The sequence below is a fragment of the Pongo pygmaeus genome, chromosome 22 (assembly GCF_028885625.2).
Source record: "Pongo pygmaeus isolate AG05252 chromosome 22, NHGRI_mPonPyg2-v2.0_pri, whole genome shotgun sequence".
Taxonomy (NCBI): Eukaryota; Metazoa; Chordata; class Mammalia; order Primates; family Hominidae; genus Pongo; species Pongo pygmaeus.
The window spans coordinates 51,685,813-51,745,815 of NC_072395.2; the positions used below are offsets into that span (position 1 = coordinate 51,685,813).

General features: G+C 44.9%; 1 protein-coding gene across 1 annotated transcript; it reads left to right on the plus strand.

The window, feature by feature from the left end:
- The first annotated feature begins 21,674 nt into the window (after positions 1-21,674).
- Positions 21,675-41,143, plus strand: ETS2 (ETS proto-oncogene 2, transcription factor). The gene is made up of 10 exons (XM_054468631.2): positions 21,675-22,144; positions 26,064-26,135; positions 29,332-29,443; positions 30,595-30,714; positions 31,103-31,303; positions 33,201-33,284; positions 34,616-34,837; positions 35,696-35,959; positions 37,788-37,906; positions 38,875-41,143. Exons 2-10 carry the CDS (start codon positions 26,064-26,066, stop codon positions 39,088-39,090), a joined length of 1,410 nt encoding a protein of 469 aa, XP_054324606.1. The 5' UTR covers positions 21,675-22,144; the 3' UTR covers positions 39,091-41,143.
- The last annotated feature ends 18,860 nt before the right edge of the window (positions 41,144-60,003 follow it).

Here is a 60,003-nt window from a genome sequence, read left to right on the forward strand (position 1 = left end):
TATTGCTGCATTCCAAAAAAAAAAAAAAACTTAGCTTAAAATGACAATCATTTCATTCTATCTCATGATATTTTGGGTCATGAATTGGGACAGGTTTCAGCTGGATGATTCTCCTGCTCTTCTGAACATTAACTAAGGGAACTAGTGATCTTCAGCTGGTAGATGGGCTGGTCTGGAGGGTCCAAGGACTTTCACTCACATGTTGGCATCTGGGTGCAGATGGCTGGATGGCTAGCTCAGTGAGACTGCTGGACAGTGGCTACCTCTGGCCTCAGCAGCTTGGCAGGCTCAGGATGGTTGGACCAACTCAAAGCAGCTCAGATTCCCAGAGAGAGAGGAACCGGCCAGTCTGGGAATTGAATCTAGAAATTAGCAAAGCAAAATCCCACCATAGTCTGTTGCTTGAAGCAACACAGAAAGGCCTCCCAGATCATCGGAAGGCACACAGCTCCTGCTGCTGAATGGGAATAGTGGAAAAATATTTCTGATCATTCTTTTTGGAGTGAATTGTGTCCCCCAAAAATTCATATGTTGAAATCCCCCAGAACCTCATAACATGACTTTCTGCAGGTAGGGCCTTTATAGAGGTAATTAAATTAAAATGGGGTGGTTAGGGTGAGCTTTAGTCCAGCATGACTGGATTAGAAGAGGAGATTCTGACACAGACACACAGGCAGAAAGTCCATGTGAGGACAGTGAGAAGGCAACCATCTGCAAGCCAAAGAGGGAGGCCTCACAAGGAATCAAGCCTGTCGTCACCTCAATCTTAGACCTTTTGCCTCTAGAACTGTAAGAAAATAAGTCTAATGTTTAAGTCACCCGGTCTGTGGCGTTAGTTATGGCAGCCCTAGCAAACTAATACACTATATTTAATCCATACATTAATGAATTCTTCATAATTACCTTTCTTTTTCTTTTTTTTTTTCTTTTTTTTTTTTTTTTTTTTTTGAGATGGAGTCTCACTCTGTCGTCCAGGTTGGAGTACAGTGGCACAATCTCAGCTCACTGCAACCTCTGCCTCCTGGGTTCAAGCAATTCTCCTGCCTCAGCCTCCTGAGGAGCTGGGATTACAGGTGCGTGCCACTACGCCCGGCTAATTTTTGTATTTTTAGTAGAGACGAAGTTTCCCCATGTTGGTCAGGCTGGTCTCGAACTCCTGACCTCATGATCCATTCACCTTGGCCTCCCAAAGTGTTGGGATTACAGGCGTGAGCCACCGCACCTGGCCCATAATTACCTTTCTTAAACTCCAGTCACATGGGTTTCTAATTTAATAGCACGGTGACTAGAGAATGTGGTCTGTCATGTATCAAGCATTTGAAATTGGTTGAGGCTTCCGTTTTAGCCTTTGTGTATGTGTAAGATATTGGAAAATATTCTTGGTAAAATTTACCAGAAGATGTATTCTGCAGTCACTGTTTAAGAAACAAGTGAAAATGGTGGTTAAAATAACCAAAACAACTAAACGTGTGCGGAAATAAACAAAGACCACCCAAAGGAGAGCAGGCGGAGGCGATCCATTCAGAGCTTGCTGTAGCGTAGGAGTGAGACACTGTCATTTGTGTCTGGCAGAAACTCAAAGGCAGGCTGTTGATCAAGTTTTTATCATGAGGGCAGGTTTCAAGGCTGCCATTCATTTTTCACTGATGGTTTACTTTGGGCTTACCAGGAAAATCACTCACTGTTAACCAATCATCAGCTTCTTTGTAAATCAAAATATTAATAGTTGCCCAGGCGCAAGAGCTCACACCTGCAATCCCAGCACTTTGGGAGCCTGAGGCAAACAAATTGCTTGAGCCCAGGAGTTCAAGAGCAGCCTAGGCGACATGGCGAACCCCCCCTCTAAAAAATACAAAAATTAGCCTGGCATGGTGGCATGCACCTGTAGTCCCAGCTTCTCGGGAGGTTGAGGTAAGAGGATGGCTTGAGCCTGGGAGGTCAAGGCTGTAATGAGCATGTTCATACCACTGAACTCCAACCTGGGTGACAAAGCGAGACCCTGTCTTAAAACAAACAACAACAAAAAACAGTCTCTATTTATGTAACTTAAAGAAGGCCTTTGGAGAAGGTAGAAACAGACTTTGCTGCCCTCTCTGAGCAAACATTGTCTCATTAATCCTCCCCACAACCCAACAAGGAGGTTTGACCTACTGAGTTCCATTTTAGGAGATAAGAAGCGGCTGTATGCCTCAGTTGGCTACCCAGTCTGGGGGCAGTAAGCTCCCACTTGCTATAATAGGTTGTGATTGTCTGATGTATTGAACTGAACTTTAAAAAGTCATTTCTATTCTGCTACACAGCAGTGGGGCAGAGCAGAAACAAGGAAATTGTATCTTCTGCTTCGACTGTTTTTCATTTTTACTTTGTGTTTCTAGATTCTCAAACTTCCATCACTCTAACAGATTCTCAAATTAGAGGGGAAAACAATCTTACTTTACATAAAAACACCAAATTGATCCTTTATGGATGCAGTGTGGTCAATGACAGCATTTGTTTTCCCAGCATAGATTGTGCTGATGCATTGTGTATGTGGCCTGGTCTGTAGCCTGTGTCATTGATAGATGACTGAGAGACAGAGAGAGAGAGATTGTCAGGAGGGTTAATGATCCTCACAACACAACTGGGGTAGGTGCTGTGGTCCCCACATTACAGCCGAGGCCCAGAGAGAGTCAGTACCTCACCCAAGGTCACACAGCTTGTGAACAGCAGAGCCATAATTTGATCAACTCTGCTAGGCTGCCTGTCAAAATATATCCAAAACGAAACTTACTTTTTGTATAGCATGAGCATTTAATTCCATGGGTTGCTATTGCATTGAATTATGCCGTAGTGTAACACAAACTAAAATATCCAGTTGCTAAATTAAATAATAAATAAATAATGGGTCTGCGTGCTGTTTATCGGTCCAAATGTGGCTGCATTTTTTGGCCAACTATGTCTTTTAAGATTACATCCTAACATTAAGTTTTTGTTGGTTTCTAATCCCAGCTTTGGCAGTTTTGGACAAAAGCTATGGGCATAATATCCTCTTGGCCCTCCAGGCAGGGGTGCTGCAGATTCTGGGCTGGGGGTCAGTGGGGGCAGCTTACAAAATGTTTTTCTGTGAGGGCCTCGGCTGAAATAGAGGGGAACACTGCTGAGCTCCGGCCTCTGTGTCTATATCTTGACTGACTTTGTTTAATTTTTTTTTCTGAAATGTCTGTGTGACCTGACAAGTCTGAGACTACCACAAAGTGGCCACAAAATTTGTTTAAATGTTGTCTGTCAAGTTGGAAATTTTATTTTAAAATTCATGGTGCAATGGCATTTTAATAAACCTTATTTTTCCTTCTGCAGTCTGTTTCTGGATGCCGGCAGTCATTCAGAAACATTTGCTGAGCACCTTGTACCTGCTGAATGAACCCACGTGAAGCGGAGCCAGGAGTGCGGATCATTAAAAAGCCTGTACTTTCTCACTCCCCATTTGACACCCCAGAGAGAAAATGCATGCTCCTGATTTGGGTAGATCTAGAATGTTCTTATGAATATGGTAGGTGGAGCAAGGGATCCAAGTTCTTATGATACATGATAAGAAAGGCCCTAGCTTGGTCAGACACAAATAAAAGCTGAGCTTTTCATCTAAACTCCCTCGCACCATCACCCCCTTACCAACCAGTACAGAGAGCTTAACATCTCTATACCAGATAGTGAATGTTTCTAATAAGAATGGCAAATTCTTATTGTGAGAGAGATAAGGGCATTCGAGTGTTAATTCAAGAGAAATACGTATATGGTTCTTTAAATGATTTATTTACTAATAGCATTAAGTATGGTTTAAAGAATTTACATATCCTAATTCTCATCTATATACATTTTTTGGATTTTAAAGTGACAACTTGTCTAAGTTGGCATTAGTATTAAGCCCTAACATGAGACAGTATTTATAGCATAAGATTTTTGCCATCTATTTTTAATTGTAGTGCTGTTTTATCAATAAGATCAATTAAATAGTTGAACATTTGAAAAGAAGAAACATGAAAACTAATTTCTAATTGTACAGTATTGAATACATGAAAGTTCCCTTAAACTTACTCCAGAGTCTCAATAAACATGGTAAGTATGTAATAATTCACATTTACAACTGCCATAAAAACCCTATCAACCAAATTATTTTATGACATCAAAATGATCTGAAAAAAATTGAGGAACTAAAATTTTTAAAAATAGGTTCTCAGTTAGAGCTATTAAAAGGATAAATTTTAAACTCTCTGGAGCTGGCCTTCCTGGTTCCAGGAGCAGCCTGTTGGCCTTGTCTCGCAAAGCTCAGTTCCTTTCCTCCATTCCAGAAGACCCTCAAGACTGCCCCATGCACCTGGTTTTACATTTTTAAATGTTAAAAGGAAGACCACCGTGAAAGACTGGCATGTTAATAGTAGGTTAAGGCGACAGGTGCTGGGGCTCCAGCTTAGAGATCCCCACAGATTCCATGCTCCCAGGGCTGGCTGCAGCCATCTGCCCCCACCCACCCCCACCTGGCCCAGCCCTCCCCTCCTGGAGGTGGAATCGTGGCTTGCACAATCCCCGCTGGGCCCCTGAGGGAGGCGCACCATATTGATTTTTTGGACTTCGTTTCTGTGTGTCTCACCAGTCTTTGCCGGGCACAGTGACTCACTGGCGTCCCTTTCAGGACTTTCTCCCTCCTGATAACATCTAAATGACTCATGCCTACACCACCTGGAGAGCTCAGGGAAGGCACAGTTTGTTCAGGCCACCCTCACTCCAAGGGCCAGCCCTTTTTTGGAATAGAAACTAAAAGTTGGTAGCTTCCATTTGTAGTTCCATCTAACAGAAGAGCCGACCCACTCACATTAGCTGGCTCATGACTAAGGTAACCAATGCCTCCCGGAACACAGACTCAACTGGCAACTCCAGCACTGAAGGTCAAGGTGAGTCAAAGGCACTCATGCAGAAGGGTGGATGCTCTTCCAAGTGTGACTGGCTGGCCTGCAGCGGCTCACTACCTCCCCTCCTCCCGTCAAGATTCAGCTGCAGTTTAAATCACCTTTGTTCCATTCATCAAAGAGGAATATTTACTGTTATTGTAATGACTCTTCTCACAGTACACAAGGCTACACCTGAAACACATAGGCCTTTCAGAAAGCACAAAGGAGCATTGTGCAAGCCCCCGCCCCGTGGGATGGATGGGGGTGTAGACACGCCAGTTAACAGCCGGGCTTTGCAGGCCAGCAAAGACTTATCTGTGGCCGCACCATGGCCACTGAGCTTGTACCTTACTTCTTTTAAAAATTGCTCCCTCATTATAAGCAGAGTTAAATACCTGCACATGTGATTTGTGTTGAAATAATAAAGCAACAAATACACATCAAGCTGGGGAGAGAATCTTGGCTAAGGTAGGAAGTCGTGGGTCTGGTCTCAATCTGTGCTGCTGACCAACTGTGAGACCTCAGAACTCACTGTCCACTCAGGACCACAGTGTCTCATGTGAAAGGACGAGGATACTGGAACACACCAGAGAGCCATGGTTCTCAATGTGTGGTCCAGAGGCCCTCAGGGGTCCCTGAGCCTCTTTCTAGGGATCTGTGAGGTCAAAACTACTTTCATAAGTATGGTTTGCCTTTTTCACTTTCACTCCTCATGCTTGAACAATGGAGTCTTCTAAAGGCTTCCTGACATGTGATGCTACAATGGATGGAATCCAGAGGTGGATAGGAGAAGCCACTGCCTTCTATTAAACCAGAAATGAAGAACATTTGCAGAAATGTACAACAATGCCATGCTTCCCATTAATTATTTTGTTCTTGCTTTAGAATATGTTACTTTTCATTGAAAAATGTTACTCATATGATTTTATGTAAAAGGTTTATCGTTGTTACTTTTAAATACATATTTTAAGTGTTTTTTAGTTTTGATTTCTAATATGGCAAAAATTGGTAAAATCACATAGACAAGGGCTTTTGGGGATCCTCAAAACTTTTTAAGAGTGTAAAGGGATCCAGAGACCAAAAAGTTTGATAACCACTAACCAAAAACTTTGACAACCATCACCTTGAAGGGTCCTTGGACTTTCTGGAATTTGGATCTCCCTTGCCTTGTTCAGTTTTCTCTCTTTAGCCGTCTCGTACTTACTGCCATTTCAGTTCCTAAGTACCTGACTAATTAATTATGCTTATTGTTTACCATGTGTGTTCCCCTCCCATATAAACTCCATGCAGACTGAGATATTTGTCCATGATGTTCATCAGTGCATCCCAGGTTGCCTAGAACTGGGCCTGGCCCTTAGCAGGCACTTGATCCATGTTTTTGGATGGGAGGGAGGAGAAAGGAGGGGAGAGGGCAAAGCTCTTTCAGTATCTGTATAATGGACAGAGCAAGGTGCACCACCTTGGTGTGATAGAAGAGATGGAGACAGGAGGAAGGAAGCTCTGCACAGGATCACATGGTAGGTGGCAAAGCCAGGGCTCCATCACAGCTTCTGTTGTCACATGACTCTGTTATCTGACCCTTTAAGGCAGCCCCTTCTGCTCCAACAGAGCTTCAGGGTAACTGAGTGCCCTGCAATTGGTGTTAGCAGAGAATCTGTGTCCAGTTGATCCCTAAAAGTTTGAACTTTTCCCAATTCAAACTGGGAAACTCCCCAAAATGAGTGGAGAGGAACACTCATTCCCCAGTGCATAAGTTCCTGATAAATGACCTCATAAATAAATGACCTCCCTTTGTAGGAGGTTGGCTGGAAGGCTCAGATGCACATGGCTGCTGGAAGTGAGGTCCTCCCACAAGAGAACCAACACGTCCTTCAAGGGTCTCTGGGTCTGTGAACAGACATGGGCATCAGGATTGGTTGAGGGGCTTCCAGGTTCAATCCTGGTGTCACAGGTGGGGCCCATTCACCAGACCAGAGTGTCGCCAGCCAGGGCATGCCAGCAGGTGTGCCCTTTGTGGCTGCCTATGGCTTTTAATCCTGAAAAGCTCAGGATTAAGTAGCCAGGAGCACAACCCAGGCCTTGCTGCCTCTTCTGGACATCTCTGGGAGTGAAAAGGGAGTTCTATGCTTAGCCCAGGACCTGAGTTTGTGGAGTTCGTTTCAATCTCAGCCTCTCCCATCAGCCTCCTGGTGACTCCTCTAAGAGGTCTCAGTGCTTCCTTCACCCTCAATACTCAAGGCCTTGGCGAAAGGGAATTTTTCTGAGACTTGAAGTGTAGAGTCACGAGGGAGAAACAATCAAGCAAAATTGACCATTATCGCCCAGGAGATAAGACCCAGGAGTCAGTTCAGAGAACGCAGACATGACCGTAGAATTGAGTACATAGCAGGCCATGCCCTCAGTGGATATCCAATAAATTGCAATGGACATATGTTTTCTTTTCTGTGCACTCTCTTGCCCTTCTCTTGGCTGGATCTTGGGGCTTCTGGGAGAGTGATGGAGAGGGGACTATTGGAAGAAGAGGCTGAGAGCGCAGATGAAAGTCATCCCATCTGTTTGGATTTCATTTTAAGAGCAGTGCAGAGGCATTGAGTGTTTTTAAGCAGAGAATAACATTAAGGAATGTACAGGTGTACTTCGGAGATATTGCAGGCTCAGTTCCACACTGCAGCAATAAAGCAATTATCGCAATAAAGAAAGTCATATAAATATTTCAGGTTTCTCGGTGCATATAAAAGTTATATTCACACTATATTGTAGTCTAGTGTGCAATAGCATTATGTCTAAAAAACAATGTACATCCCTTAATTTAAAAATACTTTATTGCTAGAAAGTGCTAATAATCATCTGAGTCTTTGTCAAGTCATAATCTTCTTGCTGGTGGGTGGTCTTATGCAGCCTCCTCATACCTCTCAGTCGTCACAAAATTGAAGAGAGTTAGAGTCTTGCTCTGGATTAGGCTCTGGCTTAAGGGAATGTTGTGGCTGGTTTGATGTTCTATCCAGACCACTCAAACTCTCTGCATCAGCATAAGGCTGTTTCACTTTCTTACCATTCATGTGTTCGCTGGAGTAGCACTTTTAATTTACTTGAAGAACTTTCTCTTTGCATCCACAACTTGGCTAACTATTTGGCACAAGAGGCCTGGCTTTTGGCCTATCTTGGTTTCGACATGTCTTCCTCACTCAGCTTAATCATTTCTAGTTTTTTATTTAAAGTGGGATACATGTGACTCTTTCTTTCACTTGAACACTTGAAGGCCACTGTAGGCTTATTAACTGGCCTAATTTCAATATTGTTGTGTCTCAAGGAATAAGGAGGTCCAAGGAGAAGGAGAGAGACAGGGAAATGTCCAGACAGTGGAGCAGTCAGAACACATACACATTTATTGATTCCGTTCGCCGTTTTCTCTGGGTACAGTTTGCAGTTCCCCAAAACAATTATAATAATAATATCAAGGACCACTGACCACAGACCACCACAAGAGATAGAATAATAATAAATTTGTGCAAATAAACAATAAAAAAACATTGTGAGAATTACCAAAATGGGACACGGAGATAGGAAGTGAGCCCATGCTTTTGGAGACATGGCACCAATGGACCTGCTGTATAACACAACCTTCAGTTTATAAAGAACACGGTGTCTGTAAAGTACGATAAGGTGAAGCACAGTAAAACAAGGTGTGCCGGTGTTGGGGAGCACATCTGGCTCCCCAGTGTGCTCCCCAGATGCCTGGCATAGTATTGACTGAAAGAAAGATAACAGATGGAGGGTATCTGAAAAGTAACTGCCAGATGCTATGGTGCCTGCTCCTGTGCAGTCAGGGAGAAGAGAAAGAAGAGACTGATTATCAAAGAAATTCCAAAGCTGGAATCCACAGACCCCCATTCCAGATTCATTAAAAGTGGACAAGAGATAGGGGAGTCTGAGGATTGTCCCTGGTTGACTGGAAGGTCACTCAGGAGGAAGGAGTGTACCTCGGAGATGGACAAGGATGGGCCTTCTGCTTGTCCTACAGGTGCCCATTCTCAGCACAGGCTCATCCAGCCAAAGACTACATTTCCCAGCCTCCCTTGCAACTAGATGACGTGACGTGACAAAATCCAGACCAAAGGGCCTGCCACGTGCAATTCTGATTAGTGCCCTTAGGAAGATGAGCCTCTGCTTCTCTTTCCTCCTTTCCTAGGGAGGAATGCGAATGTGGTAGGGAGACATCTTCAACCAGGAGAATGAGGACACAGCAAGGTGGGAGGATCCTAAGTCCCAAAACTACCACAACATCACCAAGCCAACAAACCAGCCTAGGGTCACCTTCCCCAAGTGTTATGGGACTGAATAATAAACCTCTATTTCTTTTTTTTTTTTCTTTCGAAACAGGGTCTTGCTCTGTAACCCAGGCTGGAGTGCAGTGGCACAATCTTGGCTCACTGCAACATCCACCTCTCAGGTTCAAGTAATTCTCATGCCTCAGCCTCCCAAGTTGTTGGGATTATAGGTGCCCACCACCACATCTTGCTAATTTTTGTAATCTTAGTAGAGCCAGGGTTTTGCCATGTTGCCCAGGCTGTTCTCAAACTCCTGACCTCAAGTAATCCACCTGCCCCGGCTTCCCAAAGTGCTGGGATTACACAGGAGTGAGCCACTGCACCTGGCCAAACCTCTATTTCATTTAAGCCCCTGTATGTGTGGCCTCCTGTTACTGATGTTATTTTCACATGTTATTCTACATGAGGGGCAGAACAACTTGCTTTTGTTGTATTTCAAGTGATTGTATCGCTGAACCAACCACTCTCGGAGCCACACTTCCTCTGCCTACAGGCTCTGTGTTGACTTGTGACATGAAGAACACCTGTGAGGCATCCGCAGCATACATCAGCCCAGGGACGGAGGCCACGGGGGCCTGAGCCTGCAGCCGGCAGTGGCGGACACAGATGCTCCAGCAGGAGTGAAGGGAAACACTCCACCAAATGAAGGCCTCAGGGTCATTCGGACTTCATGGAAACAAGTTGTATCAGGTTTGCTGGCGAAGCAGCTAGGAGGCTGTGGCAGCTGTTATTTATTCTTCAGTAGGACATTTGGCACAATGTCTTGCATCTTCATGGGTAATTAGACAAAAAGAGCTCACCACCCCCAGGTGATGTCAATGCAGAGGGAGAGTCCTAGTGACATACTACGGGCTTGGCCTCAGTCACTATTTGTTCAATGACTTGCTTATCAGGGTTATATGTGGGCCAAAGCAGTTACTAATAGAAGAGACCTTGGATAACAAACTCGAGGGTCATAAAGATCTGGAGAGGCTGGAATGATGCACTGAACCTACACAGACTCATTCATTCCTCCCCCATCCATTCATTCAGTGAAAGCATAGTCATCGACACCCAGAGGATGCCAGGTGCTCAGGAAGGTGCTGGGACACCACAGGTGACAATGGTCTTGCTCTCACTGACCCAGCGCTTTTGTATGTGGAGAAAGACAATGAAATACAACAGACCGAGTCAGGTGGATCACCTGAGGTCAGGAATTCAAGACCAGCCTGGCCAACAATGCAAAACCCCATCTCTACTAAAAATACAAGAATTAGCTGGGCATGGTGGCACGTGCCTGTAATCCCAGCTACTTGGGAGGCTGAGGCAGGAGAATCGCTTGAACCCAGGAAGTGGAGGTTGCAGTGAGCCAAGATTGTGCTACTGCACTCCAGCCTGGGGAAGAGAGAAAGACTGTCTCAAAAAAAAAAAAAAAAAAAAAACAGATAGATAAAGCAACAAAATCATTTTTGGAGAGATAATGCTGGGAACGCATTATTGGCAGGATGTGATAGTGACATGAAAGTAAGGTTCCTTTCGCTTGGGATCGGCAAGAACTGCCCTGAGCCAATGACGTTTGCCTCAGATGATGAAAAGAAGCCAGGCTTGAGAGCCAGGTGGAAAGAACTCCAGGGAGCAGGGAGTGCAAAGGCCCCAGGGGGCAGCAACAGGAGTTTTCCAGGAACAGACCCAGGCAGGTACACTGGAGTGTGACCAGCAAAGAGGAGAATGAGGAAGGGGGTGGGGACCAGGTCACAGAGGGCATGGTGAGGAGTTTTGGATTCTCTTCTCTGCAGGGTGAGAAACCTTCTGGGGATTTTGAGGAGAGAGGTGGCGTCATAGGATTAACTTCTCCAAAGGCTACATTGGCTGCTGTGTGCAGGGTGGATTCTAGGAGGTAGAACAGAGGAGAGCTGGGAGGCTCTTGCATGGTGGTGATGACCAGGGCACTAGAGAAGAGACTGTGCTTGAGATATGTTCTGGAAGCAGAGTCCACGGCATTTGCTGATGGTTTATGGGAGTAAAGGAAAAAGAGAAATCCGGGACAACTCCAGGTCTTTTGCTGAGCAACTGGTGGTTGGTGGTACCGGTTCCTGGGACGAGAAGCCCTTTTCTCCATCTCTGCTAATAACTCGCTGGCCTGAGCCAGCCTCGTCACTTGCCTTTAATGCCCCTGTGGTCACATGGCTGGCTGCCCTGCTGCCACCACGCCTCTTCCCCATGGTCTGGGATTGATCGTGTGCAGGGCAGCACCTGGGGTCCACATTAACACTCCCACACACCAACAGATAAGCTGGAAGGAAGCCCCTGTGTGGTTCACACAGAGGAAATAGGTGGGTGGTCACTGTGTGGGACTGTCCTTGGATGGCAGGTCAAGGGCACATCTCTGGTTGAGGAGGGGAATAAGGACACCAGGCAGGCGAGATGCCTGAGTTGAAGGAGTGAGACCAAGGCAGAAGCCCACCCACAGGATGAGGGCTGAGGGAAAGAGGAGGTTCTCATGCACAGTGAAGCAAGAACCAGGGGGCTCTCAGGACCCGGAAGTGACCCTGGGCTGGCCAGGGGAAAGTCCAGTCTCTACCAGACCATGGGGCTGGCTGTGGGGGTATTTTAGGTCTCCAGCTTGATGTCTGCAAGGCCAGCTTTTTTTTTTTTTTTTTTTTTGGAGACAGGGTCTTGCTCTGTCGCCCAGGCTGCAGTGCAGTGGCTCACTGCAACCTCCACCTCCCAGGCTCAAGCAATTCTCCCAATTCAGCTTCCTGAGTAGCTAGGACTACAGGCACGCACCACCATGCCTGGCTAATTCTTGCATTTTTTGTAGAGATGGGGTCTCACCATGTTGTTCGGGCTAAGGCCAGCTTTTTCTTGCTGATGGAGGAAAAGGAACTGGATCAGACTCAAATCTGAGAGGCCCTGGAGGACCCAGCTATGAGAAACTAGCAATGAACCGGAGCAGGAGGGCCAAAGGCAGCCTGCTGGCTTCTTCTCATTTTTCCAGCCTCTGACACCTCACACCATTATGAACATGTAATTGACCTGAATTTGTAAATTCTTATTCTTCTTTTTTATGACTTCTTTCCTGCATGAATGGCAGAGGGTGACTCATCCCCAGGGACGGGGCTCAACCTTTCAACACAAACTTACCACCATGTAAAGCATGCGGCCCCCACTGGCTGAAGCCATTTGATAAATCCCTTTTTCTCATTTTTACAGAGAGAAGGTCTAAGATCCAAGCTACTGCCTAATTCAGCCATTTGCCCTTTAGCCAAGTTTTTCAATGTACTCCACACTTTCTCATCCCTGCTGAGAGCCCCACTTTCCTTGAATGCGTTCCTCTCTTGGCTTCCATCCCTGCCGCCAGCCTCCTCCCTCTCTCTCCCTTACAGGTCACTTCTCATGATGAGATTGGACTTGTTTCCTGAGGCTCTGGTAACAAGTCAGCTTAAAACAGAGAAATGGACCCTTTCACAGTTCTGGAGGCCGGAAGTCTGAAATCAAGGTGTTGGAAGGGCCACTCTCCCTCTGAAGCCCCAGTAGAGGATCCTTCATGGCCTCTTCCAGCTCCTGGGTCCCTGACACTCCCCTGCTTATGCCTGCTTCTCTCCCCACACTGCCTCCGTCCTCACACGGCCATCTCCTCATCTCCCTGTGTCTCTCCTCTGTGTGTCTCTTATAAGGACACTTGTCATTTGACTCAGGACCCACCAGGATAACCCACGATAATCTCATCTTAAGATCCATCACTTACTACAACTGCAAAGTCCTTTTTTTCCAAATAAGGTTACATTCATAGGTTCTAGGGGTTAGGATGTAGATATGTCTTTTCAGGGACCACCATTCAACCCACCTCAGGGAGTCACTGTTATCCCTTGTGGGATGTTAATGCACAGAAGAAAATAAATCCAGTCAAGTCAAAGTAAAATACAAGTTGGGCAGTGGGTAAGTTTCCTTTGCAAGCACATAGCCACAAGAATTAAGGCATTATGTCTTGGCCAAGTTTCAAAACGACGCCTTCAGGGTCTCCAGGTCCTTAGGGTCTTCAGGGCTGCTTTTTGTTTGTTTGTTTCTTTGTTTGTTTTTTAGATGGAATTTTGCTCTTGTCACCCAGGCTGGAGTGCAATGGCACGATCTAGGCTCACTGCAACCTCTGCATCTGGGTTCAAGTGATTCTCCTGCCTCAGCCTCCTGAGTAGCAGGGATTACAGGCACCTGTCACCACACCCGTCTAATTTTTGTATGTTTAGTAGAGACAGGCTTTCGCCATGTTGGCCAGTCTGGTCTTGAACTCCTGACCTCAGATGATCTACCCACCTTTGCCTCCCAAAGTGTGTGAGCCACCGCACCCATCCAGGGCTGCTCTTAAATGATGAAACCAATGGGCTCTACAGCCTCAAATGCCGAGGGTCAAGCTGTGTCCTCTTCTGCCAAGAACAAGGAAGTGGTATGTCTGAGTGATATGTCATTGCTCATTGTCTGCCATCAGGTTGGGACAAAGAGCAGAGGTCTGGGCCTGGCACTCAGCTTAGCCAGCCAGGCCCCCGGGCCAGGCTGAGTCACTGCGTCCTCACTGCTTAACCCAGGGTAGCAGTGCTCACTCTGCTTATCACAGGGCAAGGGGCGAAGGAGCTGATATCTGGGAAACAGTTTGAAAACTGTGAAGGGCTCCACAGGCAAAGTACCGTTCTGTTTGTTTTAGTGGGGAATCACTGTAGGAAAAAATTAGGAGGATTTTGGTCCTGAATCCTCTAGAAATGTGCTTTGCGACTTTGGGCAAATCATTTAAACTGAAGATAGTAATGCTACTCAAAATCAGTAGTGTTACAGACGTGTCCACCTAGGAAGGGTATAAAGTACTATATAAATATGAAGTTCTATCATTATTATAGTGTTCACCATTTCAGCAAAGTATTGTAAAAGACATTACATAATGCATTTGCATCTTTTTACTGATAAAACTTTTACTATAAGCATTAGTACTTACTAACCAGCATTTTACATTTTCCTTTGAAAGGGCGAAAGTCCTTCCGCAGAATCAAATCGTGTAATTTTTCCAACAGATATTTATTGAGTGCTGTGCATCAGGAATTATTCAAAGCATTGCAGGAAAGTAGTGAACAAAGCAGATATAATTCCTTCCCTAATGGGGTGGAATTTGTGCTGTGGAGACAGAGAATTATTAAGGTAAAAAAGCAAAAAATAAAGAACGTAATGATAAGGGCTTCAGAAAAAAAACTCATTCAGTGTCAGAAAGGAGTTGTTGAAATTTTAGGTGGGGTGGCAGGGAAGGCTTCACCAAAGGTGACTATTTAGTAAAGATCTGCGGCGGTGACTGTAGGAGTCACACGGACTCCTGGGAAGACCCTTCTAGGGAGAGGGAAGAGCTCAGGAGGGAGCCGGCCTGGTGCCCAGGGCAGGAACTGAACATGGAGGCAGAGAGGTCATGTAACTGCCGGAGGCTGGGTCTCAGGGCCTCCAGAGGCCTGGTGGGCTTGGGCTCAGGCCTTTCTTCTGAGTCACACAGGAGCTGTTGGAGGGTTTTACCTGAGGACGGACAGGCTGACTGCTGGTTTAACAGGATCCCTCTGGCTGCTGTGTTGAGAATGGGTATCACGTTTAGAAGCCTCTTGAAATAAGTATTTGAATGCACAAGTCATACTGAAAGTCATTTTTTAAATGTCATATGCTTGCCTTTTCCCCTAAACTAGAGCAGGTCATTCTTGCAGTGAAATAGTCCACTCACTTTTCTATAGTAGGATGAAAAGAAAGAAACGAGAAGGCACGACTCGCTGTTTCTAGTCAAACATTCTTGCTACCAAGAAACATTCATGCTCCGAGTGGAGAAGGGGCTGCCTGCATCTCGCGCCCTCTGGGTGAGCCCGGCTATATCTTCCTTCACCACCATCTGCTGGGAGGGTGGGAGCTGAGAGGACAAGGACACCTGAGAGAGGCCTGTGATGGGCTGCCCAGTGCCACCCAAGCCCCTACTGCACATATTCTGCCCCCACCCAGGTTGGTCCAGAAGAAGAACATCAAGGGTTGTTACCCAATTCTGGTGTCAAAGACACCCTGAGAGTCCTCCATCGCTACTGACCAGCAGTTTCACATGTACCTACAAACAGAAACGGGGTAATTGGGTTTAATAAAAAAAAATACATTGGCCATAAAAAGGAATGAAGTTCATCCATGCAGTACATGCTACAGCACAAAAGAACCTTGAGAATATTATGCTCAGTGAAAGAAGGCAGTCACAAATGACCACATATTGTATGATTCCATTCTTATGAAGTGTCCAGAACACTTCATAAATGATAAGGCAAATCCATAGTGTCAGAAGATAGATCCGTGGTTGCTTAGGGTTGGGGGTCAGAGGGATAATGGGGTGATAGCTAATCAAAACAGCTTTGTTTTTGAGGTAATGAAAATGTTCTAAAAGGGACTTCAATAATGGTTGAACTTACCTGTGAATATTCTTTTTTTTTAATATTCTTTTTTTTTTTGAGACATAGTCTAACTCACTCTGTCACCCAGGCTGGAGGGCAGTGGCACAATCTTGGCTCACTGCAACCCCCGCCTCCCGGGCTAAAGCGATTCTCCTGCCTCAGCCTCTTGAGTTGCTGGGATTACATGCATGCACCACCACACCCGGCTAATTTTTGTATTTTTAGTAGAGATGGGATTTCACCATGTTGGCCAGGCTGGTCTCAAACTCCTGACCTCAAGTGATCTGCCCGCCTCGGCCTCCCAAAGTGCTAGGATCAAAGGTGTGAGCCCAAAGGTGTAAGCCACCATGCCTGGCCCTTACCTATGAATATTCTAAAAACCACTGGATTGTATAGTCTAAACGGGTTGCTATGGTCTGAATGCATGTGTCCCCTCAAAATTCCTATGTTGAAACCTAACCCCCGAGGTGATGGTGTTGAGGTGGGGCTTTTAGGAGATAACAGATCATGATGGTGGGGTCCTCAAGAATGGGATTCATGCCCTTATGAATCAGGCCTGAGGAGCCCTTTATCCCTTCTGCCATGTGAGGACACAGCAAGAAACAGAGAGCCTCACCAGACACTGAATCTGCTGGTGCCTTGATCTTGGACCTCCCAGCCTCCCAAACCATGAGAAACAAATTTCTGTGGTTTACAAATTCCCCAGTCAAAGGTATTTTGTCATAGCAGGAGAAGTGGACTAAGACATGGATCAATTTTATGGTGAATTATACGTCAGTAAAGGTGTTTCTATAGGTGTCTGTTCACACACATATGCATACATAGATGCACAAACACAAAAATACAATGCTCTTTTGTGACTTCTAAAAAAGTTTAATCACAAATAGAAGTATTTGCACTCAGCCAGGAGAATTTGTAAACATGCCCTTTCATCTCCCATTGTCAAACAAGAAAGAATGGTTTCAAGGCACTGAGACAGAGTGAGTCTGACATGGAAACCCAACCCTACCTTGGGAGCAGGGGCTGACAACCCACCACTAGGATGTGCCCTGTGTATCTGTAGTGTTGTTGGCTCCCTGCACACAGAGCAAGGTCCCGTCCAGGACCATCTGTAGAATTTGCAAGGCCCAATGCAAAATGAAAATGGGCCTCTTATGCAAAACTTATTACAAATTTCAAGATGGTGACCACAAAGAATTAAGCCAAGTGTTTACGCTTTTAAGAGGTATTTCCGTGCTAGAACTGGGTCAGCTCCTATGGCATTCAGTGAGAATCTTCCAGAAGATGAGGGCTGGCGTCCTATGCCTTGAGAGCTAAGAGTGGAGGTGCTGGCCCTCCTCTGGTTCCTCAACCTGCACCAAAGGGGCATGTCCCAGGTGGTGACGACTGGAATTTAGAGGTAAAGGCAGCATTCGCCTGGAGCAGAGAACACAAGGCGAGGCGGGATGACTTTACACACAGCCATAGATAAGAGGTACTAATAGCTCAGTCGGTCTGAAAGAGACACACTTAAAGTCATAAATGGGAAGACGTGGGTGGAAAGTCTTGCAGCAATTGGAAAGCCATTCCTCCAAAGACGTGTTATAACTTAAAAATATTCCAACTTCTGAATGATTTCTTTATACACCTGCTTAAGTCGGTGACATTATTCAGCCTTAACACTTTAAGCCAAGTTTTATTTTGTCACCAAAATGTGAGTTAAGCTAACTTAATCATTTGCTAGACTGACTGGCACAGTAATGACTAACTCTTAGTTTGTGTGAAGACTGGTGGTTCAGTTTTCTAGTTAGCAAAATACATAAGCCGATGCACTGAGGATTATTCAGTTCCATGCATACTGTTGGAATCATTTTGTGATTCAGACAAAAACACACAACTATAAAATCATATATCTGTACAGGTCTGACTCAGTTCAGACACATTTATTTAGGGATTATCAGTTTTACAGAATACAACGGGTCGCTATTACTATTTTGGTTGTTCAGACTTGTCTAAAGCACGTCACTGTGCAGTTTGATATCATGGTGGATTTTCAAGCGGTTTATACCCTCCCAGAGTACTGCCTTATAAGGGAAAATGACTGTGTCAGGGTGGCAGTGTGCTGGACGAGGGGGCAGGAGGCCTGGAGTGTGGCCCCAGCCTTGCCAGGAAATAGGCATTTGACCCTGGGCAAGGAATTGATCCTCCCTGGGTCTCAGTTTCTGCATCTTACAAACCAGACTTGGTCTCAGCCATCAACTCTCTGAAGTTTTTTCCAGTTTTAAAATCCAATGTTTCATTTTCTCGTTTCTGACCACCAAAAGCAAGAAAATCACAGTCAAAGACACCATGGTTCCCATTGACAGCACTGGGATTGATTTTATACCTTGTTGTCAACCAAAAGTGCCAGTGTAGGGCAGCAGTGATCAGGGATCCCCGCAGGAGACCAAGCCTTCCAGGGCCAGGGGACCTGCTACTTATTTATCACACACTTAATGACACGCCAGACATTGTTCTAAGTGCTTGGGAGACATTAACAGAGGGAGGCCCAGAGGGGCCCACAGGTGGCCTGCTAGGGAATGGCTGGGCTGGGATTTGACCCCAGGCAGTCTGGGCCCACAGGCTGCCCTTCAGAGGTGAAGATGGTAGCCCTAGCTGGGTACCATGTCTTCATGCCTACAGGGAGTGCAAGGGACAAAGGAGGCTGACAACGAGCAGAAGGAATTAGAAAGAAGCATTAGCAACGTTTTTGACCACCAGCAGAATACCCTATCTGCCATTCCAAGGAATCTCACAGAAGAGACTAGACACTGGCCAACTCTTGCATAATCTGGGTCCACCCTGATGGAGCGGGAGGCAGCTCCACAGCCCCACATCTGCCCAGGATTCTTGGTAGCTGGGCCAGCCTGCAAATGGGCAAGGTTGGTTGGATTCGGAGGTGGGTGGAAGTGGGGATTAAGCTTATCAAGTCCTTGACCCCAACATATATCAGTGAAATAGCCACCACTGCCAGACACCCCAGCAAGCCAGATGCAGGCAGCAGCTTACACATGAGGAAATGATTTCTATCTCTAGGTTCATTCTTTTCTTCCTCCACTCCTCACCAAAATCTCACTGTGCATGTGATTTTGACTGAACTGTGTACTTCACTTTTACTTCTTGAGGGCGGGAACTAACTAAGCCTTATTCATATTTGTCTTCTCAGCATCTGACTCTGTGTTTGCTAAGTGAATAAATGATGCACTGCGGACCAAATGACGTCTGTTTAACTTGCAACTGGAAACCACCACAAACTGCCTGTCGACTATTGATTTGGATTTTAAGGTAAATACAGACATGTTTCTAAGGAGACGTTTTTGTGTGTGTGTTTTTTTTTTAAAGGATGACTTCGTAAGCTAGCTAATCATTTCTCATAATTATGTCTGGATCCTAAAGAATTCTTTTTCTGCATTTTACTCTCTAGATATTTCATGTTTGTAACACATATATTCTACTGTAATATCCCTTTTCCCCCTCTCTTCTGTGAATGTCCCTCTTTCTTAAGGGGAAAGTGTTAACATTGCTCATAACTCAGTCTGCCATAGTGCATCTGATCACTCCACCCTGTGCACCTTCTGACTTTTAATTTCCTTCTAACACCCTCGACTTTTGATCTCCAAGCACAAGCGCTGTACTTTTATTAGGTTTAATTTACTGTAAAGCTCATTGTTCCCTGTGAATCGCACCATAATAGTCAATGAATAATCACTGGCTTCAGCCAGACTGCTTTTTAATTCTGCTGAGTAACTGGGAAGCCAACTAGGATTAAGGACAAAAATGTAAGGAACCCTGATATTGCCCCAGAACTAGGATAAGCCATTTTATTATGAACATGTGACCACCCACGTGCAGAGGTGGATCAGCTACAGGGCAGGACCCAGGGCAAGGGGGCTGCTTGGGGCAGCCACAGACTCTTTGGAAGGGGAAATAGGGAGGACCAGGGACCTGGGTGGGAGGCAGGAGCTTAGGCTTACGATGACTCCAGCACACAGGCCCAGCTTCCTCTTCCCACAGCCTCCACGCTGTCTTAGCTCTGCCATTTGGTCTTCTGGCCAGGATCCCCTTCCCAAGGCTTTCACATATTTAAACCCGCGAGGGGTGGGAATTTTTTTCGTGTATATGATAGTTTTTTCAAAATGTTTTTTATAAAATCCTCCCTGAGGAGAGCTTGGAAAAAGATTCTTAATAGCTAGATCATTTTGAGTCCTTCTCTACCATGTACTCAACACTCTGATATATTCTGCACATTTGGTTCTATGTCATTCACCACAGTCTTAAGGACATAGGTTCCATAATCATCCCTTATTCTGTAGAGGAGGCCCAAGGTTAGTGAGCAGAGGAAGCCTCCACTGTCAGGAACCGGTGGTCTTCAAACTGCTGTGCTCCTCTTTTGATATCTTTCTGCTCATATATGTTGGAAACAGCCCAGCATGAGCAAAGCACCACCTCCTAGCCCCCAGCCTATGCCAGCCCTGCAAAGAGGAAAGATGTCTCCACTCAGGGAGCCCATCAGCGACTCAGGGAACCCTGGAGCACCTGCCACTCAGCACCCATGAACACGAGGGCAGGCATGGTGGGACAAGGAAGTCTGCTTGGGGCAAGTGAGCTTCAGGAAGTAGCTGAGCTTTGGGGAGCAGCTGTCTACACCCAGCTTCTCAGGGCTGTGCAAGTAGCCTGAGGGAGAAAGACCCTATATTAGCTGAAACTGCAGCCCAGATGAGTCAGTATTTTCTGCTACGGTTTTTAAAAAAAATAGTAACATACTCATGTCTCCATGGTAACTTACTATGGATCTGTATTCCATTTATGGAACTCTTTCTTGACCTATCTGTGTTCTCTAATCTGGGCCCGAATTTACACTGAGAAGCCATCAGAATCAATTCAGTCTCCAAGAAATAATCACTTTCCCTATACGTGACTGTTTCAGCCGTATAGATTCTGACTGTGACTCACGCCACGGTGATACCTGGAGACCTTCGGGGACCCAGAAGCATTAAGGTGCACCGATATCTCAATTATCCGGATAACTCTAGACCCACAGTCGCCATGGAAACCTAGAACCCTGAGTCACAGAGAAGCTGGGCCATTCCTCTCCCTTCCCCGTGGTGCCGCAGTCCTTGAGATGTGAGCAGCTTTCAGCCCCGTGGCCTCGCCTAAGCTGGGCTTTCCTATTTCATCCACAACTTCAGGAATCTAAACTTTCCTGCAAAATATTGAGCATGTGACCTGAGTCCAAACAGCCATGGACTCAAGCACCTTCTGATAAAAACGGAAACCACAGTGTAGGGGGTGGTTTTGACCAGGGTTTGAGTCAGATAAACTCAGGTTTCCACCTTGAATTTCTCATTGATCTGACCTGGCAGGTTATTCATCCTAAGGTTCAGGTCCCACCTGTGTAAAGTGGGAGCCGTAAGTCCTCTGAGAGTGACGATGATGTGCGTGGAGTGCCCAGCCCAGAGAGAAATGCGGCCAAGGCGGGTCACCATCTGGGCACCGCTCAGCTCCAGAGGGCGCCACTCCCGCGGAGCCTGCGGGATCAGGGCTTCCCGGGAGCAGCGCGATCAGCACCACGACTCGGGGACACAGCCGGGGCCCGGTTTCTACAGGAAGGGCCTCATTTGGAGCCTTTTTGTGATAGAATGATCATTAGTCCTAAGCCCATTCAGAGGTTCAAGAATGGGGTCGGCTCAATTTCAGGGCCTTATTACCCAAGCCCGGCTGCCCTTCGGTGCCACCAGCACCACTGCTCCGTCGCTGCGGAATTCCAAAGGCAGGTTTGGCGTTAGGGCCTTGGCCCCAGGGAGGACGCCGAGCGCTCCACGGAGAGTCTCCGCCCGGCTCCCAGGGCGCACACTCGCGCGCACGTGGGGCCGAGGCCCTGGTCCCGGGGCCTCGGGGCCAGCAGGCGAGGGACCCAGCCGAGTGACAGCAGGAGGCGGAGGGAAGGATGGGCCGGAAGGTGTCAGCTCCGCCCTGCGCTCCCTCGCCGCCTCCGCCCTCCTCTTCTCTCCCCTCGTGCGCTCCCTCTCCTCTCCCTCCGCTCCCCCAACCCTCCTGCTGCCCCCTTCCCTCTCCTCCCGCTTCTCCCCGTCCTGCCTACCTCCCTTCCCCTCCTCTTCTCTCTCCTCCCCTTCCCTCCCCTCTCTCTTCTCTCCTCCCTCCTTCCCTCCCCTCCCCTCCCCTCGGCCGTCCCTCCTTCCTCCTTCCTCCTCCCTCCTCCCCCCTCCTCCCGCTCCTGAAGAGCGCGCCGCGTGGGGGACGGGCCGGTTACTTCCTCCAGCGACTGACGAGTGCGGTGTCGCTCCAGCTCAGAGCTCCCGGAGCCGCCCGGCCCGCGTCCGGCCTCCCCGATCGTCTCTGGCCCGCGCCCTCGCCCTCGCCCGGCGCGCACCGAGCAGCCGCGGGCGCGGAGCAGCCACCGTCCCGACCGAGCGCCGGCCCTGCCCGCAGCGGCGCGGTAAGAGCTGGGCCCGCGGAGAGCGCCCGGCGCGCGGCTCCAGTCCCATGGAGGGTCACCCGGGGCCCGGGTGGGGGTCGCGGGGGGCACTGACACTCAGATCTCGGGGCGCTGCCGGGGGTGCAGGTAGGGGTGGCGGCTGCTCGGAGGACTCTAGGGGCGCGCGTCTGAGTTCCGCGCCGGCTCGTTTTCCGGTTATGGAGTGGCCTCCGGGGCTGGCGGGGTCGGCCGGGGTTCCTGCGTGCTAGGGCCGCTGTCTTCGGGGTCGCCAAGCTGCGGGCGCTGCTAGGGCGCGCTGGCTTGTTTCGCTCGCTTTTGTTTTTAAAAGGAAACGCGGGCCTGGTAGGGGGTCCTGCCCAGTGGGTGTCCCGGCGAACATGATTTCGCGAACGGGAGTGGGGGCACAGGAGAGCGTGTCCGAGGTGGCCTGGCGCCCCGGCTTTGAGGGTGACTTCCTGGAGCGGCGCCGGGCCCGGAGGATCTGGGGCGCCTAAGACACCTGGAGGCTGCGGCACCGCGGGAACCTGCGGGGCGCGGGTTCCCTGGTCACCTGCTCGCCGCGTCCAGGGCCCGGGCTGGGGACCCCTTGGTCGTGCGAGGAGAGCGTGGGGAACCTGTCGGAAATGAGATCTGGTTGCGCTGGGCTGCCTTTATTTTCTCGTTCCTACAGCATTTGAATGAAGAGGTAACTGAGTGTTTGCTTGTGTGTGTTTGGGTTGCGTGTGTGTTATCCTATTTTATTTTTTACGGCAGAAGACCTTTTATGTTAGCCTGTACACAATTTCAGGGTAGCCTAAAATAGTAGTTGACGCGCTAGTTATTTAGAAAGTAAAGAAATGAGCAGTCCCCTTTGGAGACAGGAGTAATTTATTTTAACTCGCCAGTAAGAGATTATATTTGTTCCATACAATGGAAGCGCCTGTGGGTTATCTGCCTGCCCACACCACCACCAATCAGGGAGATAAGTCTCCACGTTAAGCTTTATTAAAATTCTGAGTAGTAGCGCAGCACAGTAAATGTTAGCACCGACCATCCGCAGGGAAATGTTCAGATACTCATTTCTGGGATTAGTCATTCATCTCTCTAAACTCATCGCTTTCAAAGCGAAAAAAGCAAACTACCTTCAAATGTGTGTTACAAGGTTGTGTTGTTTCTTTTTTTGTTTGTTTGTAAATTTATCTAAATAATCTTACATAAGTGATTACTTGTTCCAATAAGGGTACTGTTGTCAGGCAAATTCTCCTTGTTTTTAAATGTAACCATTCTCAGCTGTTACATTTCTGCTCTTTATCCCTTTTTTTTTTTTTTTTTTTTTTTTTTGGTTTAAAAGCAGCGATCCATCAGCAACACCAAACTTGAAATTGATTTATGTGGAAAAACTTGGCTTGTCTGCCACCTAACAAGCCCTGTTGAGTAAAATAAGCAAGCTTAAATTTGATTAGTTGTGTGTCTGCCTGAAACCATTTAGTAGAGCACTTTAATTCTGCATGGTTTTTACAAAACTCATTAAAAGCTGGACAACAAAAGAATTCTATTCTGTAGCTAGTAATTACAGCTCTTTATGTGGGAGTGGTAGGCTGCCTTTTCTCCTGGTATTTGTACACAAAAGCTGGGCAGAGCTTTTCCACTGCCTTCCACATTCATTCTCTGTCCATCTCAGAGAAGCTGAAAAACAGAATCAAGTCAGCAAGCAGTCTGCAAGCCTAAGGAAGAAAAAGAGCTGACCCATCCGGCTCTGGATGGATAACTGGCAACACCCAAGATGTCTATGATTTTGGCCTTCTGTTTGAGGCTTGTTTATTTCTTTAATCAGCGGGTACCAGGACTTATTTCATGCAGAGAGATGACATAAAGCTCTAGAGGAAGGAGCATTTCACATTGGAAGCAGTAGTGAGAAGGGCCTGATCTCATAATATCAGGATGGGGTGTGAAGGGTCCATTCCTCATCATTCATGTTCTCCCTGCACAGAGGACTGTGTGGAGGACTCAGGATTTAGGACCATACTCAACTGGGGTTTGATCTCCACTTTGCCCCGCGGTGGCCCCCCCTAGTAGCTGTGTGGATCCTGGGCAGATTGTCCACGTTGCTGGGCCTCCATTGCTTCACTGTATGACGTCTGCCTCTCAGGGATGCAGGAAGATTCAATTAGGTAGGAGTAGATGGTCCCCCAGCACGGGGCTTAGCTCTTAGTAACATTCTGGCAATGGCAGCCATCAGTAGGAGGGACTATTGATTGTTGAGTGAACGTAAGTGACATAATCCACCAAGTGGAGATTCTGAGTGAATGCAGCCATTTTGGACCCAAGACTGCTGCCCCTCTCTGCCCTCCCATAGGACTATTATTTATTGCCAGTGCTGACCAGCCTTTGTTGGCTACCATGATCATTACCTGCACTCCAAGGGTTTTAACAGAATTTTCTGATGCCTCTGGCCTCACCTGCTGCCTTTTAGCCAAGAAGGGTGTGTGTGTGTGTGTGTATGTGTATGTGTGTGTGTGTTGGGTGTATGTTGGGTAGCAGGGTTCTTGGAAGGTCTGGTTTAGCCATAATGTTGATCATAAAGAGAAAACAAGAAAATAAATGCAAATTAAATAGTTTGGTGAGCATATGTTATTTCACCACATCCAGTAAGTTCTATCAGTTGAATGTTGTCTTAATTACTTGAAGTTCTCAGTTGTAAACAGGTAAGAGCACCCAGTGGAGGCCATGGAGCTGGGCTTAGAGCTTTGCTACCAGCCTTCAGTTCCATAGCCATGAACCCGGAGGGTGGGGGGGGGAGAGCAAGGAATCGCCCTAGAGGTGAAGGCCACTCATCAGTGCTCACCCAAGGTCTCTGAAAATGAGTTTTAGTTATTCTATTATCTAAGTATCTTTCTTACTGATACGTAACTTACCTGGCTGAACAATTACATTTTAGAGCTCCAAATAAATTTTCAGTCTATTATGGGATTGTCCAATTACAAGCCTCATTGTAATAGCCATGTTAAAAACAATAAAGCAGGTGAAATTGATTTCAGTGTATTTCAAATTAACCTAATATATTCGAAATATTATGTATGTATAAAAATTATTGAGCTTTTCTCTTTTTTCCACTAAGTCGTTGAGAGCTAGTATGTATGTGTAGATTCGTACTAGCCACTGGTTGAGAGCTCTGTAGCCACACATGGCATATTGCTTAGCCCAGGCCTAGTAGAAGATTAAGACTCAGTCAGAGGAAGTAAGGCAGATCCGTGCTTGGAATCAGTTCCTCTTGAAGAAGTGCACAGCCAAGCAACACACAAAGCAGAAATATTTTGAGCTCTGTATTCAAAGCAGGAAGATCTGGGACCATGTAAGGGGGTTTGGTCTTCAGTTCTCCCTTTGATCCCTTCCCTGGATGTGTGCTTTCTCACAGCCTGGAGAGTGGAAGGGAAGAGAGGGGGCTTCCTGGACTCCTTTCCTTTCTCTGGAAATGACCCCTGCAGCTGTCCTGAAGCTCTCAGGTTGAGCTGATTCTGTCCAGAGCAGACAGGAGGTGGCCAACTGCCCCACTGTACCCACCCAAGTGCTCACCTAAGCTGACCATGGAAATGTGAATGAAAAGCCTGACCCAGGCCCTCTTGCCCTGCTAACCCAGCAAGGAGGCTCTGACCAGCCAGCCAGCAAGTGACTTTTTCTGTGACATCTAAGTGGAATTCAGTGGGGAATCAGCATTATTATTCAATCACCGAAATAGCATATCCCGTTGTGATACTGAGAAATGCTTTCCTCTTGAGACCTTTGGGAGGACAGCCATTTAAATAAGAATTCCCTGCATTCAGTTTTGAATTACCTGTTAGCTGTAGAACTCAGCCAGGATCAAGTCTTGATGCCATCAATGATGAGTTTAGTGTACTTAATCCTTTGCCTCTTTGACTCTTTTTTTTTTTTCTTTTTTAAGATGAATGATTTCGGAATCAAGAATATGGACCAGGTAGCCCCTGTGGCTAACAGTTACAGAGGGACACTCAAGGTGAGTGAGCAAGTCTTAATTTTTTTTTTTAATTGGAAAACTCGATCTCTAGGAGGAAAGAAAAAAAAGGCCTGGGTCCCAGAAAACTGGTTGTAGCCCTAGCTTTTTAATTTATTGGCCGTGTATCTATAGACTATTTGCTTACTTGCTCTGGTCCTCAGTTTTCTGGTCTGCAGAATGGGTATCTTGATGTGTGTTGTTCTCCTCCACGATATGAAACCAAAGGCCTTTATAGCTTGTTTTCTGAGGTTCCTTCCAGGTGAAAATCCTATAACTCCCAATAAAACAGCTGGAGAGGCTGTCTCTACTGCCTTTTCTGTCCACACAGGAGTTTCCTTGGTTGATGGGAAGCTGTTTAAGAACTGAAATGAGAGAGAAGAGGCAGACAGACCCAACCGCTACAGCTCCTATCAGAAAGGGCAGCGCCCGTGGAATTGTAGGTAGCCTGTTACTGGCGCAGAGAACAAGCAGGCCTACTTATGTTAAACCAAAAACCGGATGAAAAATGAAAGCGCCCTCTCTGCTGCATAAACATTTTATGTAGCTTCTATCATCATTCCTTTTGGGAACATTCTTTAGTAGCACAAACTGGTAATCTCCCACTTGTCTTCTCCAAATATGACAGCAAGATTTGATTGTTTTCAGCATTATATAGTAAACATGTTTCAGAAGCATGATTTTAAAATTGGCCTTCTCAAAGTTTAGCGTCTCGCATAATGATGATGTACATCTCTGGCATATTACATTTTCCTTTGTATATCGTTATTGAGGTTATTTGTCTGATGTGACCCAAAGAGGCAAAACTCAGCACAGTCCTTTCTGCAGTATTCTAAAGGTCATCAAACTTCAGCCTAGTGAGTTTGCTTGTTTGATTTGGCCAGACATTTTAAGCATGGCAGAAGTGGTACAAGAAATGGTATTAAGTTGAAACCACACCCCTAAGAAAAATCCTTCTATTAATTCAAATAATTTGACGATGCTTATGCGGTTTCTGGATATGGAAAAGAAGCAGTCGTTTTGCTGAAATTGATGTGTTGAAATAGGAAGCACAGATTTGTATTGTCTTTTGGCTTCCTGGCTTTAAAAAAAAAAGAATTTACAGTTAGGAAAGGCATTTCTTAGTCGCCTGGGCAATGCTTGTGGGAACTTTAAAAGTTTATTAGAGGTTTCACCAAAATTAGCTCTGCTCTAAAGTAGTTTGTAAATCCAGATGAGTAATTTGCACTTGCCTGATTGATTGGTTTTCCTCATAGATCTCAGGTAGTTGGTCATCATTGACTTGGATTTTTTTGGGCTGGGCTCCAGCCTCTGCCTGCCCTCTTTTGTAATGCGTCATTCATTGTTCTGCATTTCTAAAAAGAATGCGAGTAACTGATTTTATTTGTAAATGTGTTACACATTTTCTTATTGATGACTCAACAGATGGGTCATTGTATTACACATAACATGGGATTTCCAGCTTATGTTGGAAAAATATAGTCTTTCTTCACGTGTTCCTCAACAATTTAGGCGATGATGAATCCAGATATTATCTGTTACTTTCAAATGAGTCTTACATTAAAAGCTATTTCTTTCATAAATGTTATGTAAGGTGCTCAGAAATCGAGGTAGTGTAAGGTTTTATCTTTCTGTGTGTCTCTTCTCTTCTGCAGATAGTTTAGTTTAACTTTAAACCTATTTCCTTTGGAAATCTTTCCCCTTAGTAGGTGATTTGGGTTTTTTTTGTTTTGTTTTGTTTTGTTTTATTTGTTTTTTTGGTTTTTGGTTTTAAGCAACAGGGTCCTTCTCTGTTGCCCAGGTGGGAGTACCGTGGCTTGATCGTAGTTCACTGCAGAGTTGAACTCCTGGTCTCAAGTGATCCTCTGGCCTCAACCTCATAAAGCACTGGGGTTACAGGCATAAGCCACCCCACCTGGCCTGGGGATGGCGGGGGGGTTCATTTTTAAGACAGTTTACTTTTTATAAAATGAAACGTTAAGGAATTTTGTCATGTATTGCTATTTTCCAAACCATTGGAATTGATGTGGAAAAGCATCTCTAGTTTCAGTTCAATTGTTTCACGGCAAACATTTCAAAATAAATGCTTCCACAGATAAAGTAGTGTATTTCATTGTTTGATTTTCAGTGTTTATCCGGTCATTTGCCTTTTAACTGCATTGTGCTCAGACAGCCTTGTCAAGGGTCATTTTTCTTACACACACAGCCTAGTTGAATTTTTCTCAATGTAACAGGAGGGTCAGGTGTTTGGTAAAGGGGTCTCTGAGGCTCCTCTCGATACCATTGTAAGCTTCTGTTATTTTCAGACTTGTGTATTTAATATATTAACTTAAGTGGATTGGGCCACTAAAATAAATTCCCAGTCACTCCGACTCTGTGAGGTTACTTAAATAAATCCTTTTTTTTTTTTTTTTTTTTGAGATGTAGTCTTGCTCTGTCACCCAGGCTGGAGTGCTGTGGCGCGATCTTGGCTCACTGCAACCTCCGCCTCCTGGGTTCAAGCGATTCTCCTGCCTCAGCCTCCCAAAGTAGCTGGGACTACAGGCGCCCGCCACCAAGCCCGGCTGATTTTTTGTATTTTTAGTAGAGACGGAGTTTCATCATGTTAGCCAGGATGGTCTCGAACTCCTGACCTTGTGAGCCATCTGCCTCAGCCTCCCAAAGTGCTGGGATTACAGGCGTGAGCCATAGTGGCCGGGCACTGTGGCTCATGCCTGTAATCCCAGCACTTTGGGAGAACAAGGCGGGTGGATTACACGAGGTCAGGAGTTTGAGACCAGCCTGGCCAACATGGTGAAACCCTATCTCTACTAAAAATGCAAAAATTATCCAGGCGTGGTGGTGGGCGCCTGTAGTCCCAGCTACTCGGGAGGCTAAGGCAGGAGAATCGCTTGAACCCAGGAGGTGGAGGTTGCAGTGAGCCGAGATTGCACCACTGCACTCTGGCCTGGGTGACAGAGTAATACTCTGTCTCAAAATAATAATAATAATAATCCACAGTAAAATAGAATCATTTCAGTCACTTTGACCATTTTACAAGTCTGTTTTAAGGACTGACTGGTTGATTCCATGTTTGCTTCAAAATTGCCAGTTTAATCAGGGACTACTGGTAGGATTGCCCACGGACCACTTTTACAATAGGTAATTAAATCAGTTTAAATATTGTATTTCCATTTTTTTTTTCCATCTGTTTTTGCAGCGCCAGCCAGCCTTTGACACCTTTGATGGGTCCCTGTTTGCTGTTTTTCCTTCTCTAAATGAAGAGCAAACACTGCAAGAAGTGCCAACAGGCTTGGATTCCATTTCTCATGGTAATTTGTTCCTCAGACTTGACAAATTGTGCATGATTTTCCAAAGTAGTTCAGTTAATAAAGAGATGACAGTTCCTAAGCGAGAAATGTTGGTATCTGGAATCTTTGATATGAATAGCCAGAAGTTCTAGACCTGGGAGAAGGCAGTTTTTCATTTGTATCAACTTGGTGATTCTGATACGGATTCTGATGTCTTGACTGCCAGACGCCCCCCAGTGAGCCGCTGTTAGGAAACTGCAGGGGAATCCCTGAGCTGTCCCTCCTGGATGTTTTCAACATTAGCAAGCAGGTCCTCATCTCCCTGCCCTGGAAAACAGACAGAAGAGTAGACATTAAAACACACCCAAACTTGTAATTTGGGTTTGCATCATTAGTTAAATCATCTCCCCTGCCCTGAGTTTTGGGGCAACAAATTGTTCTTTGTAATCCTTACCCATCTGTAGTTCTTTCTGTAGTTCTTCGTGTCATTGTTTATTCTTCTTAAAAGAATAGCACGTCAGATAATGTTCGTACAATTACTGTGACAGAACTATTAGTTGGAAACATGCCAGAGATGACTGTGTCATATGAAGTAGGTGCTGAGAATACAGGCCAGAAAATTAATTAAAACGCATACACTGGCGTAAGCATAACACTGCATGGCAGCCATTTATCATTCTTGAAATTGCTGAGGGTGTCTGGAGAAGATTGTTTTTCAATAAAAATGGAAGGTGTGGTTCCATTACCGTGCTAAGTGCGGCACATTCATATCACACTCACTTCTCAGCTCTATGCCTAGTTTAATGAAAGTGACTTCCACATGATACAGTCCCTTCAGCCTTCAGACCAGAAACCATGCAATTGTTTTCATTGCCTACAATTTTAAAATAGACTTAGCATTTTCCCTACGCACAACTGCTTTGTGACGCTTTGCAAAATGGAATCAAATTTGAGCTTTATTTTAGATTTTTTTTAAAAGTATAGTTCTGAGACATATATTTTCTCAATTATAGTCAGAAAAGTTTTTTGTTAGTAGTCACGCTGTTTTAAGGAATCATGCCAAGGTTGAGATCAAAATTGTTCTTTTCCAAAAACTAAGATGTCTCTCCTAAATCTCCACCTGATATCACCAACTTGAAGTCCTAATGTCCCCGTGGGGGGTTTCCTTCCAGATTCCGCCAACTGTGAATTGCCTTTGTTAACCCCGTGCAGCAAGGCTGTGATGAGTCAAGCCTTAAAAGCTACCTTCAGTGGCTTCAAAAAGGAACAGCGGCGCCTCGGCATTCCAAAGAGTAAGTACTGCTTTCCTGAGCCTGCACTGGGTGAGAACAACCAACTTGAGTGCAGTTGTTTGATCTTGACTTGTTTGTTAAGCTTTTGCTTGGGGTATTCTGCAGAGAGTAGCATAGATGTCGTTAACCTGAGCCAGTTTCTGTTTCACCCCAATCAACGGAAGACTTGATCCAGAACTCATTAAATATATAGTAGAAGGACACGTTACTGGTGTCTTGAAATGTGCCTGGGTCGTGTCAGAATGGCGACGTGTCATCATGGTATCTTGCTCATTCGTGGGTTCTGGTATATGTCGGTACTTGGTGCATAAATTAGGGATGACAGTGGTCTCACTACCTTTCCACTGTTTTTACCTCATGTGTTCCATCTTTTCTTCTCTCCTGGTAGACCCCTGGCTGTGGAGTGAGCAACAGGTATGCCAGTGGCTTCTCTGGGCCACCAACGAGTTCAGTCTGGTGAACGTGAATCTGCAGAGGTTCGGCATGAATGGCCAGATGCTGTGTAACCTTGGCAAGGAACGCTTTCTGGAGCTGGCACCTGACTTTGTGGGTGACATTCTCTGGGAACATCTGGAGCAAATGATCAAAGGTACCAGCTGAACGTCTTGCTTCTCCTTGTCCAGGATGAGCTGTGGCCGGGCAGACTGATTGGGAAAGTCACGTGGGTGTTCTTCAACCTTAGGGTTGCCACTTGAAATGACATAGAGCACCTTGCCTCAAAATGCCACTCAAGTGAGTCAGGTATATGGCAGTGATTATAGATTTTTATCCCACTTTATGTGAGTGTGTGTGTGTGTATAGCATCAAGTATAGCCACAAGGCAGTAGCCTTAGTCACTAAATTGTTCGCTATTGCTGGCTGTATTCATCACAGGAGTCCATGTTGACTCAGATATGTAGGACAGCAAGAATTCCCATGTCTTCTGAGCTCACCTTACAGATCTAAGAGATATGGCAGCCTTAATGAAAGGGAGCCTTTACTCACATAAACCCTGTGAATTCTACTGTAAATTTTCCTACATCCAAATGGAACGTATTTTGGATGTTGAGGATTGTTGAGGGGGTGGGGTATGTTTTTAAACAAGTGAGAAATTGATATATATTTACACGCTATCATATTGTACAGAAACTGGCCATTGATCAGTAGAAATCTCACCAAAAAAAGAGAAAGTCTTGATTCAAAACTTAAAATAGCAGGGAGACCAATGTTTAAAACACATTGAGTTAAAAAAGAAAAGAAGGCCAGGTGCAGTGGCTCACACCTGTAATCCTAGCACTTTGGGAGGCCGAGGCGGGCAGATTACTTGAGGTTAGGAGTTCAAGACCAGCCTAGCCAATATGGTGAAACCCTGTCTCTACTAAAAATACAAAAAATAAAAATATTAGCTGGGCATAGTGGCACATGCCTGTAATCCCAGATACTCGGAAGGCTGAGGCAGGAGAATCCCTTGAGCCCGGGAGGCAGAGGTTGCAGTGAGTCGAGATCTCACCACTGCACTCCAGCCTGTGTGAGTGAGACTCTGTCGAAAGAAAGGAAGGAAGGAAGGAGGGAGGGAGGGAGGGAAGGAAGGAAGGGAGGGAGGGAGGGAAAGAAAGAGAAAATACAGTAGGGATTATTTAGGTTAAAAAAAATAAGAAAATAAGTATGTTTATAGAATTCAGGGAACTAGTCCTCACCTGACTGATTTTAAACACACTGAATTTCAGCATCAACTGTAGACTCAGAATCTCAAAAACACCTAGGATTCAACAGCTAACTTTTTTTAGTTACGGCTTCTGGGGGCCAGGGAAACTCATTTTTAAAGACCCTCATTTCTTCTGAACTTGGACAGGGCTTTTCTACCAAGTTTCTGGTGATCTGTTTATTGGCAAATTGGGCCTGTTTTGCCATTCCTCGGGCCTGTGAGTTTGTGTGTGTTTGGGTTTCCGGGTGCACATGCATTTTGTAATATATTCGTAGTAAGTATGCATACACAGTGCACAAACCTTTTCCCTTTCAAAGTTCTTGGGCACATGTGTTCCCTGTCCCAGACTCCCACAGCCCTGGAGACCTCCCACACTCTGGGGAAGCGTGCAGGTTTGGAAGCAGTGGAACTGTAAGCTTCACGGGGGCAGACACCATCCATTTCATTAATTTCCTGTATGCAGCCTCTGGTACAGATGGCATTTCATAAATACTTAACTGTTTCTTGAACGCATGAATGAATTCAATACACCATCTGGACCTTTTGCAATAGAAAATTTAGTGTTGCCAATGACATCATTCATTTTGGAAATTTTATTTTAGTAATTGGAAAAATGGGTTGCTTTCTCTCGTTTTTTGAAAAAGACAGGCAGGGACGTGGAGCACCATGAGATTAAATGTGAAGCACTCCGTGCATCTCATCATTCTAAAATTATCATCTCACAGGAATTCAGAAAGTCAATTTGTTCTGTGTAGTTGTCACCTACATCTGCCATCTTATGTCTCCTGTGTCTGCTTTTCAGAAAACCAAGAAAAGACAGAAGATCAATATGAAGAAAATTCACACCTCACCTCCGTTCCTCATTGGATTAACAGCAATACATTAGGTCAGTCCGATTGATTCTGCCCTTAAGAACTTGGTCTTCAGTCTTCCCAGTAGACTTGGACTCTCTCTACGGTAGGCTCTTAAGGGGCCACCTAGACCTGTGTGTCTCTTATGGTGGCCACACGTGGGTGTTGAGCTATAAGCTGTTGAAATGTGACTGGTCCACACTGAGATGTGTAGGAAGAGTATAGTCATGCATACCAGATTTGGAAGTCTTAGTATGAAACAGAGAATATAAAATGTCTCCCTGATAATTTTTAACATATTGATTACCTACTGAAATGATAATTGCTATATGAGGCCAAGTAAAATAAGAAAATTAACTTCACCTGTTTCTTTTTGCTTTTTTAATATGGCCACTAGAACATTCGCAATTGCTTAAGTGGCTCACACGATCTTCCATAGGTCAGCACTGTTAGTGCTAGTCTAGGCAATTCTTAGAGCATGGAGCAGAGCGAAGTGAGCTGATTACCGCGGTCACCAGTAATGTTGGTTTAGGGTAGCAAACAAGAGGCGGCAGGCACAGAGTGCGTGAAAAGCGATTTGTAAACTGGCTCTGAACTTGGGAGCTTAAAGAGCTGTCATGGAATCTGGGTCCTTTCTTCTGGTTGCTGGTACTGGGGAGGGCACATGGTCTGGCCAGGCCAGCGAAGGAGGGGTCCTCGGAACAGCAGGCTTGGGTGGTGTTGGTCCGGCCCAGTGTTTTCTCTCTGGCCCCAGCTCCACCATTCAGACCCGGTGAAGCCCACCTCTCTGCCCCACTGGGGGCTTCCTGCTCAGGAGGTCTTTCTGAACGTGACACAGTGGGACACCCTGTGCCTGCCTGAACCTGAATCAGAGTCAGAGAGCTTCCTTCCCTCTCCAGAAAATAAATTATTCTGCAATGAACAGAGACAGGAGCAGTGTGATGAAGGAGCAGAAAGCAGAGTGGGCTGTACCTCAGCACACAGGGTTCATGGCCTGGTTCTGCTCCTTATGAATCACACAGTGCATGACACATCACTGGGTCTGTCTGAGCCTTACTCTCGTCGGAAGCTGAGCCAGTGAGCTCTGTCTTCCTGAAGGTCCCATGAAAGCACTAGGGTTGTAGAAATAGGAACATTGAGTCCTGCCTGCAGAGGCTGCAGTCATTTTGGCAGAGGGCTGCTGGTTGAGAAGATAAATGGTTTGAGAAGAAGGCCTGGTGACAGACCCCCACCAAAGCCCGGTCTCCACTGAGGTTCTGCAGAGGGCTGGAGTATGCAGAGTGCTCACCTGTGATTTGCTCTTAGGGGTTAGTTACGGTGGTAACACTGACTTTAAGAGCTCTGCCGTCCGATTGTTCTGTTCCAGGTTTTGGTACGGAGCAGGCGCCCTATGGAATACAGACACACAATTACCCCAAAGGCAGCCTCCTGGATAGCATGTGTCCGGCCTCCACACCCAGCGTACTCAGCTCTGAGCAGGAGTTTCAGATGTTCCCCAAGTCTCGGCTCAGCTCCGTCAGCGTCACCTACTGCTCTGTCAGTCAGGACTTCCCAGGCAGCAACTTGAATTTGCTCACCAACAATTCTGGTAAGATTGGAAGCATCTTTCAACAAGGCTGTTGGTTTGATTCTGAGAACCCCAGAGCTGTAATGAACCTCTTAATAAATACTTCCTGGATTCAGCCATTAGAGAAGGAGGTCAAAGCCCATGTTCTAAGTGGATTTCCAACAAGCATACCCCTAATTTCTTTCAGGCACTGGCCCAGGTACTGCAGGCATTGAGTGAACAAAACAGTACCTGCTCTTAAACCAGATTTCTCCACGCTTTGGGATATTTATGGAGGCGATGCAGGAATGTGGCATTTCTTTTTATGGAGATGTAACATAAATACAGTGCACAAGTCTCAGGTCATATGGCTGGTTGAATTTGTGTATGTATGTATACCTATGTAATAACCATCCAGATGGAGATAGAGAAGTTTCCAGTAGCCTGGAAGGTTCCTTCGTACCCCTTCCCATCAATAACATCCCCCCCACAGAAGGGAACCATTCTGACTTTTATCATTATGGATTAGGTTTTGATTTTCTTGAACTTTACATAGATGGACTCATGAGGTATGTTTTCTTTTGTGTTTGTCTTTTACTCATCATGATGTCTGGGATTCATGCATGTTGTTGGATGTAGAAGCCATGTGTTCTTTTTCATCGCTGTATAGTATTCCATTATAAGAATTTTATTCATTCTACTGTTGATGGAAGATAGGATTTGTGTAGTATAGTTACCCTAAGGAATAAGCACCTGAGTAGAGAGCATTTTGAGAAGTCTGAGTGGTTCTACAGCAGCAGGTGCATGATTGCACGGGTAGTGGTTGGTGATGCTGTGGTCGTGCCCAAGACCATCTGTGTCCTGGAGGAATCAAAGTATGTTTTTGGTTGTCTTTGCCAGGGACTCCCAAAGACCATGACTCCCCTGAGAATGGTGCGGACAGCTTTGAGAGCTCAGACTCCCTCCTCCAGTCCTGGAACAGCCAGTCGTCCTTGCTGGATGTGCAACGGGTTCCTTCCTTCGAGAGCTTCGAAGATGACTGCAGCCAGTCTCTCTGCCTCAATAAGCCAACCATGTCTTTCAAGGATTACATCCAAGAGAGGAGTGACCCAGTGGAGCAAGGCAAACCAGTTATACCTGCAGCCGTGCTGGCCGGCTTCACAGGTGCGTGTGAAACTCCGAGAGCCTGGCCGCCCAGTCTCCTGGGTCCTGTCCCTTGCTTCCTTTCGATCCACAATACCACGTTCACCAAGGGTGTTTCTAAGCTAGGTACACCAGTGCTCTACACTCCATGTTTTATGCATGGCTTGCTGTATCTCTGAATTCGACAAAAGCCACACTTGGAGGAATTTTCATGTACACAGAGCTCCACGGAGTGAATGAAAATCGACAGGCCACTCCCTCCACCTGGGACGTTCTGAGGAATAGTTGCAGCAGGGGACATGGCCTGTGCAGTCTTCAGCCCTGACTCACCCACTCCAAGAATCTCAAAGAACGTAAACTGGCTTAGGGAGGGGCAGCAGAGCCAGTCTCAAATAATATGGGCACTGTTTACCTTTTCTTGCTTCTAAAATCTATCTGCTCTTATTTTTGAGGTTTGGGTGAGAGCTATTCTAGGCAGAGGACAAATATAAAGCTGTTTTTAGAAACAGGTATTTCCAGTACTTTGGTGAAAATACTGGGGCTTTGTTTTCATTGCTTCATGTATCCTTAAATGCGTTTTTGCTTTTTTTTTTTTTTAACCATATGGAGCCACTGTGGATTGAAATTACCTAACTTTAAAAAATCTGATAAGTTTAAAATAAGGATACTGAGGCATTCATTCTTTTTCTGTCGTCTAAGAACAATCAGCCACGTAAACGTATTAAAATGCACAGAAAGAGTGTGTGAAAGCTATTATCGGTTTCATTATTGGGAGTTCAGGGCCTGAGAAGAACAAACAGCCATAACGTTAGTGTGGTTCATTTTAATAGTAACATAAGTTTCTGTTTATTGACTGCCAACTCTGTGGTTAAGTAGGCATACAGTCTGTAGTATGCAGGACGGCCTGGCATGGGGGTGGTATGAGGCCGTTTTACAGATGGGGAATTGGCTCACAGGTAGATAGCTATCGGTGGTCACACAGCTCTGGTTCTAGAATGCCTGTCCCGTGCTTTACAGCAAAGCTTTATTGATAACGGCCATTGCATTTCTGAGGAAGAGCTATTTGGTAGAAAGAAGTTGGGCTTAGGGTTGGAAGATCTAGGCTTTTCTCCTGTTTGCTGTGATGGGCGTGTGATCCAGGACAAGGCACCTGGCCTCTGAGCCGCATCTTATCCTTCCTCTTTAGAACAGGACCACACTGACACTTGCTTTGCAAGGTGGTAGTTCTAAATATCAATCGAGAACAGGTGCACGAGAAGCTCTTGGCAAAGCATGCTTCACCAGACAGAGGCTGTGAGGCAACGGATGTGACCCCACGTGGCTATTGCGTAAACTGGGCTCACATTAAGCAATTTACACATGGTCATTTGGCAGGAAGGTGGCATGGGATCCCACGTATGACACGCCTCATTCTGTGATGAAACACCCCTTCAGCCACCCCCATCTCTGCCCCACTGGGTGTTTCTAGAAATAAACCTTGAAGGTTTTTACATAAGGAACAATTAAACCAGATGGGGAATTTTAATGCCAAGAGTTGGTGGCCCTAAACTTTCTTCCAGAAAGAACAAACCTAGCAGTCAAGGGGAAGAGTGTCTCGTCTAGTGACCTTATTTTCTAGGAGTAGGCAGTGTGGAGGAGGAACTCACATTTGGTGCCCAGCCCCATCCCGTTAAAGCACTTAGTACTGTCACCAACACCTTGAGTGCCACCCTTGATTGTCACATCAGAACCCCATTCAGAGAGTTGGGTCTGCATTCCTAAATCAGCATGTACAATTAGGATGGTTAAAGCCTTGCTGTATTTTACATCTGTGAAAGGATATGATCCGTCTCCCTCCCTCTCCCCGCAGGAAGTGGACCTATTCAGCTGTGGCAGTTTCTCTTGGAGCTGCTATCAGACAAATCCTGCCAGTCATTCATCAGCTGGACTGGAGACGGATGGGAGTTTAAGCTTGCTGACCCCGATGAGGTATGGCCAGAGCCCTGGGAAATCTCTGGGCTTGAAAACCTGATTTCCTGGTTGCGTTCAAAAACTCAGTTCTTTGGGCACAAAAAAGGGTTCACCAGTACTGATGAGAATCTTTCCACATGAGGCATCCTTGACTGTTGGGAAAATGGAAGTGGAGTCATTGCTTTGTTGATAAATGTGTACAGTGTTTTCTGGGTATGCTTTGTACAAGGGCGTTGCACAGATTTCACTGTCTTGATCAGTTGTCTGATCAAGAGGCCCAAGCTGCAAACTGAGGTTCTCTGCCGACCATCTGAAAATGCCTTAGGAAAGCTGCCCTTGTCCATCGGGGGAGCAAGCCTCATGTGGCCCCAAGCCGGCCTTCTGTCCGCTCCTTAGCTGAGCCCAGCAGCGTTGACCCCAGCCCTGCAGAGTTAGAACCAGGAGCCCTGTCTAAAGGAGAAGGCCAAGGGCAGGTGGGATACCAACCCCTCCAGAAAAGCATTAGAGAGAAGCCCTTGGTCTCTGGCACCGGGGAGCATAATCTGTCACCATTCCCACCCCACCTCCAGTTCCCTTGGGAGACAAGCATTGAGGAATGAGTATATCACACAGCTCAGAATCCCACTCGGCACCTGTTAACTTCAGTAGTTGGAATAGAAGCCTGGAGGGTGGGTGACACCACCTTTCCCTGGTCTCGGGACCCTCCTGGCTCTGAACCCTTGGCTCCCAGGAGGTTTCACTGAGCTGGGGCCAGGGAGCAGGGACCTCACTCCCCAGTGGTTCTGCCCCTTGGGGACACAGTGCCCCTGCCATAGGTACTCAAAGGTACTCAGAGGTACTCAAAAGGTCCTCCTGCGGACCTTGTGTAGGTGTCAAGTTCTCTCTAGGGTGAACATGCCTCAGAATCATAATCAGGGAGGAATGTCATTCACTTTTTCTTCATTGACAAGTTGAGTTTAACTCTTTTCCATCCATGTTCACCAAAGGTGGCCCGCCGGTGGGGAAAGAGGAAAAATAAGCCCAAGATGAACTATGAGAAGCTGAGCCGGGGCTTACGCTACTATTACGACAAGAACATCATCCACAAGACGTCGGGGAAGCGCTACGTGTACCGCTTCGTGTGCGACCTCCAGAACTTGCTGGGGTTCACGCCCGAGGAACTGCACGCCATCCTGGGCGTCCAGCCCGACACGGAGGACTGAGGTCACCAGGACCACCCTGAGCCGGCCCCAGGCTTGTGGACTGAGTGGGAAGCCCATCCTGACCAGCTGCTCCAAGGACCCAGGAAAGGCAGGATTGAAAACGTCCAGGAAAGTCGCCAAGAAGCAGTGGCCTTATTGCATCCCAAACCACGCCTCTTGACCAGGCTGCCTCACTTGTGGCAGCAACGGCACAGCTAATTCTACTCACAGTGCTTTTAAGTGAAAATGGTCGAGAAAGAGGCACCGGGAAGCCATCCTGGCTCCTGGCAGGCCATGGGACGGGATGGTTCTGGCTGTTTGAGATTCTCAAAGGAGCGAGCATGTCGTGGACACACACAAACTATTTTTAGATTTTCTTTTGCCTTTTGCAACCAGGAACAGCAAATGCAAAAACTCTTTGAGAGGGTAGGAGGGTGGGAAGGAAACAACCATGTCATTTCAGAAGTTAGTTTGTATATATTATTATAATCTTATAATTGTTCCCAGAATCCCTTAACAGTTCTATTTAACAGAAATTGTATATTGTAATTTAAAATAATTATATAACTGTATTTGAAATAAGAATTCAGACATCCGAGGTTTTATTTCATTTTTCAATAGCACATATGGAATTTTGCAAAGATTTAATCTGCCAAGGGCCGACTAAGCGAAGTGTAAAGTATGTATTATTTACATTTAATAGACTTACAGGGATAAGGCCTATGGGGGGTAATCCCTGCTTTTTGTGTTTTGTTTGTTTGTTTTTTGGGGGTTTTCTTGCCTTGGTTGTCTGGCAAGGACTTTGTACATTTGGGAGTTTTTATGAGAAACTTAAATGTTATTATCTGGGGTTATATCTGGCCTCTGCTTTCTCCTTTAATTGTAAAGTAAAAGCTATAAAGCAGTATTTTTCTTGACAAATGGCATATGTTTTCCACTTCTTTGCATGCCTTTAAGTCAGTTTATACACAAAATGGATTTTATTTTTTAGTTTAACTGTGTTTCTCCAACAGCTCACCTCTCCCTGACCACGCAGCCATTTCCTTCCTGTGCTCCACGTTCTTCTGTGTGATTAAAATAAGAATACTATTTTTGGAAATATGCAACTCCTTTTCAGAGATCAGGAGGGATTTATGTAGCAGCTATTTTTACTGCAAAAGTAATTCACTGGAAAAAAAATGTAATTTGTAAGAAAGCTTTATTTTTATCTCAGCTCTATGTAAAGTTAAAGTTACTGTACAGAGCTGAAGGATGGGGGGCGGTAGGGGTCTTGATGAAACCTCTTGAACGAAGCACAGTTTGTCCCATCTTTGTTCACTCGTGTGTCTCAACCATCTTAATAGCATGCTGCTCCTTTTTGCTCAGTGTCCACAGCAAGATGACGTGATTCTTATTTTCTTGGACACAGACTATTCTGAGGCACAGAGTGGGGACTTAAGATGGGAAAGAGAAAGCATCGGAGCCATTCATTCGGAGAAAACGTTTTGATCGAAATGGAGACTTTTGTAGTCGTTTCAAAAGAGCACCTGAGTCATGTGTATTCCCGGCCTTTATAAATGACCCGGTCAAGTTGGTTTCAAAGTCCGACAGGCTTGTCTGTTTACTAGCTGCGTGGCCTTGGACCAGTGGCTGACATCTGTAAAGAATCCTCCTGTGATGAAACTGAGGAATCGGGTGGCCGGGCAAGCTGGGAAGAGCAAAGCCAGAGCTGCGATGCCTCAATACCCACAAAAGACCATTCCCAGTATACATAAGCACAGGATGTTTTTCTCAAGAGGGACGTATTTATCACTTGGACATCTGTTTATAATATAAACAGACATGTGACTGGGAACATCTTGCTGCCAAAAGAATCCTAGGCAGTGGCTTGTTGTATGTGAGGTTGAACCACGTGAAATTGCCAATATTAGACTGGCTTTTATCTACAAAGAAGGAGTTTCATGGGGTTCAACCTGATAGTTATGGAAACTACAGTCCTTATAAACCATTGGCATGGTAATAAACGATCTTAAGTATAAAAATTTTGTAGTTGGGCCTTTACTCTCTCAATAATAAAGTATTTTGTTTATATAAACTCTTTGTGATAGTCCTCATTCTTCCTCTCCACACCCAGCATGGAGTTGGAGGAAGGATGTTAACCCCAGATCCATTCTCCACTCAAAACATTCCATCATCAAGCGGCAAGTCTCTGTTTAACTGGTTTATACACAAGTGACTTAGAAACCACAACCCAAATTGGAATCAACTCTGAGCCCTTCCTAAAAGAATTCCCAAAAAGTGCTCCTTCAAAGCAAAAAATTCTTTTAAGAAAGTGTTATAATAGAAAGATTCAAATGTCTTTCTTTGCCAGAAGCTTGGCAGAGATAACTGAGGAGAGATTCGGGGATGTTTATATTAAGTACATTAGAATTTGAGGTCTAAGTACTTTTGGAACTGAGGCCACAACACTCTGTCCCCTCAGTGGAGTCTGACATTGGTAAGGTGATGGTGGTCTTAGGACACCTGTTTTCAAATTTGTTCTCTTTACATGCTCCAAAATTAGTGAGTATGCCAAAAAGCTTATATTCATTGGTGCGCTAGAGCCAGCTCACTGTGTTCTCCAGAGAGCTACGTGTCTCTTCCCATCACCGCATCAGTAACAGTAGCTTGAGATGGGGCATGATGAGAGTATTTACACCATGGGAATCAGCAGACACTACAAATCAGGGCCTTCTGTCCCCCAGAGTGCTGATTGTTAAACATTTACCAACACTCTACTGGTTATATCTATCAATAATTTCCATATTCGAAATTAAAGTAAATTTTGAAAGAAATCATTTAAAAATAATTTTACTTATTGGCATTAACAGCATTTTTTTTCTTGCAAAAAGTAATTATTTTCTAAAAAGTTAGCATGGCATTGTTTCACATTTGCAAATCTCTTTAATGTCTGCTTTAGTATTAGAGTTGGATTCTTCTGTTTCTGCATTCAATCTGTTCGCATATATTTTGATAGAGTATCTGAAGAAAATCCGGCCTAACAGATATGTAACAGAAACAAGGAGGAGCATTTAAGGCTATTTCAGATAATTGTAGATATTCTTTCTTTACTATGCCAAAACTTAACAAAGTATAATTCCTTAGTTGCAATTCAGGTATGAAACCATATTAATAAACTTTCCTAAGGTTACATTAAATTCCATTGGTCTACCTTGCACTTTGAATAGATCTTTTAGCCGTGTGTGATTTTGTAACATCCTGCATTGGTCATTTGGAAAATATTGCTTCAAAATGTTAACACATTTCAAAATATAATATTAAACAATTACATTACTTAATATCACCACAAATCACATCAGAAAAGTACTGGGAAACTATCAAACTCACAGTGGTGGATACACACTTTTTAAAATTCAAATTTTCACTTGAAACCTCAAATTTTATAATCAGCAACAAATACCCCTAAGTATTTGAGGAGAGATTCTCGGATGTTTATATTAAGTACATTAGAATTTGAGGTCTAAGTACTTTTGGAACTGAGGCCACAACACTCTGTCCCCTCAGTGGACTCTGACGTTGTTAAGGTGATGGTGGTCTTAGGACACCTGTTTTCAAATTTGTTCTCTTTACATGCTTCAAAATTAGTGAGTATGCCAAAAAGCTTATATTCACTGGTGTGCTAGAGCCAGCTCACTGCGTTCTCCCAAGAGCTACATGTCTCTTCCCACCATTTTGGGGGGGAAGCGACAGGCTCACTTTATTTAGTTTTTGAGGAAGTACCAGCCAAATACCCAAATCAGAATAATTTGCCAGTTATTCTCTCAGATAAAAGTGATATTCATGAATAGAGTGGATAGTTTAGCTTGCAACTCCAATACACAACTGCATTTCCTTAGAACAATCACCATATTTCAGTATGTGTGCAGACCAGTTCTTTAAGTGTACTTTCCATTTTATTACACAGAAATTAAAAAGATGTGTTTTCCATTAGTAAAAAATAAGTTTTTACTGCTCCATCAAGAGCATTCCTGAGGCCAGGTGTGGTGGCTCACACCTGTAATCCCAACACCTTGGGAGGCTGGGGCGGGTGGATCACCTGAGGCCAGGAGTTCGAGACCAGCCTAGCCAATGTGACAAAACCTCATCTCTACTAAAAATACAAAAATCAGCCAGATGCAGTGGCGCATGCCTGTAGTCCCAGCTACTTTGGAGGCTGAGTCTGGAGAATCACTTGGACCTGGGAGGCGGAGGTTGCAGCCAGCCTGGGTGACAGAGCCAGACTCCTTCTTAAAAAAAAAAAAAAAAAAAAAAAAAAAAATTCTTGAGTGAAACTCTTATTTTTTCTTTTCTTTTTTTCTGCAAGTGCATAGTGGTGGTGGAGAGTGCAGTGACACAGTGACTGCCAACTGTTCCGGTTCACGTGATTCTGGTACAGCACCACAGTGCAAAACCACCTGTGCTTTTATATCATCATAGCAAAGGTCAAAAAGTCAAGCATGGATCTGTATCCTTGTAAAAATAGTCTTAACCTTGAGGATCCTTCTGAAAGGGTCTCAGAGACCTCAGAGTCTGTGGGGCACATTTTGACAATTGTTCTAGAAAGAAGAGAGGCTCACTGAGAGCAAAAGTGGTGGACCTCAGGAGGACGAAGCGAAGGTAGAGAAAATTAGCCTTTGGCCTCCCGAATCCAGTGTCCATGCTTCCAGTCTTCTGACCTTTTCATAGCCAGGTAAGGAGGAAGCATTTCTTATTTAAAGCAAAAAGAATTGTCTAGTCTGCATGATAAAGAAAAGTTCCTTCACACAGGGTGAAATGGATACTCTCAAAGCCCTTTTCCTGCCATCCTTCTATCTTTGTTCTTTTCCATGCTCCAGTCCAATTCCAAATCTGTTTTAGGAAACAAAAAAATGTATATTTTGCCACTTTTTTTTTGAGACAGGGTCTTGCTTTGTTGCTCAGGCTGGAGTTTAGTGGCATGATCACGGCCCACTGTAACCTCAACCTCCTGGACTCAAGTGATCCACCCATCTCAGCCTCCTGAGTAGCTGGGACTACAGGCATGCACCACCAGACCCATCTGATTTTTAAATTTCTTGTAGAGATGGGGTCTCCCTATGTTGTCTAGGCTGGTTTCAAACTCCTAGAATCAAGGGACCCTTCTGCCTTGGCCTCTTAAAGTGCTGGGATTATAGGCATGAGCCACTGCACCTGGTCTTGCCACAGATTTTCTGAAACTCAGAAAAGAGGAAAGGGAAGGGAAATAAGTATTTAGAGAAATCATTTTTCGGAACATCTTCAAAACTGAGATTGTGCAGAGATGAGGTCATGGGGCCTGCCTGCCTGCCTTTTCCATGGTGGGGAAGAAGCAGAATTAAATTTCCGTCAGTCCTGCCCCACGTCCTGGCTCTCCCCCACATCACCCTACCAGCTTTCTTTTCTGATAGGGCTCCAGAACTCCACATGGTGGACACTTGTCACTGGGAATGATTCAGGCTTTAATGGGGCTGCTGGGAGTGGGCACAGGGCTTGGGGGCCAGAGGAAGTGGAGCAGGAGCTGTGGCAAGAGGTACAGGGAACAAGCTGCCCCATCACCTTTCCTGAAACATCAAGCAAGTTAACAGGAGGATTTGTTGTGGTTTGGAGTTGGACCTTGGATTATCACTGTCACTGGGTCTGTCACGCACGGTTTGTGACATTGGGCATGCTATTTCATCACTCTCTACCTCAGTTTCCCCTCCATAAAGCCAGGTCATTGGTGGCTGTGGGGGGGATTGATCTATTGGGGGTGTAAGATTGTGTGAAGTCAGTAACCTGGGATGGGGGTGCTATTTGAACAGAGCACGCCAAGGAAGGTGTGTTTGAGCCAGGGGATCTGCAAAGAAAATATGGTTCCCAGACAATCATGTCTCCATTTTCATCAGAAGAAATCCAGGGGCAGAGTTCAGTGATGAAACAAGTACTTAACTCAACCAAGACTCAAACCCTGGTCTTCTGTTTTCTGGTGTTGTCCTCTGGCCAAAATAACCCTGTCATGTTTGGTTGAAATCATTATAAGTGCTGCCCCAGATGCTACCTAGGGCTCCTCCAAGTTTCTAGTTCCTCCTTCCACAAACCAGAGGCCACAGCCCTTGATTTGAATTTTAAATTATCCAGGAACTTCCTACCCAAAGAACACACAGCCCTTATGTACAGCAGCTGGTGGCAGCTAGCTGAGTTCGAACAGATGCAAGAATCTCATAATCTGGGCCAGATATTAATCTGTCTTTTCTGTAACAGCAAAACAGAAGGGTGAGTCTTGAAGCAGTGCAGGGGGAAACCCCTTATTGTGCAACTCTTTTGTAACTCCTGGGCGGAGTTTGGACATGTGACTTCTGCTTGAAATTTAACATTAGGGGAAGGACCATTTTTGGTCATAGCTGAGGTGATGACATCTTGGCAACTGGAATGGACATGACCTCTGTTCCATGTACTATGAGTAACTGCCCCCTCCCCATTTCTCAAAGTCATGTTCAGATGGCAAAACTGCCTGGGATTACCACATCTGACTCTTGCTAGCTGTTTCTGTGTCTATGGCTTCATACTCTCCAGACATAGACCTGGGGCTCAGCACGCATGTATGTTTGAGTGGCATAAGGTCAGAAGCACAGATCCAGGAGAGACTGTGGCCTGGAGGAGGTGGGTTGGTTGGAGGACAGAAAGTGGAGGTGGGAGCGAACGAAGATAAGTAAACAAAAAAATGAGCTCTTAAGCAAAAAAGATTGCCTGTCTGCTGTAGCCTGTAAAGCTCTGATGAGAAATACCTTTATGATTTGCTGGTAAACTCCACCCAATTTGGTTCTGGAAGAGGTTATTTTTCATTGCAGTGCAAGCATGTAATTAGTTAATTGGGAAATATGGCACCATTTTCAAAGTTCACTTTCATCTGTCATCTCATTTACACCTCCCTGTGACCTGGGAGATTGGTTTTATTATGCCCATTTTACAGATGTGGAAACTGAAGCTCGGAGAGGTGAACCCCCTAAAGAGAAATTGGAGAGGCTTATCCTGACTCATCCGTGATCCCTGATTCCTTGTGCTTGAGATGCAGACTGCGGCTTGGGAATACGGGAGGGCTCAGAGGGCTGGAGCTCAGCTGAGTGGCCGGACGTTCCCTCAGAGGGTACCCTCCTTTGGCTTCCTGGTGACCCTAGTAGTTGTCAATAGTGCTGCAGGTGCTTCATGCCTTCCCACCGTCTGGATGAAGCTCATCCTAAGGAATTAGCATCTCATTTCTAATTCTCAGGTCCTCAGCAATCAGACTTGTATTTTGGGTCAAATTTGCATACCTTGGGGCTTCTGTCTTCTCGAGCTATATATGGACCCCAGAGCAAATCTCAACCATGGTTCAAAGTCAGCCTCTGGGAATCTGCAGATCACTGGAAGCCAGGCTGTCCACACTTGCTGGAAGCCACTTCCTAGTGAAGGAGCCCTGGAGGAAAGAGGCAACGGTATAGGAGTCTCCCTAGAGTGAGAAGCATGGAGCCCAGCACTTCAACTATGTCTGTGGCTGGAGACAAAATAACCAGTTGCTCCTGGTCGCTGCACGTCAGCAATTGTATCACAACAAGAGGCCACAGGGCATCACCCTACCCAACACTGTGATGCGGGCCGGGGTCACATGTGCTTAAGTGTCTCTGTAAATCAGCCCTTCAGTTGGGATTAAGACAGTTCAGGATCCCAAGAACACACATGCACACACACAACCCACTTGCACACACATGTGTGCAGTCACACATCCAGAGACACACATATACATACATATACACACATGTGCATGTGTGCATACAGGTATTCACATGCACACACACATGCACACTGATACACTAACACACATGTGCATATGTGCACACATGCACACACACACACATACATCACTCCTTTTGCTTGCTTCACCTTTTCTGTCTCTGCTCCTCCTGGTGGTCATAACCTCCCATGCCCTGTCTCCTGTATCAATGCCCCGGGACTACCTACTATAACAAAGTGTCACAAACTGGGTAGTTTAAAGCAACAGAAATGTATCCTTTCACAGTTCTGGAGGCTAGAAATCCAAGATCATGGTGTCTATAAGGTTGGTTCCTTTTGAGTGCAGTGAGGACAGAGCCGGCTCCAGCCCCCTCTCCCCTTGGCTGGTAGATGATCATCTTCTCCCTGTGTCTCTTCATGTCACCTTCCCTCCTTGCTCCTCTCTGTGTCCAAATTCCCCCTTTTTATAAGGATACCAGTCATATTGCATTAGGGCCAGCTCTAATTATTTCATTTTAACTCAATTACCTCTGTAAATAACCTACCTCCAAAGACAGTGTCATTCTGAAGTTCTAGGGGTTAGGACTTCAACATATCAATTTGAAGGCACACAATACAGCCCATATACCCCTCAACACTAAATAAGTTACATGGTAGTTCTATTTTTACTGCTTTGAGAAATCTTCATCCTGTTTTTCGTAGTGGCTGCACTAATTTTCACTCCCATCAACCGTGTGTCCCCTTTTCCCGGCATTTTGATTTGCATTTCTCTCATGATTAGTGATGTTGAGCTTCTTTTTTCATATACCTGTTGGCCATTTGTATGTCTTCTTTTGATAAGTGTGTATTCATGTTTTGACCACTTTTTAATGGGATTATTAATATTTGTTGTTTTTACTGTTGACTTTGTTGAGGTTTTTGTATATTCTGGATATTAGTTCCTTGTCCAAATGAATAGTTTGCAGATATTTTCTCCCATCCAAAAGGGCATCTCTTCCCTTTGTAGATTGTTTCCTTTGCTGTGCAGAAGCATTTTAATTTAATATAGTCTCATTTGTCTATTTCTGTTTTTGTTGCCTGTGTTTTTGAGGTCTTAGCCATAAATTGTTTGCCTAGCGCAATGCCCTGAAGTGTTTTTGCTATGTTTTCTTCTACCAGTTTATGGTTTCAGGTCTTATGCTCAAGTTTTTAATTCACCTTGGGTTGATTTGTGTACAAGGTAAGAGATAAGTGTTCAGTTTCATGCATCTATACGTGAGTATCTAATTTTCCCAGCATCATTTATTGAAGAGGGTGTCCTTTTACCATTGTATGCTCTTCATACTTTTGTGGAAAATCAATTGGTTGCAAGTATGTGGATTTATTTTTGGATTGTCTGTTCCATTGGACTATGTGTCTATTTTTATGCCAATACCATGCTATTTGGGTTACTATAGCCTTGTAGTATATTTTAAAGTCAGATAGTGTGATGCCTTTTTCTTTTTTCTCAGAATTGCTTTGGCCATTCAGACTCTTTCACACTGTTTTTTCTATTTCTGTGGGAAAAAATGATGTTGGTATTTTGACAGGGATTTCATTGAATCTGTAGATTGCTTTGGGCAGTATGGTCATTTTGATTATATTAATTCTTTCAATCCATGAGCATGGGATGTCTTTCCATTTGTTTGTGTTCTCTTTCATTTTTTTTCATTAGTATATTATTATTTGTGCAGTGAGCAGAGCAAAGTCAAGCACACACTGTTTCTAGAACCTGGCTGGCTCCCCTCCCCCAGCCCAGCTGATTGTCCTGGTTGCCAGGCACTTGTTTGCATTAGAGACAGAACACTCTGCAGGGTTCTGAATGGTCAATCGCGGTCCTTAGGCCACTGGCAAACAGAGGCAGAGCCACAGAGGGGCTGCTACTCCTCAAAATGTCTCTCCAGCCACTCTGGAGCTGGTGGGGGCTGCCCTGCTGGTGATGGCTTGAGAGAACCCCTGGGGGTCCCTGTGCATCCCGGGGAGGTCCCGGTTTGTGCCGCTGTGGTGATCTTAGTCATCAAGAGATGACACACTTTATGACAGAGGAAAAGAGCTGAGCCAAACGCTGTTTCCATCAGGAAGTCCATGTAGAAGGCAGCCAGAACATGTAGAAGGATGGGAGTCAAGACACAGGCCCAGGAAGCCTTCAATTCACCCTTGATGGAGGCCAGGCCTTGAATGTTATAATCCCTCTGCTTGTCAACCATTAAAACAAATCTGAGCAGGTCTTCCCTGCAGGACATAGGAGGCTTTCTGGAAAAAGCATGGAAAAACAAGCCTCCTAAATGTTCTCAAGTGACTGATGTAGGACACATCCTGAAAGGATCAAAGGAGGATGAAGAAAAACTTCAGAAGAAAATGACAGGTGGTTTGAATGAAAACACTCATTTTGCAGAAAGTCCAGAAGTGCTCAACCAAGAAATTACAAGATGGAAGCAAAGAGTACAGAAAAAGGAGGTGAAAGAAAAGCTGGAACTTTTGAATGCACAAATAAAAAAAGTCATAAAAGATACCACGAGCCAATTAAAATCTATGGCTGAAAACTTGCTGGACACCATGTGGTTGCGAGATTTCCCTAGGGACCACAGTGACGAGAACTAGAAAGCAGAGCTAAAGAGGAAAGCAGAGCTAAAGAGAAAAGCAGAAAATGAAGACCGCCTCCCCCAGCCCCAGCCCTCCCAACTATAAGTCAGAAGAGTTTGCTGGGTAACGGTGACTTAAATGTGTCCTGTGAAAGTCAAGAAAAATCAAGAAATAGCCAGACAATTGTGGGAAGAAAATGCAATGAATGAGAGCTCACAGGAAAAATCAAATGCCTCCAAACTGAGAAAGCATCTTTGCAATTTGAAAATTCCTAGCTGGGCCAGGTGTGGTGGCTCATGCCTGTAATCCCAGCACTTTGGGAAGTGGAGGCAGGCTGATTACCTGAGGTCGAGAGTTCGAGACCAGCCTGGGTAACATGATGAAACCCTGTATCTACTAAAAATGCAAAAAATTAGCTGGATATGGTGGTGTGCACCTGTAATCCCAGCTACTTAGGAGGCTGAGGCAGGAGAACCACTTGAACCTGGGAAGTGGAGGCTGCAGTGAGCCGAGATTGTGCCACTGCACTCTAGCCTGGCAACAGAGCAAGACTCCATCTCAAAAAAAAAAAAAAATCCTGGCTCACAGGTGGGATCCAGAACCTGCAGCTGAAGTTTCAAATCCTGCCTGAATCACATCAACAACATATAGTGCAACTTCAGAGATCATCTGAGGTGGAAACACACAGCTTAGAGATGAAGAAACTTCCCAGCGTGTGTAGAAACGTGAACACACACAGCGGATTTGAAGCCTCTACAAGGAGATGGACAAAGACATCAGCAAAGAATTGGAGAGAACCACTTCCTTCTGTCAGAAGGAGATTATCGGCCGGGCGCGGTGGCTCATGCCTGTAATCCCAGCACGCTGGGAGGCCTAGGTGGGCGGACCACGAGGTCAGGAGATGGAGACCATCCTGGCTAACACAGCGAAACCCCATCTCTACTGAAAAATACAAAAAATTAGCCGGGCGTAGTGGCGGGCGCCAGTAGTCCCAGCTACTCGGGAGGCTGAGGCAGGAGAATGGCGTGAACCTGGGAAGAGGAGCTTGCAGTGAGCCGAGATCGCGCCACTGCACTCCAGCCTGGGTGACAGAGCGAGACTCTGTCTCAAAAAAAAAAAAAAAACAAAACAGAAGGAGATTATCATCTGTGAGGAAAGAGCTCAGGAAAGCTGGAGGGCAGTTCTGTCCACTGAGAGAAAGCTCCAGGAGCTAAGGAAAGAAGATGATTGTAGTAGGCCGATCCTGGCTGACGTGGAGTTCAAGTTCCAGGCTTTCCCTGGGGGATCCTTTGCTCCTGCTTCTCCAGGCACAGCCCACAGAGGCCCAGAAGTAGCAGGGGTCCCCTGGGTCATCAGGTCCCCAGCAAGGAGGAGGGAGGTGCTGTGAGGCTCAGGGACCCAGGCCACCAGGTTTCACTCAACTCTCCCAGCAGTGGGGCCCTGAATGCGCAGGACCTCAGCGGGACACAGCAGCCTGGGCTGTCTCTTTAAAGTGATCTTGATTTATCTCTTTTTAGTTTAGCTATTGTTACTTGGGATGCCACGATTTTCGTTTTTGAAGTTTGGTATAGCATTATAATTTTATGTTAGTATTTTAAAATATGGACTTATTAATGTAATTCTCATAAATATAATTCCTCATCACTGGACCCTTTAAATTACATGGTATGAGTATTGCACTTTTATTTAAGTTCACCTTTTATGTTTGAGATGGGTGGAGATGTTTAAAACAATAAAGTTCATTTCTGAATGCCATAAGCTGTTATTGTACATCTATACAAGTAACAATATTTACCTGAATAAATTTTAATTGTTTTTAAAAACAATGCAAAAAAACTTAAGAACAATATACCATTCAAACTATCTAATATTTGTATTAGTTTAGTCCTAAATTTATTGACTAATCTGGGAGAGTCGATATTTTATAACTATTTGTTTCTTGTTTTGTATTTTTCTTAACCATTGATGTTTTAAGACAATGTTGTTTAAACATTTCTAAACTACATAATCAACAAAAAGATTTCCATTGATGGCAAACCCATTCTCTGTTACACACACACACACAACACCCCGAATGTTGAGAGAAGGGGCTTTCAGTTTTTATGTCAGTACCTGAAGAAAATGTAGAATTGACAGAGATACAAAGTGTTTTTTTAATATTTATATAAATAAAGGAAAAAATTTGTACGTACACAATTTGTACACACAGAAAAGACAACTAAATTATCTATACACTAAAGGAGAGTTGCCTGATGTATCAGACAAGATTTCAACAAGAAACAGTTCATTCCAAATGGTGCAGATGAAGAGAGTTTGATAAAGGAAAGTTTCCTGAGCTGTCAGTTTCCTATGACAGTTTCCTGGGCAGAGATAAAGGCTTGGACAAGAGATGGTGAGGCTCCCAGGGGCTAGCACTAGGGAAAAGGTAGTCTCACCTCTGGGCCTGAAGGGAGGATGTGGTGTCATCTGAGCCCAGTGAGGAACTGTCTTGGGACCTGGGGAAACTAGAGCTAGAGGTGCCTACTAAGGTGGCCACAGCTCATTGCTGGAGCTGTGCCCCTTGCTCCAACTGTCTCTGCAGCTGGCTGGGAAGGGTGGGAACATCAAGGAAGGCTCTCTGGAGGAGGTGGTCCCTGAGCTTAACACTGATGGATGAGTAGGAGCTACCTCCAATGCTTTTCACACATGAAGGGGTAGATGAATCACTTGGAGATCTTTCACTAAGCAGGTTCAGATTCATCAGGTCTTGCAGTAGGAGCTGAGACCCCGGGTTGCTCCCAGGTGATGCCTACGGCAGGATGAGATGTGGAACAGCAAGAATCCTTCCATAAATACAGGGCAGGATCCGGGGAAGTTGAAGGGACAGGAGCATTTCCTGCAGACAGTACAGCCCAGGCAAAGACATGAGGGCACAGACTGCCTGGTCTGCGTGAGCTGCACCATGCGACTGGGGTCCTGCAGCCCAATATCAGGCAGGAAGGACAGGACCGTGAGAACCAGCGTGCAACATATGCAGGGTGTCTTCCCAATTATCCTCAGAAACACTCATCTGCCATGGGCGAGTCTTGTCCTGAGGATACCACCTGTCCCAGAAAAGCATGAGGAACCGTAGGCTGAAGGTCCCCCTTGGAGAAGCCACCATGGAGGGTATGCTTGGCCTCCAGAATCTCCTGTGTGGGTCAGCAGCTCCCTGCTCTCCCAGTTGCTCAGCCCAGACATCTGGAAATCCCTCCTGACTCCTCCGTATCGATCCATCAGGTACTCTCCTAAATTCCGCCCTGCAAAGCCCCTCTACTCTTTTCTGTCCATCTCAACCACCACCATCCTGCAAGCCACCATTACCTCTTCCCAGGTGCTCTGTTCCTTGGATAACCACCTCCCTTACTAGGCCTCCACTTCACTATTACTTCCTTCAATTCATGTCTGCACACGGCCAGAGTGGACCTTTTACCAAAGACTTGAGCATGCTTCATACGAAGCCAGACCTTGGCCTGCATGCGGTGAGTGTGCAGCAGCCCTTGGCCTTGGTCCTTGTCTCCTACCTCAGGTCATGAACAGCAAAGGTGAGCACACATCCCTGAGTGCTCTGGATGGGTCTGGCTGGGGCCAGTGTATCATGCTGTGCCCAGTATATTATTCACAGCTCCTTTTCACTCTTAAAATTGCTTCAGTTACGACAATAAATTATATGATCACACAATGAATGGGTCACTTGAATTCAAACTTTTCAAAGAGAACTGCAACATTCTTAAAATATAGAAGCTCATGAGAAAATAGACAACATGAGTCAAATCAAACTCTAAATACAGCCGTGGACAGTCAAAGAAATGCCACTGCTTTGCCAAGTTAGCCCATGTGGGAACATTACGTTTTTGGTTAAGACCATTCTATATTCTTAAAGGCCAAATATAAGCCACCTCAATTTTGGGAAGGTCCCAATAAAAGCTGAATGGTGTGTAAGCATAGTTTAAAGTTAAAGCCCCTCTAATTTATCGTGGACCTGAAGATATTACACTTGAAAAATCATTTCACAAGAGTCCATTCTAAAGTTTGTATGATGCAACGTTCTTGTGAATTATAGACAAATGATTCATCTGTTTGACTCAGATTCAAGGACATTTTTTGTGGTGAAGTAAAACACTGAGTCTCAAGATATAATGTAAAGATATGGAGTTGCTATGCCAGGAAAAGAACTATAGAAAGGGCAGCTAGGAAGTCAATGCAATAGTCAGCACACCTCTGGGGCCCTCCCTGGGAGCCTCTGATTCCATTACTCTTGGGTGGGCCCTGGACATCTATATTTTCTCCAAGTTCCATTTATGATTCTAATGCTCAGCAAAGCTGGGGAACCACTGCAATAAGGCATGATCTCTCAAGACATGCATCTGCCTCTGACTCAGCACAAGGGGCACCCCACTTCTCACGTCTTGTGACTGCACGGTGCACAGTGTGGTCAGTTCGGACTTTATGTCAATCTCTGTCCTTCTCCACCCTGTGGGGTGCTGCTGACCTGTGGGGTGTTGACCACAAACAGATTCCTACCCCATGCTTCTTCGGGGTTCATCCCATGGGGATTTCCACAAGGAGACAGGAGGTTCACTCTCCTGCCTCCCCTGATCTCTGCTTTTGTTTTTTTTTTTGTTTTTGTTTTTTGAGACAGGGTCTCACTCTCACCCTCAGGCTGGAGTGCCGTGTCTTGATCTCGGCTGACTAGCAACCTGCGCCTCCTGGGTTCAAGCGATTCTCCTGCCTCAGCCTCCCAAGCTGCTGAACTACAGGCACATGCCACCACGCCTGGTTAATTTTTTTATTTTTAGTATATTTTAGTACAGATGGGATTTCACCGTGTTGGCCAGCCTGGTCTTGAACTCCTGACCTCAAGTGATCTGCCCGCCTTGGCCTCCTAAAGTGCTAAGATTCCAGACGTGAGCCACCATGCTCTCCTGCCTCGCTTTTGACCAGCTGGCATTGAGCTGGCTGCGTCTGTGGGCCTGAGGCTATGCTCCTCTCAAAGGCTGACTCTCCATGGCTCTCCCTGTGGTTCCTCTAACTAGTCCCTTCCCTTGTCCCTCGAGGCTTAGAAGTTGCTGAAGCTGAACTGCTGGGAGCCCCAGGTTACTGCCTGTATTCATTACCTGTGTCTGCTGTAAGAAATCTCCACACACTCATTCACTCAAAACAACATATATTTATTATCTTACATTTCTAGAGGACAACAGTCCAGAAATAGTCCCACTGGGCTAATGTCAAGGGCTAGTGCCCTCTGGAGCTCCCAGAGTCAGCCTGTATTCCCAGGCTTACGGCCCCTTCCACCATCCTGAGAGCCAGCAGTGTGGCATCTTCAACTTTCTCTCTGCTCACCCTCCGCTTTCACCATCATTCATCTCTGACTGTGAGGATCCTGCTTCCCTCTTTCAAGGAATCCTGTGATTACCTGTGTGATCCATGACAGTCTGCCCATCTCCAGATCCTCAGTCACCCTGTAAAGTCTCTTTTGCCGAGTAAGGCAGCATGTTCACAGGTTCTGGGTAGCAGGAGGTGGACCTCTTGGGGGTCATTATTGCGTGTACCGCACCTTGCTTTCTACTTTGCAGTTTCCTACGCCCACGCCTTTGTGAACAGCCCCTTGGTGTATGAACCCTCCTCAAAGTCACCTATTTCCAGCATCATTTTTTCCCTAACTCTGTGCACCATCTCCAGCACTTATTTTTCAAATGCATTGAAAAGATAGACTCACTTAGCATTTATGGAACAGCTTTCCAAGGAAATGAATAGATTTGAGCAGTTTGCTGATAGAGGTGCCCAATGGAAATATCAAAGTACAGATGAGAATGTTGGTGGTTTCCGTGAAGTGAAGCTGTCTGACTAGACAATAACATGAGAATCATATCTCCACAGAGATTACCCACTTTTGAATCACTCTGTCAAGGTGTTGGCACAATGCTGCCCTCATTATCGAAAGGCGATGACTACAACAGTCTTGTTCATTCAAGAGCTGTACTCCAGTCAAGGAACTGAGAACCTCCCAGCGGGCACAGCCTTGTGCTTGGTTGTGCAACCAATGTGCCTTATTTCTAATTTCACACACAATGTGTGTGATCAGCAAAATAAGGGCCCCCCAAATATGTCTATGCCCTGATCTCTGAGGCCTGTGAATATGCTGTGTTACATGGTCAGAGAGACTTTGCAGATGTAATTAAATTTAGGGACTTTATAATAGCGGGATTGTCCTGGATTCTCCGGGTGGGCTGAATTAATTCCATGGGTCCTTCAGAGTAGGGAACTCTCTTAGGCTGGGAGCAGAAGAGGGATGCAGCAGGAAGAGAAGTCAGTGGGAGTCTGATCCTGAGATGGATGGCATGTACGCTCACTGGCCCTGAGATGCAGGGGCCACGTGTGAGGACCAGAGGGAGATCTCTAGGGGCTCTGACGGCTCCTCCCAGCTGACAGCCAGCAAGGAAACAGGGACCTCAGCCCCACAACCATGGGAACTACTAGCAGTATCGATGAACCTGGCTGCTGATTTTTCCCAGAGCCTCTTAGTAAGAACCCAGCTGGTTGACATCTTGGTTTCAGGCTTACAGAACCCAAAGCAGAGAAAGCAGTTGAGCTGACCCAGACTTCTGACCTACAGAACTGTCAGGCAATAAACCGTTATTACTTTCAGCCCCTAGCTGTGTGACTGTTTGTTATGGCAGCAACAGAAAACTAAACCAAGCCATTTCAGTGAGAGCAGGATAAGTGCTGTAAAATAGTATTCTCTAAAAGAGAAAATTTTCATTGTTTATTTCTGATGATAAAAATAATACACTCTCATTCTTGGAAAACAGAACAACATGGAAAAAAATAAAGAGAAAATTAAAATTACTTATAATCTTACCAACCAGAGATCATTATCATTATTGCGATAGACTATATCATGTTCCCTCAAAATTCGCATGTTGAAATTCCCAACCACCAATGGGACTGTATTAGGAGGTGGGGTCTTTATGGAGGTAATTAAGGTAACTGAGGCCATGAGAGTAGGGCTCTGATCCAATAGGATTGGTGTCCTCATAAAAAGACAATTTAATAATTATATATATTGTATATACACAACCTCTCCCTCTCTCTCTCTCTGCTACGTGAGGACACAGCAAGGGGAGAGAGCAGCTGTCTGCAAGCCGGGAAGAAAGCCCTCATCAGAAACTCAATAGGCTGGCACCTTGATCTTGGACTTCCAGCCTCCAGAACTGTGAGAAATAAATGTCCGTTGTTTAAGCCACTCAGTTTATAGTATTTACTTATGGCAGCCCAAGCATACTCATACAATTACTGATCACATTTTCCTGTATTCCTTATGATATTTTAAAGCCCACATACAATATTTTTCTTAGAAGTAAGATCATGTCATATATAATCATATAGCTTCTTAATAAGTAACATTGTTACCATTAATATGTTACCAGAAAAATTTAAAAATCTGTTTTTCAATGACTACATAATAGTTTTTCAAGCTCCATAATGGCAACATCTTTCCTTTTTTAAAAAAGTGAGTTTTAATTTACATGCAGTAAAATGAACAGATAGTAAGAGTTCAGTTTGATCAGTGTATTAAGTTCATTGTTGCACTGCTGTAAAGAAATACCTGAGACTGGGTAATTTGTAAAGAAAAGAGGTTTAATTGGCTCATGGTTCTGCAGGCTGTACAGAAAGCACGTCAGCCTCTGGGGAGGCCTCAGGAAACTTACAATCATTTCAGAAGGCAAAGAGGCAGCAGATGCATCTTCCGTGGCTGGAGCACAAGGAATAGAGAGAGAGGAGAGAGGTGTTGAACACTTTTAAACAACCAGATCTTGTGAGAACTCCATCACAAGAAGAACTTCAAAGGAAGAAACTGCTCCCATGATCCAATCACCTGCCACCAGGCCCCCGCTCCAACATTGGGGATTACAATTCGACATGAGACTTGGGCAGGGGCACAGATCCAGACCATATCAATCAGTTCTGACAAATGCATTCAGCTATGTAACTCACACCACTGTCAATATATAGATGTTTTCGATCACTCTAGAAAATTCCTTCTGTGACACTTCCTGATCAATTCCCACCATTCCAGAAACAACTTCTATTCTCATTTCTATCCCCATAATTAGTTTTCCTTGAGAAGGTCATAAATGTTATCATACACTATGTACTTTTGTGTCTGCTTCTCTCACTTGGAATAATGCTTTTGAGATTCATGCATGTTACTGTGTGTTGGTGCTTTGGTCCTGTCTGTTGCTGAGTCATGTATGGATACACTGCAATTTTGTTATTGGTTCACCTGTTCGTGAACACTTGGGACATTTCTGTTTTTGAGCTAGTATGAATAAAGCTGCTATGAACATTTTTGTGCAAAGATTTTTGTGGGCATGTGTTTTCATTTCTCTAGGAACTGAATTGTGAGTCATAGGATAGATATATGTTTAAAATTGTAAGAAACTTCCAAACCATTTTCCAAAATGGTTATATCATTTTACATGCTCACCAGCTACATATAAGAGTTCCAGTAGTTCGGCTTCCTCTGCTGTACTTGGAATGGTCAATCTTTTTCATTTTAGCCATGCTAGAGGGCTGAAGTCCTATCTCAGTTTTAATATACATCTCCCTGATGACTAATGGTGTTCATGTGCTTATTGGTCACATATCTTTTTTGGTAAAGTATCTTTTCAGTCTTTTACCTAATTTTAACTAGGGTTGTTTGTTTTTTTATTATTAAATTGTAGCAGTTTTTAAAATTATATGCAGATGCTCCCTGATTTGCAATGGAGATACATCCTGATAAACCCGTTGTAAGTCAAAACTACCATAAGTTGAAAATGCATTTAACACTCCAATAAAGCCATCATAAAGCCAAAAAATCATAAGAATTGATATTTTCTACCAGCCTGTGGCTTGCCTATTTCATATCTTAATAATGTCTTTTGATGGGCAGAAGTTTTCAATTTTGTTGAATTCTCATATGGCTTGGCTGTGGGTTCTCATCCAAATCTCATCTTGAATTATAATTTGAATTGTAATCCCCACATGTTGAGGGAAGGACCTAGTGGGACATGATCGGATCATGGGGGCAGTTTCCCCCATGCTGTTCCTGTGATAGTGAGTTCTCACAAGATCTGGTTGTTTAATAAGGGTCTGGTGCTACCCCCTTCTCTCTCTTTCTCTCCTGCCACCATGTAAGATGTGCCTTGCTTCCCCTTCGCCTTTGTGAGGCCTCTACAGCCATGCAGAACTGTGAGTCAATTAAACCCCTTTTCTTTACCCAGTCCCAGGTAGTATCTTTATAGCAGTGTGAAAACAGACTAATACAAATTCCAATTCCAATTTTAGTGAATTCCAATTCCAAATTTTGGTGAATTCCAAAAATTTTTATCTATGACTCTGCTAACAAATGTGTCCACCCCCAAATTCATAAAGACATTTTTAAAGTTTTCTTCTAGAGGTTTTACAGGTTTATTATTATGATAAGGCCTATGGTCCACCTTGGAATAAATTTTTTGTATGGTATGAGGTAGGGATTGAGGTTCTTCCCTCTCCTCATATGGATTTCACTTATTTCTGCATCTGATTTTGGAAATTTCCTTTTTTCTCATTGAATTGCTTTGGCATCTTTGTTGAAAATACCATTTGACCATGTAGTTGGGAACTTATTTCGAGAATTTCTATTTTGCTCCCTTGATCTTTTTTTGTCTGTTCTTTCAGCAGTACAGTACTGTATTAGTCTGTTCTCATTCTGCTCATACAGACATATGCAAGACTGGGTAATTTATAAAGGAAAGAAGTTTAATTGACTCACAGTTCCACATGGCTGGGGATGCCTCACAATCATTGTGGAAGGCAAGAGAGCGTATGCAGGAGGACTCCCCTTTATAAAACCATCAGATCTCATGAGACTTATTCACTACCATGAGAACAGTATGGGGAAACCACCCCATGGTTCAATTATTTCCACCTGGCTCTTCCTTTCACACACACAGATTATTACAATTCAAGGTGAGATTTGGGTGGGGACACAGCCAACTATATCAAGTACTGTTTTGATTACTACAGCTTTAGGTTAAAATTTGAAGTCAGGTAGTATAAGTCCTCCAAATTTGTTCTTTTTCAAAATTATTTTTGCCATTCTATGTGCTTTGAATTTTCATATAAATTTTAGAATCTGCTCATTGATTTCTATTTTTAAAAACCATCTGGGATTTGGATTGGAATTGCATTGCACCTATACGTAAATTTGGAGATAACTAACATAATAAGAAAATTGTCTCCCAATCCATAAACATTGTATATATTTCCATTTATTTAGGTCTTCTTTTATTTCTCCACACATCTTATAGTTTTTATTACAGAGGTGTTACATACCTTTTGTTAAATTTATCTCTAAGTATTTCATATTTTGGGGTGCTATTGTAAAGAGTATTTTAAAACTTTTATTTTTAAATGCTATATAAAAATATATGTGTATATAAAAACACATACATATGGGTATATTTGTATATCTATCACTACAGCTATATGTTTATATTAATGTCTATATCTATATCTATCTTTGAG

Bases quoted from the DNA above. Each gene is read 5' to 3' on its own strand.
- ETS2 (XM_054468631.2), top strand. From the start codon at position 26,064: ATGAATGATTTCGGAATCAAGAATATGGACCAGGTAGCCCCTGTGGCT. The intron at 29,444-30,594 runs GTAATTTGTTCC...GTTTCCTTCCAG, and splicing joins CTTGGATTCCATTTCTCATG to ATTCCGCCAACTGTGAATTG. The intron at 30,715-31,102 runs GTAAGTACTGCT...CTCTCCTGGTAG, and splicing joins GCGCCTCGGCATTCCAAAGA to ACCCCTGGCTGTGGAGTGAG.